At 44.5% G+C, this 72,089-nt stretch overlaps 2 protein-coding genes across 2 annotated transcripts in view; both read left to right on the top strand.

Annotated features, from left to right (window-relative positions):
- The window catches only part of LOC137353311 (myelin and lymphocyte protein-like), a 16,404-nt gene extending 11,097 nt beyond the window's left edge, over positions 1-5,307 (top strand). The window contains exon 4 of the mRNA XM_068019445.1: positions 4,885-5,307. Coding sequence (XP_067875546.1) covers positions 4,885-4,962 — 78 coding nt within the window. The 3' untranslated portion in view covers positions 4,963-5,307. The remainder of the gene's footprint in view (positions 1-4,884) is intronic.
- Positions 5,308-18,207: 12,900 nt separating this feature from the next.
- LOC137353302 (myelin and lymphocyte protein-like) lies at positions 18,208-68,402 on the top strand. Its single transcript, XM_068019434.1, has 4 exons — positions 18,208-18,297; positions 40,227-40,394; positions 57,621-57,746; positions 67,397-68,402. Exons 1-4 carry the CDS (start codon positions 18,208-18,210, stop codon positions 67,472-67,474), a joined length of 462 nt encoding a protein of 153 aa, XP_067875535.1. The 3' UTR covers positions 67,475-68,402.
- Positions 68,403-72,089: the final 3,687 nt, after the last annotated feature.

Here is a 72,089-nt window from a genome sequence, read left to right as displayed (position 1 = left end):
AGCAGCCTGCTTGATTGGCACCCCATCCACCACCTTCAACATTCACTCCCTCCACTACCAGTGCACTGTGGCAGCAGTGTGTACCATCTACAAGATGCAAAGCAGCAACTCGCCAAGGCTCCTTCATCAGCACTTTCCAAACCTGTGACTTCTATCACCATCAAGGACAGCAGATGTATGGGAACACCACCACTTACGAGCTCCCCTCCAAGTCACACACAATTCTGACTTGGAACTATATAGCCTTCACTGTCCAATCCTGGAAGTCCCTCCCTTACAGCACTGTGGATGTACCCACACCACATGGACTGCAACAGCTCAAGAAGGCGACTCACCACCACCTTCTCAAGGGCAATTCGGGATGGACAATAAATGCTGGCCTTGTCAGTGAAGCACACATCCCATGACAGAATTTAAAAAAATTTTAAGTGACAAAGCCAGTTGATATTCATAGATGCAAATTGATCCTGTTCATATCCATTTCTTCTTCTTTGGCTTCCTTGTCTCGAGAGACAATGGGTAAGCACCTGAAGGTGGTCAGTGGTTTGTGAAGCAGTGCCTGGAGTGGCTATAAAGGCCAATTCTAGAGTGACAGACTCTTCCACAGGTGCTGCAGATAAAATTGGTTGTCGGGGCTGTTACACAGTTGGCTCTCTCCTTGCGCTTCTGTCTTTTTCCCTACCAACTGCTAAGTCTCTTCGACTCGCCACTCTTTAGCCCCACCTTTATGGCTGCCCGCCAGCTCTGGCGATCACTGGCAACTGACTCCCACGACTTGTGATCAATGTCACAGGACATCATGTTGCGTTTGCAGACGCCTTTAAAGCGGAGACATGGACAGCCGGTGGGTCTGATACCAGTGACAAGCTCGCTGTACAATGTGTCCTTGGAGATCCTGCCATCTTCCATGTGGGTCACATGGCCAAGCCATCTCGAGCACCGCTGGCTCAGTAGGGTGTATATGCTGGGGGTGTTGGCCGCCTCGAGGACTTCTGCGTTGGAGATATGGTCCTGTCACCTGATGCCAAAGGTTCTCTGGAGGCAGAGAAGATGGAATGAGTTGAGACGTTGCTCTTGGCTGACATACATTGTCCAGGCCTCGCTGCCGTAGAGCAAGGTACTGAGGACACAGGCTTGATACACTCGGACTTTTGTGTTCCGTGTCAGTGTGCCATTTTCCCACACCCTCTTTGCCAGTCTGGACATAGCAGAGGAAGCCTTTCCCATGCGCTTGTTGATTTCTGCATCGAGAGACAGGTTACTGGTGATTGTTGAGCCTAGGTAGGTGAATTCTTGAACCATTTCTAGAGCGTAGTTGCCGATATTGATGGATGGAGCATTTCTGACGTCCTGTCCCATAATGCTGGTTTTCTTGAGGCTGACGGTTAGGCCAAATTCGTTGCAGGCAGCCGCAAACCTGTCGATGAGTCTCTGCAGACACTCTTCTGTGTGGGATGTTAATGCAGCATCGTCAGCAAAGAGGAGTTCCCTGTTGAGGATTTTCCGTACTTTGGTCTTCGCTCTTAGACGGGCAAGGTTGAACAACCTGCCATCTGATCTTGTGTGGAGGAAAATTCCTTCTTCTGAAGACTTGAACGCATGTGAGAGCAGCAGGGAGAAGAAGATCCCAAACAGTGTAGGTACGAGAACATAGCCCTGTTTCACACCACTCAGGATAGGAAAGGGGTCTGATGAGGCACCGCTATGCTGAATTGTGCCTTTCATATTGTCATGGAATGAGGTGATGATAGTAGCTTTGGTGGATATCTGATCTTTGCTAGTAGTCTGAAGAGACCATGTCTACTGACGAGGTCAAAGGCTTTGGTGAGATCTATGAAAGCAACATAGAGGGGCATCTGTTGTTCGCGACATTTCTCCTGTAGCTGGCAAAGGGAGAACAGCGTGTCAATGGTGGATCTCTCTGCTCAAAAGCCACACTGTGCCTCAGGGTAGACACGCTCGGCCAGCTTCTGGAGTCTGTTTAAAATGACTCGAGCAAAGACTTTCCCCACTATGCTGAGCAGGGAGATTCCACGGTAGTTGTTGCAGTCACCGCGGTCACCCTTTTTCTTATAGAGGGTGATGATATTGGCATCGAGCATGTCCTGTGGTACTGCTCCCTCATCCCAGCACAGGCAAAGCAGTTCATGGAGTGCTGAAAGCATAGCAGGCTTGGCACTCTTGATTATTTCAGGGGTAATGCCGTCCTTTCCAGGGGCTTTTCCACTGGCTAGAGAATCAATGGCATCACTAAATTCTGATTTTGTTGGCTGTTCGTCCAGCTCATCCATGACAGGCAGAGACTGGGCTGCATTGAGGGTGGTCTCAGTGACAACATTTTCCCTGGAGTACAGTTCTAGGTAGTACTCCACCCAGCGGTCCATTTGCTTGCATTGGTCAGTAATCGTGTCCCCTGATTTAGACTTGAGGAGGGGGTGATCTTCTTGATGGTTGACCCAAAAGCTCTCTTAAGCCATCATACATTCCTCTGCTGTTTCCAGTGTCAGAGCCAGCTGAATGTGACTGCATAGGTGTTGCCAGTAGTCATTTGCACAGCGCCTGACTGTTCTTTGTGCAGCGCTACTGGCTACTTTAAGTGCTACGGATGTTAACTTGCTGGGGGCTTTCTTGTAGTTCAACAGTGCAGTGCGTTTAGTGGCTATGACAGGTTCCAGCTCTTCAAAGTGAGATTGAAACCAGTTTGTATTCTGCTTCTCAAGTTTGCCAAAGGTGGTCATTGCTGAGTCATAGATGGCGTCTCTGATGTGGGCCCACTTGGTCTCTGCATCCCCTGCAGGAGTGTTTTGAAGGGCTTTTTCAAGTGAATTTAGAAACTTATGTAACAGCTGTGGATAATACTCCATTTTTAATATTGGCATGAAACTGTTTATTTAATAAGGTTAACAGCTCCATTAAATAACAGAAGAATGTTACTTGAACAGTTTACATGTTGTCTGCTCATATTTGTTCCTCAGCTAAAGATCTCAAAAATGCTAGAATTAGGAAGATAAAGAAATGATAATGGTTAGGTGACTAATTTTCTTTTGGTAGCATATTGTAGAGAGTATATTGTTTTTGATAATTTGCTCCCCACCTCTTCTAAAAGCACTGATTCTCTCTGGAGTCTGGTTCCACAGATGCCTAGTACTATTCTCCATGTCAGCCAGAGTGGTTAGCCTCCATACATCCAGTTGGAGTCTTTGGATTATGATTGGGTCCAGGAAACTGACTGATTTTGTTTCTCTCCACATTTCCCTAGACCACCAGTGCTGAGGCCAAGTGTAGCATCTCAATTGCTGCCACAGCTGAATCAGCAAACTTAGCACAGACCAGGGAACAAACCTGCTAACAGTCTCATCTGGTGCTCCAGTGCTATGCTGAGTGACACTTTCGTCTGAAGACTGAACTATTTTCAGTGCTTTTGTTGGGTTGCCAATTTTTTTTTCATCAATGCAGACTCACTCTGAAATGTCTGGGATGATCAAATGGAATTTCTGTTACTATTTACTCATCTGGGTTGGGTCTCAGGCAATCCTTGAGGGAGAGCAGAGAGAACTGTACCCTGCATTCGACTGTCCCAGAAATTGCCTGGGAGTGCATGATTCTGACACGGCGGGTGGGATCTTACAGAGTTTGAAAATACCCTTTCATCAGGAACAAATGCGGGTCCTGGCCCCGATCGCCTGTGTGTCCTGCCCGCCTGCGTGATCTTCCTGGAGCTGGCCAATTAAGAAGCTGCCTCCCAGAGCCCTATCCGGTTAAGAACTGGGGTGTGGGCGTTCCAGAGGCTACTGGCCCAATCAGAGGAGCAGCAGCTTTGGAAGGCCAGCAGCCCCACTGGCAGAGGTAGGCGCTACTCAGGCAGCAGGGAGACCACACATCAAAATGGAAGTGCCCTCGGGGATGTACATCAAATTTAAAAATGATGAGGGATAAATCCAGTCGGCCTCTCGGAGGGGAGGGGAAACCCCTCCGGTGGATTCATTTAGGCCACGAGTACAGCCTGTCCTGCCCGCGGCCCTGTCATTGAGGCGTAGAGTCTCTGGCTCCGGTGACCATCTGGCCTGCAGCAGGGCGGCCACCTCCACTGAACTGCCCGGCTTGGGACTCAGCAAGAGGCCGCTCTGGCACCAGGAAGATCCTCTCCATCCCCTCATTCGCCTCCTTATTGCTAATTATTGTCTATCTGCCACTGCAGCGCTCGTTGCCCCTTTCGTTTGTCACCTGCCTCCGGCAAGATCAACAGGAAGTGGGAATGCATTGGCCTGCTGACCCGACGCTCTCATTGTCAGTGTACTCTCAGTCCCGCCTTTAAACCCACATCCGTGGCACTGGGAAGATTCTGGCATGCATTTCCGAAACAGAAAATCTCCCTCACCAGTATGAATGGTGCTCATCTTGACAAGTATAGAAATGCATACACATTTCTTCCTTTATATTTGAAGGTGATATCTTCTTCCCTTGCCTGTTCACTGTTTATTAACAGCACCAGCTAAGAAAGTGGTAATGTTGACAGTGTTGAGGGCATCAGAACTGAGCCCAATTCTCTCTTGTTACTCATACAGCAGGGCGGGGGGGGGGGGGGGGGTAGGGGGGGTGGGGGGTGGGGTGGTCACTGGGATAGTGATGATCAGGAGCTTTCCCCTTGGTTTTCCACTCTAAATGTGATGAGCTGAGAACAGGGTCAAAGCTGGTACCAGCCTGATCTCAGATGCTTAGTCGTCACTGGGTAAACCTCTGAACCGCTGTGTGCATTCTTGAATTGTAAGCTATTTCAGTAACTTCTGGGTGTAGAATGGAATTCACTTCTAAAATGGCACAAATCTGTTCTGTTTAAAGTTTAGCGAAGATAATATCAAACATTCTTGTTTCTTGCTGTTTCAGGTGTTTGCATTCGTGGCCACCTTACTTTACACGATACATGGGATATTGTCAATACTGAGATGGAAGTCTTCCTCATGAGCATCAAGACAAGCAGCAAATGTCATCGTCTGACGAGAAGATTTTTCCTCCTTCCCAAACTTGCTGATTGCTCTCTCCTTAATGTTTTTTTACATTATTCACATTGCAACTGTAATTGCAGCGTTTACATATAATCAGGAAGTTACACAACAGAACTAATGGGCTATGAAAGTATTTTAGTACTCCCAACCTTTTAATACTAAAGTTCCACAGGGAAGTGAAAATCTGGAGCTCTTTCCCACCCTCAACCCTCCTCCCCAAAAAAAGTAAATTTCAAAATTTCAAAACTCTGCTTGTTAGCTATTTTTTTTGATTAGGCAAGGGTATTAAGGGAACCAAGTCAGGTTGATGGAGTTAAGATACAGATACAAATCATCCACCATCTAAGTGACTGGTGGAGGGGATGAATTACCTACTCCTGTTCCTAGGTGCCATATCCCATGGATAGCTTGTATCTTGTTTATACCACTCTTCTGAAGCAGTTGAATGGTCAACAGACTCTGCAATCAGTTGTTAAGCTGTTTGCAATCCAGTGTAAAGGCTTTTGTGTGGATGAGTTTCTCTCAGGTCGAGAATTCCAGATGAATGGTTAATATTTTAGCTTCAGAGACTAGAAGGTGGGCTAATCAAGAGACCTCAGGGTGGATTTTCCTCTCACAGTGTTTAGGCCTGGGTGGAGGAAAATAGAGTAGATAAAATCACAAGTCCAGAAAGGAGCTTGTCTGATCTTCTGCTTATTAATTTAAATGGATAGAAAATCAATGATGCTGCATGAAGACTGTGCAATCCTCCCCATCTGAATTTCTCCGATACGGTTCATCCAGGAGAGTCTTTACACCCAAGCATTGAAAGAGAAAAATCTGCTTGAATATTTTGAACCCTTATCCTTGCATTTATGATAACTTTATTGTATTAGTTCTGATTCTTTATAACCTGATCATTTTTTATTTTGTTTAATTGATTCTCAACATCATTTTATCCACATATTATTACAGATTTGTGCTTTTGCATTTTGGCTGCAAGTTTATTTGACTATCAAATATTCTTACTTTAAAGCCTCTGGTATATGTATAAAGCAATTTTATTTTTGGCTTCTATTGCCTGTTCAATAGGAAAATAATAAAACTTATAAAAATGTGTTGCCAAACAGATTTCTGTTAACTGGGCTTCCTATCTCACGTATTCTTAAATTTTTCAAAATATAAATCCTTAATGAAAATTACAAACTAATAAAAAATCAGTGCAGGAAAGAACTTGCAGTTATAAAGAGCTTTCAAGGCGTCAAGATGTCCCAAATTGTTTTCAACCAATTTAGTACTTTTGAAGTATAATTACTGTTTTAATGCAGGAAACATTACCGCCAATTTGCATGCAAGATCTTGCAATCAGTAATATAAATTCAAATAGGCATGGGGATCAAGATGCTTGATTAATTGTTGATTGTAATGCAGTTCAATTCAGAACTGCCTGCTCAGTTCAATGACTTGAGCATCCTGTCAGCACTATCCATGCTGTTGATTGGCTCGAGGCATCTCCAGGGAACCAATACTGTGAGTAGCCAACACCATTTAAAGCTAGCCTGCAACTCTTAAAGGAAAGGTACAATATGGCTGGATGAGGTACTGGAGGTCATGCAGGAAGTAACTCTGACCTGGTTAACATTGAAGATGGGTACAACATGGGAGAGAATGGGCTCCAATAGACACTGCACTAGACACCCTGGTAAAGGAGGTGAAAAGGAGGAGAGATATCCTGTATCAGTAGGAAGCCAGGAGGCCCTCCAGATGGGCTTAGAAGGCAGTGAGAACAGATAGCCATGGACGTCAAGCCCTGAGGATCTGGATGCAGTGTTGCAAGAATCTCAGTGATGTCACACGAGTCATCAAGGTCAGTGAATGCATCTTCAAGAGTCCCCTACCAACTGCCTCACAGCCACATCACAAAGGTTGCAAACACTGACAGCTATTCATCCATGACAGCCACATCAGATTGCATGACATTCACTGACACAGTTTCCTCTTTCTTACGGGGCAAGGTGGTGCAAAACCAGAAGCAGCAGGAGATAACTGAGACAGACAGGCAAGCCTGCATAACTAACCCTCAAGGAGGAGTTGCTGTTGGTCATTATTGGGGTGATGCCATGCCCATCAATAGTGATGGTATCCTCATATCTAATCCTCTTTTTCACATCCCACTTCCCCCTCATCCCACACTCCGTACTGATTTTCAAGCTGCAGATGGAATAAGCATGCACCTCTTACTTCCCCCTACCCACCCTCTACACTATTACCCCTCACCATAACATTATCCATGTGCCTTTCCACTTTCAGATACCCAAGAAGTGCAACCTGGACAGGCAGTGGAAGAATGATAAGAAGGTAGTGATGATTTCACACTCGCAGCCACCAGTTCAGATACATTGCGCGTAATTGAAAGGAGAGCATAAAGAGCATGTCGTGAGTGGCTTGCAGCCAGGGCAGGGGCAAGGATAGCGCAGGTGCCAGAACACTGACAGGCAAGGTCGTGCACAAGTTCTGTGCAGAAGACTCAGATGAGCACTGACGGGGCAGCCAACAGAACAACTTTGATTGGTATGCATAAGGAAAAGCTTGGTGCTTTGGGCAGTCTGCTAGAAAGTCTGTGGTCAATATCAAGGAACATGGAGGATTCCAGCAACAACTTGGCACTGGGCTTTGCACAGAGCTTGAAGCCTATCCTCACCAATTCCGTTTGCTTACTTGTGAACCCAACCTGATGCAGCGTCTGATAACTGATGTTGTAGCTTCCAGTGCAGTACAAACGGCAGGCACACAATATCTGAGTGCTGCAGTGCGAGCTCAGCTTGCTGCCATGAAACTCAGGCTGCTAGCTCCATTGCTGTGGAATACAGTGTGCAAAAGGTTTTGCAGGGTCTGACAGCAATCCAGCAAACTGTCCTCCAACAGATTACTAGGATTGCTGAGGTGCTGCCCTGGAGGAGTGGCAGTGGCTCCATGGAACACGCACCTGCTGTTCTCTGTCAAGATAGCCTAGATTTTGCCCTCCCCTGTCTTTGGGTTATGCTGGCATTTATGCACCAGATGAGCCTCCTCTCAACCCTCTTCATCTAATCCTATCAGCATATCCTTCTATTCCTTTGCGCTTTATGCACTTATCTGGCTTCTCCTTAAATGCACATGTGCTACTTGCCTCAAGTCCTCCTTGAGGCAGTGTATCCCACATTCTTACCTCTCTCCAGGTAAAGACATTTCTCCTGAATTCCTTTTGTCAATGACTATGTTATGTTTATTGCTTCTAGTTTTTGACTTCCCCCACAAGTGGAAACATTTTCTCGACACTACCCTATTAAAGCCTTTAGTAATGTTAAAGACCTCTATCAGGTCACCCCTCAGCTTTCTCTCTTCTGCAGAAAAGAGCTCTAGCCTGTTCAATCTTTCCTGATTGGTGTATCCTCTCAGTTCTGGTATCATTGACATGAATCTTTTATGCACCTTCTCCACTGCCTCTATATTCTTTCTACAACACGAAGGCCAGAATTGTGCACAGAATTCCAAGTGTGGTCTAACCAAGATTCTATAATCGCTTTGCTTTTCAATTCTACCCCTCTACAAGTGAAGACTGGTACTTGGTTTCCACGCCCTCAGAACATCCCAAGGCACTGCACAACCATTGAGTTACTTTTGATGTGCAGTCACTTTTGTCATTTGGGAAAATGCAACATCAAATTTTCACACAGCAAGGTCACACAAATAACAAATGAGACCACTGGCCAGTTAATTTGTTTTGATGATTTTGAGAGTGGAGTAACGTGAGACCTAAGAGGCCTCACTCATCTCTAAACCTCACATAATTCCGTCCATCCACATCTCTGATTCTCTCATACCTCCTGCCACATCTTGGACTCTCCCATAACAACATAGGAAAAGGAATAGGCCATTTATCCCCTTGAGCCTGTACTGGTATTCAATGAGTTCATACCTGATTTGTATCCTAACTCTGTTTGTCTGTCTTGGCTCCATATCCTTTAATGCCTTTGGCGAGCAAAAATCTATTAATTTCAATTTAAGATTATTAATTCAGCTTGCATCCGATGCTTTTTGTGGCAGAGAGTTCCACACTTCTGCCACGTTTTGTGTGAAGAAGTGTTTTCTAACTTCTCTCCTGAATAGCCTGTCTCTGATTTTAAGGTTATGGGCCTTTGCTCTGGACTCTCCTACCAGTGAAAATATTTCTCTCTATCTACCCTATCAATTCCCTTCAAAATCTGAAAAACTTCAATCAAATCATCTCTTGAACATCTGTATTCCATGAATGCAAGCCGAGTTTATGAAATCTCTTCTCATAATTTAACCCTTGGAGCCCTGGTAACATTCTGGTGAATCTGTGCTGCAATCCTTCTAAGGCCAATATATTCTTTCAAAGGTGCAGTGCCCAAAATTGTACAGAGTACTCCAGATGTGGACTAACCAGGGCTTTGCACAGCCATAGCAAAACCTCCTCCTCTTTATATCCCAGCCCTCTAGATACAAAGCTTAGCATTGTTTTTAGGCTTGTTGATTTTTTTCCTACATGATCACTGAATTTTAGTGATATGTGTAGATGGATCCCTAAATCTCTTTGGACCTGCAATGTTCCCCAATTTTCACCATTTAAAAAATCTATCCCTTTTTGGTCCAAAATGGGTGCCCTCTGTTGTTACAGAGTGCTTGTGAAAAGAGTACAGCGTAAATAGAGCGCAAAGGTCAGGAATTTGGTGAGAGCGGGCATTTGGTGTTCGGGGGAAGGAGGTGCTGCTTTTTTTGCATCCAATACTTGTATTGGCTCATGTATGCTTGAGGCAAAACGTTATTAAGTATTACATTCTTTGTATGGCTTTTAGTGCTTAGTGAAGCGAGTGTAGAAGAAGTAAAAAACTTACAACAAGCTAAAAAGTAGATATAAATAATCTAATCTAAGAAATGGCAGAGCAGGTTGTGTGTCTGTACTGTGGTTTGCTGGAGTTTGTGCACAGTGAGACTGTGCTCAATGAACACATGTTCCCATCAGATGTCTCCATCTTGAATCTCTCTGGCTCAGAGTCTTTGAGCTGGAGTGTGAGCTGGAGACACTCCAACACATAAGGAGGGGCAGCAGTATCCGAACAGTTTTCTCTAGACCTTGGTCACATCTTGTAGAGGGTTACAGGTTTAGAATCGGGTTGGTGCGACTGATGTGTACAGAGTAAGAGGAACACAGGTGGGATAATAAATGAGGAACTGCAGAAACTGATCCTACCCAACAATTGCGATATACTTGCTGTGAGGACAAGGATAAAGACTGTTGAAAGGACAGCCAAAATGTGAAACATGGCAGCTTGGAGCAGGTCACTGTCCAAAGTGGGGAGGAGGAGGAGGGAAGCATAATGTGGTAGTTGTGGGGGATTCAATAATTAGGGGTCAGAATTTTTTTTTTTCTTTCATGGGATGTGAGTGTCGCTGGCCAGGCCAGCATTTATTGCCCATCCCTAATTGCCCTTGAGAAGGTGGTGGTGAGCTGCCTTCTTGAGTGCTGCAGTCCATCTGGTGTAGTTACATCCACAGTGTTGGTCGGAAGGGAGTTTCAGCATTTTGACCCAGCGACAGTGAAGGAATGGCGATATATTTCCAAGTCAGGATAGTGTGTGACTTTCCGGGGAACTTGCAGGTGGTGGTGTTCCTATGCATCTTTTAAAAAATTTGTTTGTGAGATGTGGGCATTGCTGGCTAGGCCTACATTTATTGCCCATCCCTAATTGCCCTTGAGAAGATGGTGGTGAGCTGCCTTCTTGAATCGCTGCAGTCACCATTCACGACTCCTCAGATACTGAAGCAGTCCGTTTAGCAAGAGCTGGACAATATCCAGGCTTGGGCTGATAAGTAGCAAGTAACATTCGCGCCACACAAGTGCCAGGCAATGACCATCTCCAATAGGAGAGAATCTAACCATCTCCCCTTGACATTCAATGGCATTACAATCGCTGAATCCCCCACTACCAACATCCTGGGGTTACCTTTGACCAGAAACTGAACAGTCATATAAATACTGCGGCTACAAGAGCAGGTCAGAGGCTGGGAATTCTGTGGCAAGTACCTTACCTCCTGACTCCCCAAAGCCTGTCCACCATCTGCAAGGCACAAGTCAGGAGTGTGATGGAATACTCTCCACTTGCCTGGATGGGTGCAGCTCCAACAACACTCAAGAAGCTTGACACCATCCAGGACAAAGGAGTCGCTTGATTTTCACCCCATTCACAAACATTCACTCCCTCCACCACGGACAGTGGCAGCAGTGTGTACCATCTACAAGATGCACTGCAGCAACGCACCAAGGCTCCTTAGACAGCACCTTCCAAACTCGCGAGCTCTACCACCTAGAAGGAGTAGGGCAGTAGATGCACGGTAACACCACCATCTGCAAGTTCCCCTCCAAGCCACACACCATCCTGACTTGAAACTATATTGCTGTTCCTTCACCATCACTGGCTCAAAATCCTGGAACTCCCTTCCTAACAGCACTGTGGGTGTACCTACCCCACATGGACTGTCGCGGTTTAGGAAGACAGCTCACTACCACCTTCTCAAGGGCAATTAGGGATGGGCAATAAATGCTGGCCTAGCCAGCAATACCCACATCCCAGGAATGCATTAAAAAAAGTCCTTTGGGGTGGAGGTACACCAACAGTGCTGTTAGTGCTGCCCTTGTCCTTCTAGGTGGTAGCGGCCATGGGTTTGGAAAATGTTGTCAAAGGTGCCTTGGTGAGTTGCTGCAGTGCATTCTGTAGATGATAGGTACTGCTACCACTGTGTGCTGGTGGTGCAGGGAGTGAATGTTTAAGTTGGTCGATGGGGTGCATTTATCCTGAACAATGTCAAACCTTTGAGTGTTGTTGGAGCTGCATTCATCAAGGTAAATGGAGAGCTTTCAATCACACTCCTGTCGTCCCTTGTTGATGGTGGAAAGGCTATGGGAATCAGGAGCTGAGTTACTCACTGCAGCCATTTATATGCACTTTGCCATGGATGAGGCCAGTCAAACTCAGAGCGCTGGCGGCTTTGCTGCAGGATGTGGAGGGTGGAATAAAGGAAAAAAAACCCGACTCGAACCCGACAGAACCACATCAGATCCGAGCCCGACCCGACCCAAGCCCGCCCCGACCACCGGAATGTTCACTTTACCTACCTTCTGATTCCGAATCCATCTTTCACTTTTTCAGTTTGTGCAGATAAGCAACAAAAACTGTAATTGGACTTGAAAGGTTGTTTAAAAAGATGAAGATTGGAGCCACGAAGTCAGTGATTGTTTGGTCACAAGTTAAACAGAAACCCATGGAGGTCCCAGAGGACTGGAGAATAGCCAATGTTGTTCCTTTGTTTAAGAAGGGTAGCAAGAATAATCCAGGAAATTACGGGCCGGTGAGCCTTACGTCAGTGGTAGGGAAACTATTAGAGAGGATTCTTTGGGACAGGATTTACTCCCATTTGGAAACAAATGAACTTATTAGCGAGAGGTAGCGTGGTTTTGTGAAGGGGAGGTTGTGTCTCTCTAACTTGATCGAGTTTTTTGAGGAAGTGACGAAGATGATTGATGAGGGAAGGGCGGTGGATGTTGTCTATATGGACTTCAGTAAAGCCTTTGACAAGGTCCCACATGGCAGACTGGCACAAAAGGTGAATTCACACGTGATCAGAGGTGAGCTGACAAGATGGATACAGAACTGTCTCTGTCATAGAAGACAGAGGGTAGCAGTGGATGGGTGTTTTTCTGAATGAAGGGATGTGACTAGTAGTGTTCCACAGGGATCAGTGCTGAGACCTTTGCTGTTTGTAGTATATATAAATGATTTGGAGGAAAATGTAGCTGGTCTGATTAGTAAGTTTGTGGACGACACAAAGGTTGGTGGAGTTGCGGATAATGATGAGGATTGTCAGAGGATACAGCAGGATATAGATTGGTTGGAGATTTGGGCGGAGAAATGGCAGATGGAGTTTAATCCGGACAAATGTGAGGTAAAGCATTTTGGAAGGTCTAATACAGGTGGGAAGTATACAGTAAATGGCAGAACCCTTAGGAGTATTGACAGGCAGAGAGATCTGGGTGTACAGGTCCACAGATCACTGAAAGTGGCAACGCAGGTGGATAAGGTAGTCAAGAAGGCATACAGCATGATTGCCTTCATCGGTCGGGGCATAGAGTATAAAAACTGGCAAGTAATGCTGCAGCTGTACAGAACCTTAGTTAGGCCACCCTTAGAATATTGCGTACAATTCTGGTCGCCACACTACCAGAAGGATGTGGAGGCTTTGGAGAGGGTACAGAAGAGGTTTACCAGGATGTTGCCTGGTCTGGAGGGTATTAGCTATGAGGAGAGGTTGGATAAACTCGGATTGTTTTCACTGGAACGACGGAGGTGGAGGGACGACATGATAGAGGTTTACAAAGTTGTGAGTGGCATGGACAGAGTGGATAGTCAGAAGCTTTTTCCCAGGGTGGAAGAGTCAGTTACTAGGGGACATAGGTTTAAGGTGAGAGGGGCAAAGTTTAGGAGGGATGTGCGAGTCAGGTTTTTTACACAGAGGGTGGTGAGTGCCTGAAACTTGCTGCCGGGGGAGGCGGTGGAAGCAGGTACAATAGCGACGTTTAAGAGGCATCTTGACAAATACATGAATAGGATGGGAATAGAGGGATACGGACCCCGGAAGTGCAGAAGGTTTTAGTTTAGACAGGCATCAAGATCGGCGCAGGTTTGGAGGGCCGAATGGCCTGTTCCTGTGCTGTACTGTTCTTTGTTCTTTGTTCTTTGTGCCCAGACAGGTTGTACCAGTACCTGTATTGATTAAAATAAACACAGCAATTGCCCAAAGGCTCAGAAAATATCATTATATATTACCTAGTCTCCTGCTTTACAGTTTGAAATATTTGCTGCAAGTTTATTCAGTGAGCAGCTGAGATGCAGAGACCAGGAAGGTCCTGAATGATTAATTATTATAAAATACACAGTATTTATATAAAAAATATAAAATGATCACTGTCAGGACTCTAGTCTACACACATACAGTGCAGTACTCCAATGGTGTCGTGGCTCCAATCTTCACCTTTTTAAACAACCTTTCAAGTCCAATTAATACTGTGGGTGTCCGACCCGGACCCGGCCCGACCCGGACCTGACCTGACCTGACCAGAGTCCGAAAGCCGGACCCGGAAGAGCGACCCGACCTGACCCGAACCCGATACATGTCGTCGGGTAGCAGGCCTTTAGGGTGGACTCCCTCCACTAGTGCAGGGAGTCATTGATTACACATATGGCAATCAAATCACCCTCAGATCAGCCTGGAGTTTTCACCAATCGGAAGAGATTCCACTCTTTCAATTTTCAGCTAGGTTGTGATGACCGAAGGTTATCCTACATGTCTACGCAAGATATTCCAGAAGCTGCAAAGATTCATTCATTCTGTGGTGGTCACATCTGCTCCAGGTTTTTGCTTCTCAAAGCTTGGCTCCTTGACGACAAGGGCTACCCTCTGAGGACCTATAAGGAACCCAACCAGTGAACCAGAGAGGAGATACAGCAAGAGCCATATAACCACAAGGGCTATAATAGAGCAAGCTCATGTTCTTCATGTGCCGTGACAGATCTGGAGGGACGCTTCAGTATTCTTCTTCAAGTGTCCCCAGAATGGCTGTGCTGTGCTGTACCTTTCACTACATTGTGCTGCAGAGAGGAGTGCAGCTTCAGGAGGGGGAAGGTGCAGACCAATTGTCATCCTCCTCCTCCTTCTCGGACGAGGAGGTACCAGATGTGGCCATAGTGCCTGCAGCCACTCACCTGGCTGCCAGAGAAACCTGTGATGGCCTCACTGAGGCATGCTTTACTTAATCTGAGTATGTGAGGGCATCTGACAGTGCTATCAGAAACTCTGTATCCCCCACACACCAAACACAATTCATCCCAACAGTCAGCAATCCACCCGATACATTCATACACATTCCTCCTCATAAAACCTGATCATACCATTTACCTGAAGGCTGCCTGCCCAGGGTGAATGGGGAATGCACCAAAGTAAAGGCCATGAGAATGAGGAGTTCAAATAAAGAGTTTCATTCATTGAAATAAATATTAACATAACACCATAAACATTGCAATGCACACCTAACTGAATTCCCTTGTGCAACTATTAAGTCCCTCATCTGCTTCTTATTACTCCTACATGGTGTAATCTCTGTACCTTCAACAGAACTGGAGGCAGGCTGCTTGTTCCCCTGCTCTGAGACATGAGATGCCAGTGATGTTGGCTCACTGGGTTTTCGAGGCCATGAGGGACCCGTCAAACACTGCCCCACCTGTAGGGACATACTTGGTGGTCAGGACAGCAAGCAGCATGTCCAGCTGTGTCTGAGCAGGGTTAGTGGGGGGTGGAAATGAATGAGTGCCTTGAGAAGAGTCTCCACTGTTATGTGCCCTTTTTCCTCTGCTGCATTTCAGAGAGGCTTTGAGCCACCAAGGTGAGGCTTTCCCCCAGCCTGTGGAAAGTGCCAGATGAGTGTGCAGGCTATTGACAAGGGCCGCGTCTGCTACTCCACGGAGTTGGCCACTCTTTCTAGGGAGATGGATGTCAGTGAAAATACCTGAGACATCATGGCACTCATGCTAGGGATGGACTCTTCCTTTCTCTCTCCAAGGTTGCCCACTGCCTCTGGAGATGCTGACAGAAGCTGCTCCATAAGTTCCCTTTTCGTGGATGACCCCTGAGGCTCAACATCTACATGCAGCTGAGCAGAGCTTGGAGTGTCCTGCGCCCTCTGACAAGGACTCTCCACTGCTGTCCTTATCTCCAGCACTTGCCCCTGCTCACATGTGATGTGCTCCTCACTATGTGACAACTCAGCTATCTCTACTGCAATTCCCATGGAGGTGTGTGTATCTGCGCTGGTAGTGGGTGCACATGAGTCATGTGACAGTACATCCTCAGAATGATCGCCTTCCTCTAAAGACTACTCGGCCTCCTCTTCTGCAGCTCTGCCATCACCCTTGAAGGATCTGTGGAAGATCAAAGGCATGAGTTGGTGCTAACATGGGGAAAGGGTTCAAACTCGATATAGTTGCAGATCATGTCATTTTAGTCAGTGGTGACATCAACTCAACATGGGTGACAGTTGTGTGCCAAGTGGCAGTGTGCTATCTAATGCTGTCACCAGGTCAGTGGGCCACTCCCACCTGTTCATCACCAACGCCTAATGACTGCGCCACACTGCCGATCTCCAGAGTGTCCTCCTTCGCTGTAGTCAGGCTGCCTATGTCTGCAGGTCCACGCCCAGTTCTCTGCCTCTACCTGGAGTTGTGTATTTTCCTCCTGCAATGAGAGAAAGCAGAGAGTTATGAATGTGAGCAATGGAATTTGTGTTGAGGATGGAATGAGAACATTTGAGGAGGGTAATTGTGAGGGCTGGATGCCAGATGGCAATAGGATGAATGCGGGTGTTAGCTGTTCAGATGGAGATTTGAGGAGGTGCCGGGAGAGAAATGAATATGTGGGATCGCAAATTGTGCTGGCCAAAGGAATGCTGTGTAGGAAAATTTTATGACAGTCAGAGAGTGAAAGTGGGATGCCTCTCACATTTCCTGACTTAATGAGGTCATTAAACCTTTTCTGACACTGCTGTCCTGCTGCTATAAAACTCTGCAATTTACAACCATGGCTGTTTAGTTTGGATGGCTGACCTCTTCCTCCTGTCCTGAGGGAACAACAAACATATCCTTTCTGACTCTCGGCAACCCTGGTATGATCTCCAGGGAAAAGTCAGACAACTGGAGGACAGACTTCCCACATTTTCTTGCATTTCCTTGCCTCCACAATCGTTCACAATCAATTTTTCTTGCAGCCATTCTGACCTCTGCTCGGGTTCCTTTAAATGCGGGTTGCCATCAAGTTCACACTCTGTGATTAGTTGGGCATCCTGGAAGCTGGATGCTGGATGCTAATGCTGTGGCTGAGTCAAAGAGCCACGGTAAAGCCTGTTGCTACGTGTGCGTCTGTTAGGATAAAATTCTGCCCAATACATCCTAACCAGGGAGCATGTCATATTAGTTCAACATTCTGTCTGAAACGGTGAATCATGAAAGTTTCTAGATTTAGGTAAGGCTGACTCCAATGGAAAGAGACAGACACTGTCCACAGTAAACTGGGCAAATTTGTTAATGGATAAAATGATAGAAGATCAATGGGAGGTGTTCGAAAAAGTATTTACGGAATCAATTTATAACCCTAACGAGCAAAAAAGAACAAGCCATGGACGACTAAAGAGATAAGGGACAACAAAAAACTGGAATAAAAAGCACACAGAAATGCAGAAACTGGCATATGAGAAAGATACAAAGAACAGCAAAGGGGGACAAAACAGGTCTATGAAAAGGGAGTATGAAAAGAAATGCAACTAAAACATAACAAAATTAAATTCAAAAGATGCTGTAGGTGTTGTGGTATAAATACTGGGAGCTGTTCTGTTTCTATGCCACCAGTGTCTATATTCCATTCAGAAATGCTGCTGTGCAGGAGTGGAGTTAGCATTAATGTGAGGCTCTGGTACCATTAATACCATCCCATTGTTTCTACTGACTCATGGGCTTTAATTGCTTGAAAACCAATCCATGCTCATATGTCCGATTAAAACGAGGGCTTGGATGACATTCTTTCTGTGAAATATGCTTCATCTGAAACGGGGACACAATCACCATGTTTACTTAACAGGAATAGAAAGCAATTATTGATTTAAGGGAGTTGTCCTCATGCAGCGATATTTGCTGTTCAAAAGTGACTTGTAAAACAAAATGCTCTGTTCACACATTTCAGACTGATAAAAAATGATTCAATTCAACAGTTTTTATCTTTCACAGTTAACTAGCAGAATGGAGAAATCATGTATTGAGCCATCGGGGAGTCAAATGAAAAACAGCTGAGTAAATACTTACCTGAGAAACATTTAGCACAATCACTCCCCACCCCCCCCCACACCCCCACCCCTTGGCTGCAGTCTCACTTGAGAGGGGGTGACGGTGCAATGATGAAAAGTCAGTGAGGAATGATTAAGTTTGAGTGACACACCTTCAAGCTGCCTAGTTTATCAATCCTGATACACACTAGAGTACAACTTCAGAGTGTTTCTTAACTGTGACTGCGCTTGTAGTAGCCAAGAAGTCCCTTTTCAAACATCACTTGTGCTACAGATAACACCATGTCAGCTCCAGCTGCTTCAACTAGCCCCATACCATCTGGGGGGAAAGTGTGTACATCATTTCCGGAGCTCCTGATGTTGGGTGAATTTGTGAGTAACATTACATTATTTTATTACGCTGCTGTTAAAAATGTATCTTTGCATTTATACTGTAAATTGCAGTGTGCCTTATCCAGGATGGTTGATATTCCAATATGTTGATAGAGAGCCTGTGATGGGTAACAAGGTTACATGAAGCAGAGCACAGGCAAAGAGTGAGCAAAAGGAAAGGATATCAAGAGAAAAGAAAGGAGAGGTAAAAGATACAGAAAGAGAGCAACACACAAGAACAGAGCAGACAGACAGAAAGGGATAAAAGAGACTGTGGTGGCTGGAGAGGGTGGTGCTTTTCCCCAGATACTTTAGGCACTAAAGAATCTCCAAGGTGGCCAAGCTGGGGTCTTGAGCTGCAAGGCCAATTTAGCCTGTGTTTAGCACAAAACAACATCTTGGTAAAGGAGCTGAACTGCTTGGAGGATTGTTAAAGGGCTGATTTCCAATTTATTTGCCTGCTACCACTCATTAAAGATGTATAGAGCATTTTGGTGGCTTCAACTAATGCCCTCTACAAACAGCAACCAGCTGAACAGGAGTAAACAAGTTGTTGCTGAGGATTTTCAGCACTGCTTCAAGGCAGCTTGAACAGCTTTCACCTGCTGCTGGAGCTTTGATGAAGAGTTTTGAGATATCGGAAGACTTTCTGGGACAGTTAAGACTTCACCAACACTCCATCAACATTTATTCTGAAAATTCCCTGAGAACTTTACCTAAAGAGGGTGCATCTATGCTACTCTATATTATTGGCCACTTTTTAGGAGTCACCAGGCGAAAGGGATGGGCAGCTTGCGACGAGTTCCCTTTGGTCTGGAAGAGAAATAGGAGGTGGATATGAGGCTGCTGCAGGAGAGAGGATCAAGAGGCACTGGAGGGCAAGGTTAGATCCTTCCCCCTCCCCTTCTGAATATGATCCTCTTCTAGACCTCCTCCACCAGGCCCTCCGATGCTGCATCCAAAAACCTGTGCGCCCTCTCCCTCAGTCCCCACACCATCCTGAAATGTGCCACTGTGTCAGCCAGTGCACTCCATGCCTTCAGTGGAAGTGGGGGCATGGAGGCTACATATACCGTTCCACGAATATTGTTTCTAATCAACACTTGAGTTCTAAACCTGCAGTGTCTGATATAGCATCTCCAGGCAAGTTCAAATTATGTAATCAGCATTAAAGTCCAAAACTGTGTGCTAAAACCAGACTTTCAAACAGGCATGGCTTGTTCGCACAGCACTTACTTAGCACCTGTTTTCACTCTTTCACCAAAATAGCAGGGAGAATAAAAAACACAGTGTAGGTAGGTGGTAGGAGAATTGAGGGAAGGTGGGGATGTGGTAGGGGACATGGGATTAATGTAGGATTAGTATAAATGGTCGGCACAGACTCGGTGGGCCGAAGGGCCTGTTTCAGTGCTGTATCTCTCTATGACTCTAAGACAAAGAGGATAGAAAGGGAGGAAAGGAGAAAGCCAAGGAAAAATAGAGAAGGGAGAGAGAGGAACACAGAGGAAAAAGGTGATGGGGAGGGAGAAAAGCATAGAGAGGGAGAAAAATAAGCGAAATGGAGAGATGGAGTGAGAGAGACAAGGGAAGCAGTCTGCAACAATATTAATACAAAGAAACACATACAAAGGGAAATCGAGAAAGAATAGGGGAAAATAAGAGAAAAGAATGACCACATAGAGAATGAAAAATGTTCTGAAGAGAGGATTGTTTAAAATGGAAAAACAACTTTATTGCGAACTAAGTAAATAAAGCTAAACTTAAATGGTTGAAGATAAATGTTTACAAATAATTCTTGAACTCACTCAACTGATTTGTGAATGTTGAGCCTATGTTATGAAAGAAAGAAAAGCTTTTTTTTCTGGTGTTAGTGTTTGCAGCAACAGGTTACAGTTCTATCCCAGTTTGTTTAAATTGCAAACGGTTATTTGAAAACACTGATCGATCTAGATAAGCCGTCACTATATTCTTATTCTGTTGGGGGAAAGCATTCAGGTACTTTCTATTTTACTTACTAAAAATACATAATGGAATGCAAAAAGTACATGATCCAGGCTGAAGGTTGTTTAACTCTTTAGCTCCTACAGCTGAAAACAATTTCATGTCACCTGGGGAATTGTTTGGCAAAAAAGAAATTCCAGTTGCAAAGCAGCAGGTTTGACAAGATGCTGAGAGCAAGCCTGTAGGACAAATGAAACACAACACCGAAGAACTAAAAGAACATGCGGGAAGGATTACTATGGCTGTAACTTATCAATGTTTACGTGCGAAGCTGGTTTCTATTAGCAGATTTTCTCCTATCTGCGGGAAGAGTTGTCCTTTGTTTGAGCCTTTCTCTTTTTTATACATTCAGCCCAGGCTGTGGTCTCTGATCTCTTACTGCAGTAATAGAATGAGCTGGGGCAAGTTTGACTTTGGGCAATCGAGTAAAGTGGGTGACATCGGACCAACCCCTATTTATGTATCTCTCCATGGAATGTAAATGTAAACTGGGAGAGATATATAAAGGGAGGCCGATTGGATATCACCCGTTTTACACTATCGCCCACAGTCAAACACTCTCAATCCCCCGAATGTAAATGATACTGTCTCCCAGTCAGCAACTTTAATAGTAAATGACATCCACAAGGTACTTAAAACTCAATCGGAGGTCCCCAGCCAAGAGTTCAGTTGGTAAAGGATGCAAAAATCTGAATTATTTGGTCTGGAATGTTTATGGTTTGACCCCTGATCTGTGCTGGACTCACTGACCTCACCCAATTTGATGATAACAAGGTGACATTTATCCTCTGTACCCTTAGGCCAGGGAGGAGGAAATAAACCAGAATTCCTGCTACCGATCTCTAGCTACTCAGCTTTGCTGGAAACGTGTGTGTGGATATTAGATTAGGACAGAGTGACAACTCCACCGGCCCTTCCCCAAACTTAAATAACCTGCCAGCTCTGATTGTTTAGAGTCCCATTTGAAGAAGGGATCAGTTGGACAGTCCTGGAGGGTGATTGTGGAACTCTGGGCAATAGGAATTCATGGCACCAGGAAGAGAAGAGGGTTAATGTTGGCAAAGAAACTTCGACACCTTCTCTTAGAAAAATATGTCACAATACATCTCTCTGAAGGCGTTGATGCATGAAATGTGTGAACTAGTTATCTTTTTGACTTCCATTTGAATAAAGTTGGACCATTTACAGAACCCTTCGTCATGCTAGCTGGCCTCTTGCCAACCTCCTTACAAATATGCAAACAAGATGCAATACATAGGAATAGATAGAAGTATGAAAAAGTTACACCAGGAAACGGGGCATTTGTCCAATTTGTCCATATTGGTGTTTATGTTTCATATGAGCATACAGTTCTAATCACATTTACACATTGTATTCATATGCCTTCAAAACCTTTACCTTCATCCACCTATCAAATCGATTCTTGAGTGTTGACTTGGTTTCTATCTCAAGTACTAACAGTAGAAATGAATTTCACAGCCTCGCATGCTCTGAGCAGCACGGTTTTTCTCTCCCTTTGTTCCATTTTTCTAACATTTAGGGGGAGAGTTTAACCCTCCCTGCCCGGCAGAAGCTCGATGGGTGGGCAGTTAAAATGCTTGGGATTATTTACTTGTGGCAAGCTGAACGTGATACATACATACATATATACGAACACACATGTAAATTAGGAGCAGGAGTCGGCCACTCTGCCCTTTGAGCCTGCTCTGCCATTCAATAAGTTCATGGCTGAACTGATTTCTCCACATTCCCACCTGTCCCCAATAACCTTTCATCCCCCTTGCTGATCAAGAATCTATCTATCTCTGCCTTAAAAATATTCAAAGACTCTGTATGAATGATGTGGAAGTTGAGACTCAGTTTCAGATTGGAATTGAAGTGAGGGTGGGGCAGAGGGTGAAACGGAGTTTTAGTTGAGGCTGATGTTCATGATAAAGAACTGTTTGAAGTTAAAGTTGAGACAGCTTTAAATTTGAAACTGAAATTAAAGCTGAAGTTTTTGTGAATATAAGATTAGGGCTGTGACTAAGTTTGGAAGTGGGTTGCAGTAAAGGCCTGCTCATGTCACGAAAAAAAACCCGACCCGAACCCAACACAACAACATCGGACCCGAGCCCGACCCAGCCAGAGTCCCTCCACTTTTTTCTGCGCCCGACCTGACCCGAGCCCGATCCGACCACCGGAATGTTCACTTTACCTACCTGGCAACTCCTAATCTGCAGGAAGCTGCGTGATGCCGTCATAGAGACACTCACTGCGCAGACTCAGTGTTTCCCTCTTTGACGTCCCGGACTCCCAGCTCAGTTAGGTTTTTAACTTTTAACACTTCTCGCTGTGTGTGTCCGACCCAGCCCGATCCAGACCCGGACCCGGCTCGACATGAGCCCGAAAGCCAGACCCGGAAGAGCGACCCGACCCGACCCGACCCGAACCTGACACGCCGTCGGGTCCCGTCGGGTTCGGGTCGGGGAGCAGGCCTTTAGGTTGCAATTGAATTGAAAGCTTGGGTGAGTAAGTATTTAAAGTTTTTGTCCAGTTTTTAAGGCCTAGTGCAGGTTAGTGTGTAGAAAAAGAAAAAAAAAACTTACAACAAACTAAAAGTAGATATAAATAATCTAGACTAAGATATGGCAGAGCAGGTTGTGTGTCTGGATTGCAGCATTTGGGAGTATGTGTCCCGAGTGAACACATCTGCAATGGATGTCTCCATCTGAAATCTCTCTGGCTAAATGCCATTATTGAAATAGGGCGGGGGGAGTGCAGGTGGGGGGAGTGCAGAAACGAGTCAGAAACTCATTCTGGAAGCTTTGCCACGGCATTAGCCTCCCGCTTCTGGGTTTCCCGACCAATCAGAGTGCAGGCATGATGATAGGCTCTTTATTTAAAGGGACCCTGCTAGGGATCAGTACGGCTGCATCCAACATTTCCTATCAAAGGTGCTGCAAGTACAGAAATGGGAAGAAGATGTGGGAAGGCTGCCCTCCCACATTTCTTGGAGTCTTCCCTGGTGGTGATGTTGGAGACACAAGGACCCAAAGGGATATTCTGTTTCCTAAGGAGGGGAGGAAGAGGACAGCCCCACTGACCGAACAGGCTAAATTCAGGTGACTTTGATGGCCACTGGCAATGCCTGCCTACCTGCTCCACGTGGAAGGAGATCTTGTTCCAGGAAACTGCAGATGTCAGCAATGACCTGCCGTGATAGCCTGAGCCTCCTGAGGAATTGTTGCTCCGTCATGTCATGGAAGCTGATCCTCTGTCTGTATATCCTGTACTGGGGGTATTGCCATCTTCCAGCTGGAGATCTGTGTCCATCCCCTCTATTCTGTGGAGTGTTAAGTGACTGAGAAGAAGACAGTTGCTATTACTGTGGTTTCAGCTCATGCTGCTACTGTTTTTGCTGCTCCTGGTGCTGTTTGTGTTGGTGTTGCTGTTCCTCTTGTTCCTCATCAGAGGTCCAAGGTAGAGCTACATAAGCTGCTCCTATGCCACAGTGAAGGCTGACAACAGGTAAGATCAGATCAAAGTGAGTAAAGTTCAAAGTAGGTGAAATGACTTCCAAAAAGTTGAAAATCACCTGTGAGGCAGTGAAATCTGACAAGTGCTGTGGGCACAAGCCTTTCAGATAGGCAGCCCAGCAGCTATTCAACTTCACTGCTTAAAGACTTTCCAGCCTGTCAGTTTCATCGATCAATGATTCCCTGCTGTGCTCTCACCTTAGCTCAGGAAACCCATGGGCTAGCTGGTAAAGTCAGAATCTCAGATTAAAGACACAATTAATTGACTATTTAAATATTGAAATGACTGCCCCAGTGTGCAGTGTACAGGGAACCAAGATGGGATAGAGAATGAGGATCTACAGAAACTGATCCTATCCAACAGGTACAATGTACCTGCCACCTGTGAGGATAAGGATAAAGACTGTCAGAAGGAGAGTCAAGATGTGGACCATGGCACTTGGAGGAGGAGCCTGTCCATACTGGGGGAGCAGGAGGAGGACTGCAGCAGGTAAAATGACAGAATATCAGTGGGAGGTGTTCAAAAAAGAATTTGAGATACAGAACAAGTTTATACCCATAAGGGGCAAGAACTCTGCTTGCCAAAAAAGATGGCCATGAATGACTAATGAGATAAAAGGCAACATTAAATGAAAAACATACAAAAATAGAAAAAGTACAGATCTTGGCAAATATGATAGATACAAAGAACAGCAAAGGATGGCAAAATAGATGTTAAGAGATACCAAAAGGGAGTATTGAAAAGAAACTTGCAAGGCATATCAAAATCAACAGAAAAACTTTTAACAAGTATATTAAGAAAAAGAAGGTGGTCTGGAGTAATGTGGGCTCCTTGACAACTGATAATGGTGATATTGTCAATGAAAATAAGGAAATGGTGGACATGTTGAATAATTTGCGTCAGTATTTACAGTTGAGGAAGAGATCAGCATTCTGGACATCTCAAGGAAACTCATATTGAATTCGGGATCGGAACTCACCAGAATTAGCACAAGCAAAATAACAGTAATTAAGAAAATAATGGCACTAAAGAGTGACAAGTCACCAGGACCAGATAGTTTCCATCCCAGGACTTTAAAAGAAGTGTGTAAGAACACTGCAGAAGTTTGAGAGAGGAAATCCAGGGAATAATAGACCAGTTATCCTAACATCTGCTGTTGGGAAATTACTAAAGTCTATAATTAAGGATAGAATGACTGAACACCTTGAAAATTTTCTGTTGACCAGAGGTAGCCAGCATGGATTTGCATGCCTGATCAACCTGATAGTATTTTTTGAAGATGTGACTAAAGCAGTGGACAGGGATGTTATTTATATGGACTTTTAGAAGGGATTTGATAAAGTTCCTCATAAGCGGTAAAGTTGAAACCCATGGAACTGAAGTAAATTATTGACTTAGTTTGGAAATTAGCTGAGCAAGGGGAGACAGAGAGTAGAGATAATGGGCAGTACGCCAATTGGCAAGATGTGACCAGTGGTGTTTCACAAGGATCTTTGTTAGGGCCTCAACTATTCACGATATTGATTAATGATTTTTTTAAAAATTCATTCATGGGATGTGGGCATCGCTGGCCAGGCCAGCATTTATTGCCCATCCCTAACTGCCCTTGAGAATGTGGTGGTGAGCTGCCTTCTTAAACGCTGCAGTCCATGTGAGGTAGGTACACCCACAGTACTGTTAGGAAGGGATTTCCAGGATTTTGACCCAGCGACAGTGAAGGAACAGCGATATAGTTCCAAGTCAGGATGGTGTGTGACTTGGAGGGGAACTTGCAGGTGGTGGTGTTCCCATGTATTTGCTGCCCTTGTCCTTCTAGTTGGTAGAGGTCACGGGTTTGGAAGGTGCTGTCTAAGGAGCCTTGGTGCATTGAGATGATGGGACAGATAATCACATAACCAAATTTGGCAATGACACAAAGAAAGGTATTGCAAGCAGTTTAGATGGAAGTTTAAAATTACAAGGAGATATTGATAGATTGAGTGAAAGGGCAAAACTATGGCAAATGAATTTCAAAGGAAGTAAATGTGAGGTCATCCACTTTAGACCTAAAAAAGATAGAACAGGCTACTTTCCAAATGGTGTAAGAATCCTGAAAAATCCCGAGATTGCGTTGTCTTACTAATTAATGGAAATTGACGTAAATGTTATATTATCTTATACTGAACTATATTTTTAATCTGGCTTGTAATACACCCTGGGTAAACAAGGCTGAGAGGCGACTTGAGGGGGAATTTTGGTTTGGACTTTGATTGACCAAGTGTTTTGGACCTCGACAGTTTTGAAAGGGAACATTGTAAAAAGATAAATGTCAGCAGAAATCTAGCAGAGTGGTGCAAAGAGGCAGCCTGCTGCATGAGCACTAGAAGTTAAATACCTTAGTAGAATCTCAGAGGAGCAGATGTGCAGAGAGTCGAGATAAAATAGCCGAGTACCAAGACAACAATGCTTTTCTTGCTTTAGTCATGGTTGGCTTTGGAATGTTTGAGTTGAGAAAAGTCTGAGTGTGGGAAGCCAGTGTTCTTGAGAGTTTGACCTGGCTTGGGCAAGCAGAAGGTTAAATGACATCTTTTGTAATTGTGCCATTCAAATAATAACAAGGTAATGATTGGGTTAAATTGGTCTCCATAGGCTTTGCTGTGAAAAGAAAGTATAAGAAGGGATCCCCCTGAGTGCAGAGATTGTAGAGATATTCGGTTTTGCATTGATAGACGCGACAGTACCTGGGGCACGACTAGGGAGTAGCTACATGACGATCACGCTTCTACCCAGAGTGAATTGGTAATACTATTGTGCTTTGATACCACTTATACTGAATGAAGTATAACCACTGTCACCAATAAAGATTATCACTTGGAATCATTTCAGAACTTGAAGGGTTAAAGGGTTAATTGACTCTGATACCCCAAATTCTAACAATGGTGAAAAGCTAGAACTGTGGACGTCCAACAAGATATGTGGTCCAGGTATATAGATCATTAAAATGTCATCAACAGGTACAAAAATAATCAAAAAGGCGAATAGAATGAGTCTGGATGGTGGTTCATTGGGAGAGTGCAGCCAGAGCAAAGTCCGCAGCATCACGGGTGACTCAGCTGCATAGGAGGGGAGGAAGAGTGGAACAGCAATAGTGATAATGGATTCGATAATCAGGGGACCAGACAGGCATTTCTGCAGCAGCAAACATGACTCCAGGATGGTATGTTGCCTCCCCTGTGCCAGGGTCAAGGATGTCACAGAGTGGCTGCAAGACATCCTTCTGGGGGAGGGTGAACAGCCAGAGGTCGTGGTCCACATTGAACAAAGAACAAAGAAAATTACAGCACAGGAACAGGCCCTTTGGCCCTCCAAGCCTGCGCTGATCCAGATCCTCTATCTAAACATGTCGCCTATTTTCTCAGGGTCAGTATGTCTTTACTTTCTGCCCATTCATGTATCTATCTAGATACATCTTAAAAGATGCTATCGTGCCCGCGTCTACCACCTCCGCTGGCAACGCGTTCCAGGCACCCACCACCTTCTGCGTAAAGAACTTTCCACGCATATCCCCCCTAAACTTTTCCCCTTTCACTTTGAACTCGTGACCCCTAGTAATTGAATCCCCCACTCTGGAAAAAAGTTTCTTGCTATCCAACCTGTCTATACCTCTCATGATTTTGTACACCTCAATCAGGTCCCCCCTCAACCTCCGTCTTTCTAATGAAAATAATCCTAATCTACTCAACCTCTCTTCATAGCTAGCGCCCTCCATACCAGGCAACATCCTGGTGAACCTCCTCTGCACCCTCTCCAAAGCATCCACATCCTTTTGGTAATGTGGCGACTAGAACTGCACGCAGTATTGCAAATGTGGCCGAACCAAAGTCCTATACAACTGTAACATGACCTGCCAACTCTTGTACTCAATACCCCGTACGATGAAGGAAAGCATGCCGTATGCCTTCTTGACCACTCTATTGACCTGCGTTGCCACCTTCAGGGAACAATGGACCTGAACACCCAAATCTCTCTGTACATCAATTTTCCCCAGGACTTTTCCATTTACTGTATAGTTCACTCTTGAATTGGATCTTCCAAAATGCATCACCTCGCATTTGCCCTGATTGAACTCCATCTGCCATTTCTCTGCCCAACTCTCCAGTCTATCTATATTCTGCTGTATTCTCTGACAGTCCCCTTCACTATCTGCTACTCCACTAATCTTAGTGTCGTCTGCAAACTTGCTAATCAGACCACCTATACTTTCCTCCAAATCATTTATGTATATCACAAACAACAGTGGTCCCAGCACGGATCCCTGTGGAACACCACTGGTCACACGTCTCCATTTTGAGAAACTCCCTTCCACTGCTACTCTCTGTCTCCTGTTGCCCAGCCAGTTCTTTATCCATCTAGCTAGTACACTTTGGACCCCATGCGCCTTCACTTTCTCCATCAGCCTACCATGGGGAACCTTATCAAACGCCTTACTGAAGTCCATGTATATGACATCTACAGCCCTTCCCTCATCAATCAACTTTGTCACTTCCTCAAAGAATTCTATTAAGTTGGTAAGACATGACCTTCCCTGCACAAAACCATATTGCCTATCACTGATAAGCCCATTTTCTTCCAGATGGGAATAGATCCTATCCCTCAGTAACTTCTCCAGCAGCTTCCCTACCACTGACGTCAGGCTCACCGGTCTATAATTACCTGGATTATCCCTGCTACCCTTCTTAAACAAGGGGACAACATTAGCAATTCTCCAGTCCTCCGGGACCTCACCCGTGTTTAAGGATGCTGCAAAGATATCTGTTAAGGCCCCAGCTATTTCCTCTCTCGCTTCCCTCCGTAACCTGGGATAGATCCCATCCGGACCTGGGGACTTGTCCACCTTAATGCCTTTTAGAATACCCAACACTTCCTCCCTCCTTATGCCGACTTGACCTAGAGTAATCAAACATCTGTTCCTAACCTCAACATCCTTCATGTCCCTCTCCTCGGTGAATACCGATGTAAAGTACTCGTTTAGAATCTCACCCATTTTCTCTGACTCCACGCATAACTTTCCTCCTTTGCCCTTGAGTGGGCCAATCCTTTCTCTAGTTACCCTCTTGCTCCTTATATATGAATAAAAGGCTTTGGGATTTTCCTTAACCCTGTTTGCTAAAGATATTTCATGACCCCTTTTAGCCCTCTTAATTCCTCGTTTCAGATTGGTCCTACATTCCCGATATTCTTTCAAAGCTTCGTCTTTCTTCAGCCACCTAGACCTTATGTATGCTTCCTTTTTCCTCTCAGCTAGTCTCACAATTTCACCTGTCATCCATGGTTCCCTAATCTTGCCATTTCTATCCCTCATTTTCACAGGAACATGTCTCTCCTGCACGCTAATCAACCTCTCTTTAAAAGCCTCCCACATATCACATGTGGATTTACCTTCAAACAGCTACTCCCAATCTACATTCCCCAGCTCCTGCCGAATTTTGGTATAGTTGGCCTTCCCCCAATTTAGCACTCTTCCTTTCGGATCACTCTCGTCTTTGTCCATGAGTATTTTAAAGCTTACGGAATTGTGATCACTATTCCCAAAGAAGTCCGCTACTGAAACTTCAACCACCTGGCCGGGCTCATTCCCCAAAACAAGGTCCAGTATGGCCCCTTCCCGAGTTGGACTATTTACATACTTCTCTAGAAAACCCTCCTGGATGCTCCTGACAAATTCTGCTCCATCTGGACCTCTAACACTAAGTGAATCCCAGTCAATGTTGGGAAAATTAAAATCTCCCATCACCACCACCCTGTTGCTCCTACATCTTTCCATAATCTGTTTACTTATTTGTACCTCTATCTCACGGTACATTGGTACCAATGACATAAATAGGAAGAGGGATGAGGTCCTGAAAGCAGATTTTAGGGAGTTAGGAAGGAAATTAAAAAGCAGGACCTCCAAAGCAGTAATCTCAGGATTACTCCCAGTGCCACGTGCTAGTGAGCATAGGAATAGGAGGATTGATCGATTGAACATGTGGCTGGAGAAATGGTGCAGGAGGGAGGGTATCAGATTTCTGAGGCATTGGGACCTGTTCTGGGGCAGGTGGGACCTGTACAAGATGGATGGGCTACACCTTAACAGGACCAGAACTAACATCCTCTCAGGGAGATTTGCTAGTGCTGTTGGGGAGGGTTTAAAGTAGCTAGTCAGGGGGATGCGAACCTGAGGGTTAGCTCAAATGGGAAGGAAGTAAAGCTGGTAACAGGAGGTAGAAAAGTAGCAAGTGACATTAGAAGGCAGGCGAAACAAAGGCAAGCATCAACAAGGCTTAGAATGCAGAATGTCAAGAAGACAAGGTTAAGGCCACTCTACCTGAATGCATGCAGCATTCGCAACAAGGCAGATGACCTAAAGACACAAATAGAGGTAAATGGGTATGATTGAATTGCCATAACAGAAATGTGGCTGCAGGGTGACCAAGACTGGGAACTGAATGTTCAAGCATATTCAACATTTAGGAAGGACAAGCAAAAAGGAAAAGGAGGTGGTGTTGCATTGATAATAAGGGATGGGATCAATACATTAGTAAGGGAGGATCTCAGACTGGAAGAACAAAATATGGAATCTGTTTGGTGGAGCTAAGAAACAGCAAGGGGCAGCAAATATTGGTAGTTATTGTTTATAGGCCACTAAACAGTAGTGGTAGTGTGGGGTATGGCATTAATCAGGAGATTAGAGAAGCATGTGGCATGGGTAATACAGTAATCATTGGTGACTTCAATCTGTATATAGACTGGGTAAACATAATGAGCACTAATGCTGTGGAGGACAAGTTTCTGGAGTGTGTTAGGGATGGTTTTCTAGAGCAGTGTGTTGAGGAACCAACTAGAGAACCGATGATTTTAGATCTAATGTTATGTAATGAGAAAGGGCTAATTAATAATCTTGTTGTAAAAGAACCTTTAGGGTTGAGTGACCATAATATGACAGAATTTTACATTATGTTTGAAAGTGAGGTAGTTCAATCTGAAGCCAGGATGTTAAATTTGAACAAAGGAAATTATGAAGGTATGAGGGGCAAATTGGCTGAGGTGGATTGGGAAAATACATTAGAAGATATGACAGTACACAGACAATGGATAGTCTTTAATGAAATATTACATAGTTTACAGCAACTATACATTCCTTCAAGGCACAAAACCCCCAAATGTAAAGGCAGTCAACCGTGGAATACAAAGGAAGTTGAGGATTGTATAAGATTAAAAGAAAAGACCTATAAAGGTGCCAGAAATAGTGGTAAAGCTGAGGATTGTGAGGATTTTAGAATATAGCAAAGAAGGACCAAGAAACTGATAAAGAAAGGGAGGATAGGATATGAATGTAAGCTAGTAAAAGATATAAAAATGGATTGTAAAAGCTTCTATTGGTAAGTAAAAAGGAAATGTTTAGCTAAGACAAATGACAGTCCTTTACAGGCGAATTTATAATGGGGAACAGAGAAATGGCAGAGAAGCTAAATAATTACTTTGTGTCTACTTCACTGAGGAAGATACAAGAAATCTCCCAGAATTAGAGATCAAAGGGATTAGGGGGAATGAGGAATTGAAGGAAATTATTATTAAGATGGTTGTATTGGAGAAATTAATGGGGTTGAAGGTTGATAAGTCCCCAGGACCTGATATGCTACATCCCAGAGTGTTGAAAGAGGTAGCTATGGAGATAGTGGATGCATTGGTGATTACCTTCCAAAATTCTATAGATTCTGGAGTGGTTCCTGCAGATTGGAAGGTCGCTAATGTCACCCCACTATTTAAGAAGGGAGGGAGAGAGAAAACAGGGATTGACAGACCTGTTAGCCTTACATCAGTCATTGGGAAAATGCTTGAATCTATTCTAAAGGATGTGATCAATGGACACTTGGATCTGATTGGGCATAGTCAACATGGATTTATGAATGGGAAATCATGTTTGATGAACCTGTTAGAATGTTTTGAGGATGTTACTCACAGAATTGATAAAGGGGAGTTGGTGGATGTGGTATACTCAGATTTTCAAAAAGCTTTGATAAAGTCCCCCACAGGAGGTTGGTTAGCAAATTTAAAGCACATGGGATAGGAGGTAATATACAGACATGGATTGAGGATTGGTTAACAGGCAGAAAGCAGAGAGTAGGAATAAATGGGTTATTCTCACATTGGCAGGCTGTGACTAGTGGGGTACCACAGGGATCAGTACTTGGATCCCAGCTGTTCACAATATATATCAATGATTTGGATGTGGGGACCAAATGTAATATTTCCAAGTTCACGGATGACACAAAACTGGGTGGGAATGTGTGTTGTGAGGAAGATGCAAAGTGGCTTCAAGGAGATTTGGGAAGACTTAATGAGTGGGCAAGAACGTAGCAGATGGAATATAATGTAGAAAAATATGAGGTTATCTACTGTGGTAAGAGGAACAGATGTGCAGAGTATTTCTTAAATGGTAAGAGAGTAGAAAATGTAGACGTACAAAGGGACCTGGGTGTCCTTGTCAATAAGTCACTGAAAGCTAACATGCAGATGCAGCAAGCAATTAAGAAGGCTTATGATAGGTTAGCCTTTATCACAAAAGGATTTGAGTACAGGAGTAGTGAAGTCTTGCTTCAATTGTATAGAACCTTGGTTAGACTGCACCTGGAGTACTGTGTGCAGTTTTGGTCCCCTTACCTTAGGAAGGATATTATTGCCATAGAGGGATTGCAACCAAGATTTACCAGACTTGTTCCCAGGATGGCGGGACTGTCCTATGAAGACAGATTGGAGAAAGGGGAAACTGGACCTGTATTCTCTTGCGTTTCGGAGAATGAGAGGTGATCTCATTGAAACCTACAAGATACTTAAAGGGATAGACAGGGTAGATGCAGGTAAGATGTTTCTCCTGGTTGGGGCGTCTAGAACCAGGGGACACAATTTCAAAATAAGGGGGAACCACTTAGATCCGAGATGAGGGGAAATTTCATTACTCAGAGGGTTGTGATTCTTTGGAATTCTCTATCCCAGGGGGCTGTGGAAGCTCAGTCATTGAGTATGTTTAAAGCAGAGATTGACAGATTTCTAAATACAAATGACATAAGGGGATATGGGGATAGTGTGGGAAAAAGGCATTGAAGTGGATGATCAGCCATGATCTTTTATTGAATAGCGGAGTAGGCTCAATGGGCTGAATGGCCTACTCCTGTTCCTATGTTCCTATGTCTGCTGGTCGGGGGGAGGACCCCTGGCCAAAGAAGTGAGCCCGGAGGTGAAGGCGATGGAAGAAAAGCTCAATGTCGTGCCGAGCACGAAATTCATTGAATGGACGTAAAGGATAAAACGGAGTCCTTTGTTAAGTACAGATTGTTCAGCATCAGAGATGGGAAGGACAGACCCATTCACCCGCCTCCAGTATTCTCTCTCCAGCTGAACTCCTCCTTCTGGCCTGTTACCCACTTCTGATCTTTTCATTGAGAACTGTCGGCGAGACATCGGCTGTCTCAATTTCTCTGCTCCTCTCACTCACTCTAACCTGTCTCCCTCTGAACTTATTTATTTTTTTTTTTATTTTTTTATTTAGAGATACAGCACTGAAACAGGCCCTTCGGCCCACCGAGTCTGTGCCGACCAACAACCACCCATTCATACTAACCCTATCGTATCCCATATTCCCCATCACCTCCCTACACTAGGGGCAATTTACAACGGCCAATTTACCTATCACCTGCAAGTCTTTGGATGTGGGAGAAAACCGGAGCACCCGGCGAAAACCCACGCAGACACAGGGAGAACTTGCAAACTCCGCACAGGCAGTACCCAGAATCGAACCCGGGTCCCCTGGAGCTAATTTTAAGGTTACGTCCCCTTGCTTTGGACACCCCCTACCAAAGAAAACAGTTATTCTCCATCTACTCTATTAGCTTCGTTAAACATTATAAAACCTCATTTAGATCACCCCTTAATCTTCTAAACTCATTGAGCCCTTTTCACAACGGCATCATGCCGGTAAGCCTGCTTGCCCCCTCCCACTTACAGACAAGGTGGTCCCAGGTTCGATTCATACTCTGCATGGAGTCAGCTGATCTCAGCTCAAACCGTCACAGTGCAACAATTAGCCTCAGTGCCCTGGGCGAGGAATGGGGTGGGGAGGTGATGAGGGCACGGAGATTAACTAGGGCTTCTGTGTGCATGCGCACAAAGATACCGAGTGAGGTCGGACTGGGCTTAGCTGCAAAGAGTATCCACAAATTGCCAGCCAACTCTCACTGTTTAGGGTCGTACAGGCAAAAGGAACTAGGAGCATCCACGGTCCATACTCCAGCAGGGGCCAGCACCTCCAGAAAGAGAGAGGGGGAGAAATCACTGGAAAGAAATAGCACATTTACTTAATCAAATCTCAGTAGGTTCAGAAACGAAATTCTTAAAATACACAGAACTACATCCGTTCAGCCACCCGCCCCACTTGAAGGGCCAATCCTTCTGCACTCTGTTCTGTTGAGTCTAACCCCAACATTGTGATTAAATCTGCTGACAAGGCTGGTGCTTCTACCTTCTTTCCGAAATCCACAAATTGCACCATTTAGATCCATTGTTTTAGCTTGTTCCTGCCTCACTGAACCTATTTCTTCCTATCTTGACTCTATTTTTTCTCCCCTGGCCCAGGCTGTTCCCAACTACATCCATGACTCTTCTGATGCCCTATGTCATTTCAACAATTACCAGTTTCCTGGCCCTAACCTCCTTCTCTTCACTCTGGACAGTGACTCTCTATACCTCCATCTCCCACCAGGATGGTCTGAGGGCTTTCTACTTCTTCCTTGAACAGAGTCCTATCCAGTCCTCATCCACCACCATCCTCCTCCACCTGGCTGAACTTGTTCTCACATTGAACAACTTCTCTTTCAACTCCACTCACTTCCTCCAAATAAAAGGTGTTGCTATGGGTACCTGCTTGAGTTCTAGTTATGTCTCTCTTTTTGTGGGGTATATCGAACATTCTTTGTTCCAGTCCTACTCAGGCCCCCTCGCCCAACTCTTTTTCCAGTAAATTGATGACTGTATTGGTGACATTTCCTGCTGTTGCCCTGAACTGTAAAACGTCATCAACTTTGCTTCCAATTTCCACCCTTCTCTCATCTTCACATGGTCTATCTCCGACACTTCTCTTCCCTTTCTCAACTTTTCTGTCTCCATCGCTGGGGATAGATTGTCTACTAATATTCATTATGAGCCCACCAACTCCCATGGCTACCTCGACTACCTTCTTCACACCCTGCCTCCTGTATGGATTCCATTCCATTCTCCCATTTTCACCGTCTCCAATGTCTCTGCTCTGATGAGGCAACCTTCCACAACAGCGCCACTGATATGTCTTTCTTTTTCCTCAACCGAGGATACCCCCCCACTGTGGTTAACCGGGCCCTCAACTGTGTCCAACCCGTTTCCCGCACTTCTGCCTTCACCCCTTTCCCTCCCTCCTTGAACTGCGACAGGGTTCCTCTTGTCCTCACTTGCCACCCTGCCAGCCTCCACATCCAAAGGATCATCCTCCGTCATTTCCACCACCTCCAGCGTGATGCCACCAGCAAATGCATCTTCTGCTCCCCTCCCCTGTCAGCATTCCAAAGGGACTGCTCCCTCCGCGACACCCTGGTCCACTCCTCCATCACCCCTGACACCTTGTCCCCGTCCCACGGCACCTTCCCATGCAATCGCAGGAGGTGTAATACCTGCCTTTATACCTTCTTGCTCCTCACCATCCTAGGCCCCAGACACTCCTTTCAGGTAAAGCAGCGATTTACTTGTACTTCTTTCAGTGTAGTATACTGTATTCGCTGCTCACAATGCAGCCGCCTCTACATTGGGAGATCAAACGCAGATTGGGTGATTGCTTTGCAAAACATCTCAACAAGCATGACCCTGAGCTTCCAGTTGTAAGCCATTTTAATTAACCACCCAGCTCCCATATGGCAACGTTTCTGTTCTTGGCCTGCTGCAGTGTTCTAGTGAAACTCAACACAAGCTCGAGGAACAGCACCTCATCTTTCTATTAGGCACTCTACAGCCTTCTGGACTCAACATTGAGTTTAACAATTTCAGAGCATGACTGCCTTTAAAAAATTTTTTTTAACGATATGCCTGTCTTAAACATGTTTTTTCACGGTTTTGCTTTTGGATAGAGTTGTTGAGTATTCTGCCATTAACACTCTATCTGGACTAATGCTTTGGCTTTTACTATAACTATTAGCACTCCCTTTGCCATTGTTCCATGACATCTCTGTGATTTAACCTCTCCTGCCCTCTGCTCTATCACACACCATCCCTTTTGTTCTTCCCCACCCCCGCTTCCATTTCACCTGCCCAATGCCTATTAAGTTTCTCAGCTTGAAGTGATTTATGACTTTAACCCTTTGTAGAGACTAAACCAAATCAGGAGCACATCCCCACAAATCTCCTTTAATTAAGTTCAAAACAAACAAATTCTCAGATACTTATTTGGGTTCAAAGAATTGCACTAGCTTTCCTTCAAAGAAAGAAAATCAACAGAGAATTTTACCATCTTTTGGATAGCCAACTTCTAATATTTTTATGGCTAAGTCATAAATATCCCAGATATTATAAGGGTCTGGGAAACTCTCTTCAATACATATCTCTCCACTTAAAGAGACACAGAGAGGGGGTTCTTGTAGTTGTATACAGAATACTACATGAGATGATTTATTAACTTTTATATATTTATTCAAGAATTTAACAAGCAATAAACTTCTTAAGTGGATAAGTATATCACAATATCAAATATTACTGAGAGATGTAACACATATTCTTATTTCTGACATAGAATCCAAAAGTTTAACCTTGCTAATGTTACAGCAAAATTACCTTAGAATATCCATCAAAATTGCAAGTAAGTTTATACCTTAATTCCCCGAATAAGGCATGGGATGAGAAGTGTTGTCGAGGATCCAACGCTCTTAAGTGTTTGTTTCTGAACGTTGTATTTTTATACTATTTCTAAGGTGTCATATCATTTTTGTATTAGATGTGACCTTCCTGTGTTCTCTTTTAAAATCTATGTCTTTAATTTAATGCTTTACTGGAATTTAAAGTTTGTGAGCTTTTATCTGGTCAAAATGTTCATAATTGTGTTTATCTGACCTCTCTTGTTCCTGAGTACATTCCATTTATTGTTAATTACCCTTTCCACGGTACCCACAGCAACCTCTGGAGCCGACCTGTCTGAACAACAACGCCATAAACCAATTAAGTTTTATTGTTAGCTCTTACTGAGGTCACACAGGATATTTCAAAGTGTGTGTTTATCTCCCAAGCCCCTGGTAACAGCAATTCTATTCTAACAAAGACCTTGAAATGTTTAACTCTACCATCTTAAAGGGGAATTTCAGTGAGCTCTGAAAACTAACCATTCATTCAATCTTTAACTCTAAAGGCATAATACACTATTTCCAAATTCTACTTAATCAAGCCTATTATAACTATATTCCTTCACAAGCTTTGCCAGTTCTGATGAAAGGTCCCAGATGCAAAACGTTAACTCTGTTTCTCTCTCCACAGATGCTGACAGACCTGCTGAGTATTTGCAGCACTTCCTGTTTTATTTCAGATTTCTAGCATCCGCAGTATTTTGCTTTTATTACACAAACTAGGATTGTATTCTCTGAAACTTAGAAGGTTAAGGGGTGATTTGATCAAACTTTGCAAGATATTAAGGGGAACAGATAGGGTGAGCAGTGAAGAAATATTTCTACTGATTGGGAAGTCTAAGGCTAGTGGGCATAGTGTAAAAATTAGAGCCAGACCTTCCAGGAGTGAAATGAGGAAACATTTCTATACATAAAAGGTGGTGTTTTGGAATTATTTTGGAATTCTTCTCTACAAATGGCAAATGGTGCACAATCAATTGTTAATTTTAAACCTGAGAGTCTTAGATTTTTATTAGCAAAGGTATTAAGGGAATTGAGGCAAAAAAAAGTATATGGAATAAGGCTGCAGATCAGCAATGATCTCATTGAATGGTGGAATATGCTTGAGGAGCTAAATGTTTCTATGACCCAATGATGGCATTTAAGTTTGAAGTTGAATTATCATCAAGGCTGAAGGTGAAGTAATGTTTGCAGTTAGGACTGAGCGTGATTTAAGTTCATATTTAAACTGCGAGCCAACCTCCGTTTTAAAGCTTTTACCTCCATTTTTCTCTGCTCCCCTATTCAAGATGGCAGTCACCTTCCCCATTAATGGAGGAGGGATTGGCTGGGCAGTGGTGAGTGAACAATCACTTCCAAGGAGGTAGGTTGGTTCTTAAAATATTACAATGAGGCAGTGTGCCTCCTTTATATTCACCATTTGTAATTTAATGCCGGTCTGCTGGGTTTCCTGGGCTATTGGAAACCCACCAGCTAAACCGAGGCAAGGGACTGCTGGATCAAGAGGTAAGAGCTTTCGAATCTATGTACTGGATCCAGCATGCCTGCTGGACAAGCCCCATAATCGGACACCACCACCACCTGCCTCAGCCGACCCTTATGATCTCATCCCCTCATATCCCCCCCTCGTAGCTCTCACTCAGATTTCCTAGCCCCCTCCAGAGGATTCCATCCTCCCCTTCCTGGCCTCTGATTCAGCCCCAGAAGCTCCAACCTCTCCCCACTAAGGCTTCTGATTTCCCCCCAAACTCTCTCCACTAACACCTTTAATCGCTCCCCCAACCAAGGCCTCCAATTCCCCTCCCCTGATCTCATATCATCAAGCTCTCCGACAACCCAACACAGCTCTCTGTCTGGCCTTCAAAGTTCCTTCCAGGCTTGTACCCTGGGATTGGAACCCTCCAGGACCAGGACCAGATCCCACCGCTCCCAGGAATCCGGGATTAGATGCTCCACCCCACCCTATCCCACCTTGGTCAGGGAGCAGAACTACCTGGTCCTGCGGCCTCCTCCAGACTGCTGCACGCTTGACTGGAAGCTAAGCTTGCCAATCAGACTGGCTTCCGGGTGAGGACCTGTCAGTGAGGTCACCCACACTATGCAGTTAAAACTCCTCAGTGTGCTGGGGAACTCTAACTTCTAGGTTCCCCAGCACTCTACCAGTCTCCCTGCAGCAGGTCAGGTAAAGTAAAATTCCTCATGTACTATATCCCAAAATGCTGCTTTGTGAAAGAAATCTAATTTTGCATTTAACTGCATGAATACTAAGTGCTTCCACTGTGCCCCTAGGGAGTCTATTCCTGAGCTTTACCACTTGTTCACTAAAATATTGTTTCTGTTGATTTGTTTTGAACTTAGCCCTTTCAAGTGACCCCTTGTTTTACTGTTCTGGACAGGGTGAACATTAAACCTCTGCAATGCTTGTAGTGAAGGATGGTGCTCCATGATGGTATTAGTATTACTGGACTTCTTAGCAGTTTCTGAAGGCGACTTGCCAGGCAACGCCAAAGGGAATTCTGTGTAATTATCACAGAATCAGGAATTGGAATAACGAGCTGGATTTTAAGAGCTCGTCACCGATCTCGGCGGCGGGCTCAAAAAATGGCAGACCGCCCGCACGGGTCACGCGCCAACAAGCTATCACAATCTCCCGCGCAGCGGATCATTTAAATTGCTGGGGTGGCCTGCCCCCAATCACGTGGAGGGTGCGGGCTGCTGTTGCTGGCAATGGCAATATAAAATAAAGGATACAATTCTAGAGTGGGTGCAGAAGCAGAGGAACCTGGGGGTATATGTGCACAAATTGTTGAAGGGCAGCCAGCCTGGCCGGCACATTTAAATTTTTAAAGACGTAATCCCCTATAATTAAACAAATTAATCTATAACGCCCCTTTCCCACCCTGCAATTCCAATTACAGTAACTATCTGCCCATCACCCCCGCAAACACTTACCTTTTACATCTGACCTTCCCCCCACAAATTGCACAAAGTTTAAAGGTCAACCCTTCCCACCATCCCCTACACCCATTACATTTATTTTACCATGTCCCCTCTGCCACACAGAAAATCCTACCTCCTCCCTGCTCCCTACCAGTGCGGTGCCGTGTTTCCCTGGACGGGAATTCGAAGGCACGGGAGTGCTGGCCGCTGCGCTGAAGATTGTGGTGGGCCCTCAAGATGGCAGGTAAGTCTATTTAAATGTATTCATGTTATTGATTTGAATGTTTTAATTGAGGTCCCAGCGCCCAGTGGCGTTGGGGGGAGGGGGCGCCACGGAGCCTCGCTGCCATCATGAGGATTGGGGAGGGGTCTCACAGTGTCGAGGTCTGTGCCGGCCTCATCCGGAGCCATCTTCAGGCACCCCACCCTGCCACGGAACCCGACACCTGGAGGAGAACAAAATCCAGCCCAACGTGTGGGCCAGACCGGGTAGGCATTATATATCTAACTACAACTTTTTTTTTGTGTTTGTCTTTCTAGGTTTTTGGTGGCCTGGTTTGGATCCTTGTGGCTTCTTCTCGAGTTTCATTTGCAGCGGATCAAGGCTGGGTGATGTTTGTTTCGGTCTTCTGCTTTGTTACAACTACATTACTGCTCATACTGTACCTGGCTGGAGCTCAGAACAGTTCATCTGCATGGACTGCAGTGGTATGTCTATGACCTTCTATGAGCTCCCTATTAGGCAACAGAACAGTCCCCATTGCAAATCTGTAGCGATATTCTAACTTCAGCAACATAAGCATCATTTTCTGTTCTATAATCTTTTAATGGTTTCCCTAATGATGATGTGTTCAGCTTAAAGCTCAAGTTAACAAACTGGAATGCTTTACTTTATTTGATATTTCAGACCAGCACGGTAGAATACTCAAAAATGATTCATATCATAGACTCTACCACATGTCCTTAGAACGCACTTAGTGATAACAGGGGAAAAAAAGTGGTGACTAAACTGGTTTCCATCAAGAACAAGTTGGTAAAACTGAAGGCTCAATTGCAAAGGCCTCTCCCAGCCCTGTTCATGCAGGGTGGGATGAATTGAAATTGCTCTCCAACCAATCATCAACAAAATCACAAATGTTGGCAATGCTGCCCATGCTGGGCTACATCTCCATGGTCATTGACAGCCCAGGTAGTGGCTGTATGTGACAGAGATTGATTTTTCTCCTATAATTCAACAACCGTAGGCCAGATTGTATCATGACAACTCATCAAAAATTCTTTACAAATATATCTAAATTAATTGCTTTTCTTGATCTATATTAATGACGTAGACTTGGGTGTTCAGGGCACCATTTCAAAATTTGCTGATGACACAAAACTTGGAAATATTATGAACTGTGAGGAGGATGGTGATAGACTTCAAGAGGATATAGCCAGGCTGGTGGAATGGGCGGACACATGGCAACTGAAATTAATGCAGAGAAGTGTAGGAAGACTGAGGAGAGGCAATATAAAATAAAGGATACAATTCTAAAGTGCATGCAGATGCAGAAGAACCTGGGGGTATACATGCACAAATTGTTGAAGGTGGCAGGACAGGTTGAGAAAGCAGTTAATAAGACATACAGGATCCTGGGCTTTATAAACAGAGGCATAGAGTACAAAAGCAAGGAGGTTATGGTGAACCTTTCTAAAACACTGGTTTGACCTCAGCTGGAAGTATATATCAAATTCTGGGCACTGCACTTTAGGAAGGATGTGAAGGCATTGGAGAGGGTGCAGAAAAGATTTACAAGAATGGTACCGGGGATGAGGAACTTCAGTTCCGTGGATAGATTGGCGAAGCTGGGCCTGTTCTCCTTAGAGAAGATTAAGAGGAGATTTGATAGAGGTGTTCAAAATCATGAGGGATCTGGACAGAATAGATAGAGAGAAATTGTTCCCGTTGACAGAATAGTCAAGAACCAGAGGACACTGATTTAAGGTTTTTGGCAAAAGAACCAACAGTGAGATGAGGAAAGCCTTTTTAACGCAGCGAGTGATTAGGGTCTGGAATACACTGCCTGAGAGTTTGGTGGTGGCAGATTCAATCATGGCTTTCAAAAGGGAATCAAATAATTATCTGAAGAGAAAAAAATTGTAGGTCTATGGGGAAAAGGCAGTGGAGTGGGACTAGCTGAGTTGCTCTTACAGAGAGTCAGCACAGAAAAGACAAGCTGAATGGCCTCCTTCTGCACTGTAAACATTCTGATTTTCTACAAAGTTGTTGCTAAATGTACAGGTGATAAATAGATTTCTATGGCTTTTTTGGGGCATAATTATGTGAGTAAAGTGGTGTATAATTTGCAAGCTTTCTATGTTTATTATCTTTTAAATGGAAGTGGTCAACACTTATGTCCCAGTGAGCAGCACTTCAAGAGAATGTGAGAATATAAAACAAATTTTCTTGCATTACAAGATAGAAACTGCTAAGAAACACATTGGTGGCATGACATATCATTATTATTACTGTTATTATAAGTTTCTTTTATAAAATAAATCTGGAGCAACTATTTCCATTAGTTAATGACTTGATAACTAGGAGGTATAACATTTAAGATTGAAGGGAGAGGTTAGGAGATTATTTTATGATACACATGTAGACGGTTGTTAGGACATGTTAACAGATGGAGTGCCTGACCAGAAACAATAGTGTAAGCTCTGTTGTTGGGAAATTGCTAGCATCTATAATTAAAAGATAGAGTGACATTAGAGAGAACCAGCATGGGTTTGTAGAGGGTTTGTTAGGCTGATGAGCCTGATTGAATTTTTGGAAGAGGTGACTAAAGTAGTGGACAGGGAAATGTCTATGAATGTTATTTATATGGACTTCCAGAAGGCATTTGATAAAGTCCTTTCCAAGAGACTGTTATCTACATTTGAAGCTTATGAAATTGAAGGCATATTATTGATCTGGTTAGGAAATTGGCTGAGCAGAAGGAGATAGAGAGTGGGAACAATGGACTAGTACTTCAGTTGGCAGGATGTGACTAATGATGTGTTGGGGCCTCAACTACTTACTGCATTCATTAAAGACTTAGATGATGGGATAAAAGTCACATATTCTAATTTGCTAATGACACAAAGATAGGTGCTACTGTACACAGTGCAGATGGAAGTGTACAATTACAAATAGATATTGATAGATTAAGTGAATGGGCAAAACTTTGGCAATTGAATTTCAAGGTAGGCAAATGTGAGGTCATCCACTTTGGACCTAAAAAGGATAGAACAGGGTACTTCCTATATGGTGAAAAGCTAGAAACAGTGGAGGTCCATATCGACTTGGGGGTCCAGGTACATAGATCATTAAAATCTCATGAACAGGTACAGAAAACAATCAAAAAGGCTAATGGAATGCTGGTCTTTATATCGAGAAGATTAGGGTTTTGTCCATCATCTCACATAGATGGAAGGATGCTGGAGATTGAGAATACAAAGGGGTAGAAGTCATGCTTCAGCTATACGAAGCCCTGGTTAGACAATGCCTGGAATATTGTGAGTAGTTCTGGGCACCAGACATTAGGAAGGATATATTGACCTTGGAGGGAGTGCAGTGTGGATGTATGTTACCTGGACTTTAGGGCTGAGCTACATGGAAAGATTAAACAAACAAGGGATGTAATCTCTGAAATTTAGAAGGATTGATTTGATTGAAGTTTTCAAGATATTAAGGGGAACAGAGAGGGTATATTGGAAGAAACCATTTCCACTATCTGGGGAGTCTAGGACTAGGGGGCATAGTTAAAAAATTAGAGCCAAACCTTTTTGGCATGAAATTAGGAAACCTTTTTTATGCAAAGGGCAGTAGAAGTTTGGAACTCTCGCCTGTAAATGAAAATAGTTGCTAAAGTAATTGTTAATTTAAAAAATGGAAGGTCACAGAGCTGAAACGTTGGGTGGGATTTTACCATGGGCTTTGGGACCATGACGTCGGGATTAAATGGGGGTCCCGAGCCCGCACTTACCAGCAGTGTTACAGGCTTTGGTGATATTCCCGGAGGAGGCCTCCTATTTGGTCACCTCCGCACTCACCATCCTGTTAAGTATGGCGGGTGGGCGGGCTCCTAATGCTGCTAGCCCAATCAGAGGGCCGGCAGCTCTAGAGCCTCGGCAACCACACCAAGAAAGGGGAGGCGCCCTTGGAGGGGTAAAGTTAAATCAATAAGTCAGAGGGGGAAGGCAGCAAGCCTCTTGGATTGGAAGGGAAACCCCTCCAAATGCATTGTTGGTCATGGGGACTACCTTTCATGCCCATAGCCCGCTCTTTGACACATGGAGCCTCCAGCTCCAGCCTGCCACAGGGAGAGACTGCTTCCATTGAGCTGGTGACCTCTGCATGGGGTGGGTGGGTAGGGGGGGGGGGAGGGGATGGGAGGGGGCTGCTGCTGCGCTATTGGCGAAGACTTCTAACTGGCCCCTGTTATGACCAGGTGAGAAAGGGGTCCAGGGTTCCCTTTCAGCCTTCACCTGGTCTTACTGTAACAGGGTTTAATTTTAAACACACTGTGCTTTGAGCTCCCCCTTGGTGAATCCATGTTCACCGCTTTCCAATTATAAGGCATAGAAACCAGCACAAACAGGTTTTCTTAGGTTTAAAGGTTGAAATTTATTAAACTTAAACTCTAATTCGGTTAACACCTACGGATACACGACGTGCCCACACTAGCATGCATACACATATGCAGATAGAGACAGAACAGATCAGAAGAAATAAAGTGGAAAAGTTTGAGGCAATCTTTGAAGAGTGTTTTTATTACGGATCTTCAAGCTCACTGTCGAGTCCTTGATTGTAGGTAGATCTTGCTTTCTGTTGGGATCCAGTATTCTGCTTAACCCTTTTAGCAGACCTTTCTCTCTTGGGGTTCATGTGTCTTCAGTGGATTTGGAGTTCTGTGAGAAAGAGATGGGAACAGACAGACAGGAGGCTGTGGCGAGCCAGCCAGGAAAGGTCTTTCCAATCCAGGAGCAAACAGACACTCTCAGTTCAAACTGCTGTACAATTCAGAAAAAACAGGTTGCCAAGCAGGCTAGTCAAGTGACCAGCTGGTCTGACTACGTCTGTTTGTGGATTCGGCCATCCCAGTAGTCATGCTGAAATTTGAGCTCCCTCACCTTCAATGTCTGGTGCTCAAAGTCCATTGTGGGTTAAGTTGGATAAGGGAAGTAACCCCTTTTGTCTCCACAAGCACTGTCTGTTAATATCCAAATGTCTTTCCAGCCAAGGACCTGGTGATTTTTTTTTTAACAAATCCTTTCTTCACTTCAACAACAGTTTTCAAATCAATGTTAGAATTAGAATTAGAATATTACAGCGCAGTACAGGCCCTTCGGCCCTCGATGTTGCGCCGATCATCTGACCTACACTATTCCATTTACATCCATATGTCTATCCAATGACCACTTAAATGCCCTTAAAGTTGGCGAGTCTACTACTGTTGCAGGCAGGGCGTTCCACGCCCCTACTACTCTCTGCGTAAAGAAACTACCTCTGACATCTGTCCTATATCTTTCACCCCTCAACTTAAAGCTATGTCCCCTCGTGTTTGCCATCCTCATCCGAGGAAAAAGACTCTCACTATCCACCCTATCTAACCCTCTGATTATCTTGTATGTCTCTATTAAGTCACCTCTCCTCCTCCTTCTCTCTAACGAAAACAACCCCAAGTCCCTCAGCCTTTCCTCGTAAGACCTTCCTTCCATACCAGGCAACATCCTAGTAAATCTCCTCTGCACCCTTTCCAAAGCTTCGACATCCTTCCTATAATGCGGTGACCAGAACTGCACGCAATACTCCAGGTGCGGCCTCACCAGAGTTTTGTACAGCTGCATCATGACCCCGTGGCTCTGAAACTCGATCCCCCTACTAATAAAGGCTAACACACCATATGCCTTCTTAACAGCCCTATTAACCTGGGTAGCAACTTTCAGGGATTTATGTACCTGGATACCAAGATCTCTCTGCTCATCTACACTACCAAGAATCTTCCCATTAGCCCAGTACTCTGCATTGCTGTTACTCCTTCCAAAGTGAATCACCTCACACTTCTCCGCATTAAACTCCATTTGCCATCTCTCAGCCCAGCTCTGCAGCCTATCTATGTCCCTCTGTACCCTACAACACCCTTCGACACTATCCACAACTCCACCGACCTTCGTGTCATCCGCAAATTTACTAACCCACCCTTCTACAGCCTCATCCAGGTCGTTTATAAAAATGACAAACAGCAGTGGCCCCAAAACAGAACCTTGCGGTACACCACTAGTAACTAAACTCCAGGATGAACATTTGCCATCAACCACCACCCTCTGTCTTCTTTCAGCTAGCCAATTTCTGATCCAAAGCTCTAAATCACCTTCAACCCCATACTTGCGTATTTTCTGCAATAGCCTACCGTGGGGAACCTTATCAAACGCCTTACTGAAATCCATATACACCACATCCACGGCTTTACCCTCATCCACCTGTTTGGTCACCTTCTCGAAAAACTCAATAAGGTTTGTGAGGCACGACCTACCTTTCACAAAACCGTGCTGACTATCGCAAATGAACTTATTCTTTTCAAGATGATTATAAATCCTGTCTCTTATAACCTTTTCCAACATTTTACCCACAACCGAAGTAAGGCTCACAGGTCTATAATTACCAGGGCTGTCTCTACTCCCCTTCTTGAACAAGGGGACAACATTTGCTATCCTCCAGTCCTCCGGCACTACTCCTGTCGACAATGACGACTTAAAGATCAACAACAACGGCTCTGCAATCTCCTCCCTGGCTTCCCAGAGAATCCTAGGATAAATCCCATCTGGCCCAGGGGACTTATCTATTTTCACTCTTTCCAAAATTGCTAACACCTCCTCCTTGTGAATCTCAATCCCATCTAGCCTAGTAGGCTGTATCTCAGTAATCTCCTCGGCAACATTTTCTTTCTCTACTGTAAATACTGACGAAAAATATTCATTTAACGCTTCCCCTATCTCCTCTGATTCCGCACACAACTTCCCACTACTATCCTTGATTGGCCCTGTTCTAACTCTTATCATTCGTTTATTCCTGATATACCTATAGAAAGCCTTAGGGTTTTCTTTGATCCTATCCGCCAATGACTTCTCGTGTCCTCTCCTTGCTCTTCTTAGCCCTCCCTTTAGATCCTTCCTGGCTAGCTTGTAACTCTCAAGCGCCCTAACTGAGCCTTCACGTCTCATCCTAACATAAGCCGCCCTCTTCCTCTTGACAAGCGCTTCAACTTCTTGAGTAAACCACGGCTCCCTTGCTCGACAACTTCCTCCCTGCCTGACAGGTACACACTTATCAAGGACACGCATTAGCTGCTCCTTGAATAAGCTCCACATTTCGTTTGTGCCCATCCCCTGCAGTTTCCTTCCCCAAAAAACTGCATATGTTCATATGACAAGACTAATATGCCTCATTCTTGGCAGGTAGGGGTCTAGCATGGCACCTCCACACCCAGTGGAATGAAATGCAATTTAAGAAAAGCACATTTCATTAAAAGGGTCAAGAGAAAATATAAGATACAGAACAAAAATCATGCATTTCTCTCATTCATTCCATTCAGTCATAAATCATGGAACATAGAGTTATAGAGTCATAGAGTTACACAGCACAGAAACAGGCCCTTCGGCCCATCGTGTTTGTGCCAGCCATCCAACACCCAACTATTCTAATCCCATATTCCTGCACTTGGCCTGTAGTCTTGTATGCTATGGTGTTTCAAGTGCTCATTTAAATACTTCTTAAATGTTGTGGGGGTTCCTGCCTCCCCCACCTCTTCAGGCAGTGTGATCCAGATTCCAACCACCCTCTGGGTGAAATTTTATTTCCTCAAATCCCCCCTAAACCTAAATCTATGCCCCCTGGTCATTGACCCCTCCGCTAAGGGAAAAAGTTTCTTCCTATCTAACTTATCAATGCCCCTCATAATCTTGTACACCTCAATTATGTCCCCCCTCAATCTTCTATGATCCAAGGAAAACAACCCTAGGCTTTTAGTCTGTCTTCATAGCTGAAATGCTCCAGCCCAGGCAACATCCTGGTGAATTTCCTCTGCACCCTCTCCGGAGCATATGGTTTTTTGGGGAAGTTTTTCTTCAGTTCGCTCATTTCCATGGCTGCCTCGGGTCTTTGAGATGGTTAGGTTTAATTAGGCCTGAGTTGAAATTTCTTTTCCTCAGGAGAGTCAGTAGTGGGCAGGTGTAGCGTGAACTCTCTTTCAGTGCTTTGCTGAATCATGCAAAGGCTTTTGATTTTGGGGGATGTGTGGTTCTCTTTTTGCTGACTGTGTCCTCTGGGACACTCCTGCCTGCAGGTATTTGTGCAGACTCTACTGCATTCCCCTGTGGCACTTCAACTAGGTGAGGCATCACCCTCATGGTTTCTCTGCCCCCTAGAGGTCTTTCTTTGTCTCTGCAGGTTCCTGTAAATTCTGTTAGCACCCCTGGCGGGGTGCTTCTAGAGTCTACATTTACATTGGAGAATGTGGGGTCTAACCTTTCACATTTTTTGGATTTGGTTGAGCGGACAGTAGGGGTTTTCATCCGGGATTCCTCCTGGACTTCCTTTAACCTGCCCTCTTGGTCACTTTTTCCCCTTCCCTGTCTAACCTTTTGCCAGCCTTGTGCCTGCCTGTCCCCTTTTGTTCTCGATGGGGATCCCTTACTGTTCACCAGCCCTCTGCTGGAGAGTCCTCCTAACACTGGTAAAGGACTTAGGGCTGCAGGTTTCACTGTAGCTTGGGGTTTCCCCTCAACCTGGCATATGTGGCAACTCCTGCAGTACTCCACCACATCTTTGTGGAGTTTTGGCCAGTCAAACTGCTGTCTTATGCGGGCTTTGGTCTTTCGGATACCGACATGTACAGCCACTGTAGTCTCGTGGGCCCTTCTTAATATTTCTCTCTGGTACCTCTACGGCGCCACTAACTGGTGAACTACTGTTCACTCCTTGCTCTCAGGTCTGTGAGGAGAACTCCACTTCCTCATCGGTACCTCATTCTTTAAATAGTAGCAATCAGGGACTCCCTCTGCTTCATTTTCAGACTGGGCAGTCGGTGCTAACTCTTGCAATACCGGGTCGGCTCGCTGAGCCTCAGCTAGGGAAAATCCATTTAATTCATTCCCTGGGTCTCCTAACTTTCCAAAGAAAGTCTCAGACAGACAGACCTGGTCATCTGCCTGCAGTGCCAATGCAGTCTCCTCTGGGAGAGCTGGTTTGAACATGGCCTGATCCACTACACATTCAGGGAAACTGCAGGGGTCTGTCTCCTGCCACTGCTCTGTCTCTCTGACCTCCTGCAGTCCTTCTTTCACTACGGGGGGAAGCTACCACCTTCACCCCTGCCAGATCATTACCTAGGAGTAGGTCAACTCCTGAGTTTTGAAAAAAAAAGAAAAAAAAGCTAACAGTGACATCACAGGAGAGCTGCAAGGTGATTGGTTGGTGAGTCACTGCTGTTAGGGACTAGCTCTAAATAGCTGGGTAAGTATCTCAGGTACGAAAAGTTTAAAGTTTATTTCAAATAAAGTAAGTAGTGTTTTTTTCAGGGAGTTCTGTAGTAACGAGGACCAGGGAAGAAGGGCACTAGAGTAACTGATATATATTATTGGACATTAAGATCTTCCAGAAGGTTTAATTTAATTTAAAGGGTTAAGTCATGGCAGGAGAGCTCAAAGCTGTGGTGTGCTCCTCGTGCTCCATGTTGGAAGCTGGGAACAGTTCCGGTGCTCGGGATTAGCATGTGTGCAGGAAGTGTGTCCAGCTGTAGCTCCTGGAAACCCGGGTTTCGGAGCTGGAGCCGCAGCTGGGGACACTGTGAAGCATCCATGAGGTGGAGAGTATCGTGGATAGCACGTATAGAGAGGTGGTCACACCGCAGGCTCAGACCCCACAGGCAGGAGGGGAATTGGTGACCACCAGGCGGAGCAAGAGGACTAAGCAGGCAGTGCAGGAATCTCCTGTGGCTATTCCCCTGCAAAACAGATATATTGCTTTGGATACTGTTGGGGGGAATGGCCTCAGGGGAAAGCAGCAACAGCCCAATTTGTTGTACCATGGTTCGCTCTGCTGCACAGGGCAGGAGTAAAAAATGTGGGAATGCAATAGTTATAGGGGATTCAATTGTAAAGGGAATAGATAGGCATTTCTGTGGCCACAAAAGAGACTCCAGGATGGCGCGTTGCCTCCCTGGTGCTAGGGTCAAGGATGTCTCAGAGCGGTTACAGAACGTTCTGAAGGGGGAGGATGAACAGCCAGGGGTCGTGGTACACATTGGTACAAACAACGTAGGTAAATAAAAAGGATGAGGTCCTAAAATCAGAATATAGGGAGCTAGGAAGTAAGTTGAAAAGTCAGACCTCAAAGGTAGTGATTTCAGGATTACTACCAGTGCCACGTGCTAGTCAGAGTAGAAATAGCAGGCTGAAGAGATGGTGTGAGGGGGAGAGTTTTAGATTCCTGGGACATTGGGACCAGTTCTGGGGGAGGTGGGACCAGTACAAACTGGACGGGTTACACATGGGCAGCACCAGGACTGATGTCCTAGAGGGAGCATTTGTTAGAGTGGTTGGGGAGGGTTTAAAATAAAATGGCAGGGGGATGGGAACCTTTGCAAGGAGTCAGAGGAGGGGGGATCAAAGACAAGAACAAAAGACAGTAAGGGGAATAAGAAAAGTGATAGGCAGTGAGTCAATGGCCAGAATTAAACAGGGACACAGTGAAAAATATTGGAAGGAGGACAAGTAATGTTAAAAAGACAAGCCTGAAGACTTTGTGCCTTAACACATGGAGCATTTGCAATAAAGTGGATGAATTAATTGCGTAAACTGGTATGATATAGTCAGGATTACGGAGACATGGCTGCAAGGTGACCAGGGATGAGCAATGAACATCCAGGGATATTCAGTATTTAGGAAGGACAGACAAAAAGCAAAAGACGGTGGAGTTGCATTGCTGGTTAAAGAGGAGACTAACGTAATAGTGAGGAAAGATATTAGCTCTGACGATGTGGAATCTGTATGGGTAGAGCTGAGAAATACTAAGGGGCAAAAAACGTTAGTGGGGGTTGTATATAGACCCCCAAACTGTAGTGGTGATGTTGGGAATGGCATTAAACAGGAAATTAGTGATGCATGTGAAAAGGAACAGCTGTAATTATGGGTGATTTTAATCTGCATATAGATTGGGCAAATCAAATTAGTCACAATACCGTAGAGGAAGAATTCTTGGAGTGTATACAGGATGGTTTTCTAGACCAATATGTTGAGGAACCAACTAGAGAACAGGCCATCCAAGAAGAGGAATCATTGACAATCTAGTGGTGCGAGACCCCTAGGGGATGAACGCCACTGCGGCACAGTGGCGCAGTGGTTAGCACCGCAGCCTCACAGCTCCAGGGACCCGGGTTCGATTCCGGGTACTGCCTGTGTGGAGTTTGCAAGTTCTCCCTGTGTCTGCGTGGGTTTTCTCCGGGTGCTCCGGTTTCCTGCCAAAAGACTTGCATAAATTGTCACTAGTATAGGTAGGTGGTAGGGAAATATAGGGACAGGTGAGGATGTTTGTTGGGAATATGGGATTAGTGTAGGATTAGTATAAAATGGGTGGTTGATGTTCGGCACAGACTCGGTGGGCCGAAGGGCCTGTTTCAGTGCTGTATCTCTAATCTAATCTAATCTAATAATTCTTCATCAAGATGGAGAGTGACGTAGTTGATTCTGAGACAAGGGTCCTGAATCTTAGTAAAGGAAACTACGAAGGTATGAGGTGCAAGTTGGCCATGACGGATTGGGAAATGTTACTTAAAGGGGTGACAGTGGATAGGCAATGGCAAACGTTTAAAGAGCGCATGGATGAACTGCAACAATTGTTTATCCCTGTCTGGCGCAAAAGTAAAACGGGAAAGGTAGCCAAACCATGGCTTACAAGGAAAATTAGAGATAGCATTAGATCCAAGGAAGAGGCATATAAATTTGCCAGAAAAAGACAACAGACCTGAGGATTGGGAGCAGTTTAGAATTCAGCAAAGGAGGACCAAGGGATTGATTAAGAAGGGGAAAATAGAGTACGAGAGCAAGCTTGCGGGGAACATAAAAACTGACTGTAAAAGTTTCTAAAGGTATGTGAAGAGAAAAAGATTGGTGAAGACAAATGTAGGTCCCTTACAGTCAGAAATAGGGGAATTTATTATGGGGAATAAAGAAATGACTGACCAACTAAATGCATACTTTGGTTCTGTCTTCATAAAGGAGGACACAAATATCATACCAGAAATGTTGGAGATCACAGCTTAGTGAGAGAGAGGAACTGAAAGAAATCAGTATTAGTAGAGAAATGGTGTTGGGGAAATTGATGGGACTGATGGCCGATAAATCCCCAGGGCCTGATAACCTACATCCCAGAGTACTTAAGGAAGTGGCCCTAGAAATAGTGGATGCATTGGTCGTCATCTTCCAAGATTCTATAGACTCTGGAATAGTTCCTACAGATTGGAGGGTGGCTAATGTAACCCCACTATTTAAAAAGGGAGGTAGAGAGAGAGCAGGGAATTATAGATCAGTCAGCCTGACGTCGATAGTGGAGAAAATTCTAGAGTCTGTTATCAAAGATTTTATAGCTGAGCATTTGGAGAACAGTGGCAGGATCGGACAGAGTCAGCATGGATTTACGAAAGGGAAATCATGCTTGATAAATCTGCTAGAATTCTTCGAGGATGTAACTAGGAGAGTTGATGAGGGGGACCCAGTGGATGTGGTTTATTTGGACTTTCAGAAGACTTTCGACAAAGTCCCACATAAGAGATTAGTAATTAAAATTAAAGCGCATGGGATTGGGGGTAGTGTATTGCGATGGACAGAAAATTGGTTGGCGGACAGGAAACAAAGAGTAGGGATAAATGGGTCTTTTTCCGAATGGCAGACAGTGACTAGTGAGGTACCGCAGGGATCGGTGCTAGGGCCCCAGCTATTCACAACATACATTAATGATTTAGATGAGGGAACTAAATGTAATATCTCCAAATTTGCAGATGACACAAAACTGGGTGGGAGGGTGAGTTGTGAGGAGGATGCAGAGAGGCTTCAGGGTGATTTGGACAAGTTGAGTGAGTGGGCAAATGCGTGGCAGATGCCGTATAATGTGGATAAATGTGAGGTTATCCACTTTGGTAGCACTTTTGGCGGGACTGACTTATGAGGAGAGATAGAGTCGGTTAGGATTATATTTACTGGAGTTCAGAAGAATGAGAGGGGATCTCATATAAAATTCTAACAGGACTTGACAGGGTAGATGCAGGAAGGATGTTCCTGATGGTGGGGGAGTCCAGAACCAGGAGTCATAGTCTAAGGATATGGGGTAAACCATTCAGGACTGACGTGAGGAGAAATTTCTTCATCCAGAGAGTGGTGAGCCTGTGGAATTCGCTAACACAGAAAGCAGCTGAGGCCAAAACATTGTATGTTTTCAAAAAGGAGTTAGATATAGCTCTTGGGTCCAAAGGGTTCAAAGGGTATGGGGCAAAAGCTGGAACAGACTACTGACTTGGATGATCGGCCATGAGCATAATGAATGGCCTACTGCTACTGCTATTTTCTATGTTTCCATGTAACTCTGTCCACAGGCAAACTAGGGACAATCCCTACGGGTCACCAGTCCAGAAACAGGTCGCACTCCAGGTGCACCCGCTGTACAGGTAGAGGCATACACTGTCGTCCAATACCATTCACCACCATTTTGGTGTTCATTGCATGCTCTGGGGGAAAGGTCAGGCCTTTTCCCAGTAAATGGGATCTTGTGGCTGCTGTGTCCCTGGGAATTACTATGGGCTTGCTTTCCCCACTCGAGGGGTATGGGGTTACTTACCCTTCAAATACAAAACTCTGATAACCTTCAGGAATCCTATTGAATTATCCTGCACTTGCAGCCGTAAACTTCCTTGGTCTCACTCTGACTGCAGTCAAAGCCACAGCTTGTTCTGCTGTGCTTTCCATCAGGTTCCCGTTTTCACTGAGCGAGTGTGCCCTGATCAACCTTACAGGTATTCCTTTTAGTCTTCAGCAGTCAGCTTTTAAATGCCCTGCCTTATTACAATGAAAACACACAGGTCTCCAGGTCTCACTCTTACTGCACACAGCAGTTAGCCTTAGATTACAGATGGGCTGAGCAGTGGCAAATGGAATTTAATCCTGAGAAGTGTGAGGTGATGCATTTTGGGAGGACCAACAAGGCAAGAGAATAGGAAGTACAGAAGGTCAGAGGGATCTTGGTGTACTTGTCCATAGACCATTGAAGGCAGCAGCACAGGTAGATAAGGCCGTTAGGAAGGCGTATAGGATACGCCTTTATCAGCCGGAGCATCGAGTATAAGAGCAGGGAGGTTATGATGGAGCTGTATAAAATGCTAGTTAGTCCACAGCTGGAGTACTGTGTACAGTTCTGGTCACCACACTATAGGAAGGATGTGATCGCACTGGAGAGCATGCAGAGGAGATTCACCAGGATGTTGCCTGGGCTGGAGCATTTCAGCTATGAAGAGAGACTGAAAAGGCTAGGGTTGTTTTCCTTAGAACAGAGAAGGCTGAGGGGGGACATGATTGAGGTATGCAAAATTATGAGGGGCATTGATAGGTTAGATAGGAAGAAACTTTTTTCCTTAGTGGAGGGGTCAATAACCAGGGGGCATAGATTTAAGGTAAGGGGTAGGAGGTTTAGAGGGGATTTGAGGAAAAACGTTTTCACCCAGAAGATGGTTGCACTCTGGAACGCACTGCCTGAAGAGGTGGGAGAGGCAGGAACCCTCACAACATTTAAGAAGCATTTAGATGAGCACTTGCAACGCCAGAGCATACAAGGCTACGGGCCAAGTGCTGGAAAATGAGATTAGAATAGTAAGGTGCTTGATGGCCGGCACAGACATGATGGGCCGAAGGGCTTGTTTCTGTGCTGTATAACTCTATGACTCTATAACAGCACCATCCCTTTTGGCTAGAGGAGAGCCCCTTGTGACTCCTGCTTTTCTTTCTCTCCCAGGACTGCTTGGGCTCTTATCACCTTCCCACTCTTTGTCCTTTGCAGATTTGTGATGGTGATTAGGAAAGGTTCTCCCCTGGGAAACCGACTTATAAATTGAAACAAACTCATCAGTCAGAATGGCCGCTTGCTGGGCTTTCTGAACCCGCTGCTCCTTTACATGTGTCTTGATGGAGAGTGGGAGAAAGCGTTTAAATTCCTCTAACAGAATTACTTCTCTGAGATTCTCATAGCTAAGCTGTACTTTAAGAGTCCTCAGCCACTGGTCAAAAGCCAGCTGCTTACATCTTTTGAACTCCAGAGAAGTTTGATTAGCTTGCTTCTCAAAGATTGGTGGAGTAGCAGATAGTGAAGGGGACTGTCAGAGAATACAGCAGAATATAGATAGATTGGAGAGTTGGGCAGAGAAATGGCAGATGGAGTTCAATCAGGGTAAATGCGAGGTGATGCATTTTGGAAGATCCAATTCAAGAGTGAACTATACAGTAAATGGAAAAGTCCTGGGGAAAATTGATGTACAGAGAGATTTGGGTGTTCAGGTCCATTGTTCCCTGAAGGTGGCAACGCAGGTCAATAGAGTGGTCAAGAAGGCATACGGCATGCTTTCCTTCATCGGACGGGGTATTGAGTACAAGAGTTGGCAGGTCATGTTACAGTTGTATAGGACTTTGGTTCGGCCACATTTGGAATACTGCGTGCAGTTCTGGTCGCCACATTACCAAAAGGATGTAGATGCTTTGGAGAGGGTGCAGAGGAGGTTCACCAGGATGTTGCCTGGTATGGAGGGCGCTAGCTATGAAGAGAGGTTGAGTAGATTCGGATTATTTTCATTAAAAAGACGGAGGTTGAGGGGGGACCTGATTGAGGTGTACAAAATCATGAGAGGTATAGACAGGGTGGATAACAAGAAGCTTTTTCCCAGAGTGGGGGATTCAATTACTAGGGGACACGAGTTCAAAGTGAAAGGGGAAAAGTTTAGGGGGGATATGCGTGGAAAGTTCTTTACGCAGAGGGTGGTGGGTGCCTGGAACGTGTTGCCAGCGGAGGTGGTAGACGCGGGCACGATAGCGTCTTTTAAGATGTATCTAGACAGATACATGAATGAACAGGAAGCAGAGATACAGACCCTTAGAAAATAGGCGACAGGTTTAGATAGAGGATCTGGATCGGCGTAGGCTTGGAGGGCCGAAGGGCCTGTTCCTGTGCTGTAATTTTCTTTGTTCTTTGTTCTTTGGTTCTAAACTTTTGGCATTAGACTTCGGGTACTAATTCATATGCCCCGAGGATAGCAGTTTTTGTCAGCTCATAACTTGATGAACTCTCATCTGGCTCAAAGTCCATTGTGGGTTAAATTGAGTAAGAGAAGTAACCCCTTTTGTCTCCACAAGCACTGTCTGTTAATATCCAAATGTCTTTCCAGCCAAGGACCTGGTGATTTTTTTAACAAGTCCTTTCTTCACTTCAGCAACAGTTTTCAAATCAATGTTCATATGACAAAATTAATATGCCTCATTCTGGGCAGTTGGGGGTCTAGCATGACACCCCTAACTGGGACCTTAAACATGTATATTGGCTGCCTGCCTCCGTGGTGCGGATAGCCGATTTGGGTCCATGCCTGCCCAGGCAATATGTCAGGCAGCCATCCCGATGTGGCTCTCAGGTATTTTCCTGTCTCCCTGGGGGACGGGATAATTCAACCCATTAACTTTTTTTCTCTCTCTGCTGGACCTGCTTAATATTTCCTGCATTTTTCTGTCTTTACTTCAGAGTTCCAGCATTTGCAGTAGTTTGCTTTTGTAATGATAGATTCTTGTTTAGCAAAGGTATTAAGGAATATGGGGCAAAGATGGGAGTTGGTTTGCAGATCAGCCATGATCTCATTGAATGCTGGAACAGGCTCAAGGGACTGAATGGCCTCCTTCTGTTCCTATATTTCTATGCTCCTAAACGGGAACCAAAATAGCTTTTAAGGGAAGTGGATAAATATCCAGAAAAGATAATTAATTATAAGAGGAAGGATTGGGAAAATGGGACTGACTGGATATTTATTGAACCATCAGAGAGACTTACAAACACAATGGTCCAAATGGCCTCTTTTGTGCTGTAAAATTCTATGATTGATCGTGACAAGAAGGGCTTACATAGAATGTCACAGCCTCCATTCAGCTTTACCCTAGAGAACTGCTCAGATTTTGCATAGTTATTTTTATATACACATGCGCAAACTCCTTAAAGTGAAAGTAGGAGGAAAAGAGAAGTATTGAAAAAAAATGAATGCACAAAATTAAAATTATGAAATCTTAATAGTGTGCCTGGGGTCAACTGTAGAATGTAAACAATGCTCCAACAGACTACTTGTCCCCATTGTTAAATCTGTAAATGGCTTCATGCTGGTAATATTATTTTGGACCCTTTACTTTTCTCCCCTCCTCTCCTGGAGGTGCTGACTCTTGGTGGGGTACAGTTCAGTGTACCTGCTGCCTTTACCTCAGCCAAGTTGCCAGTATTCCTGTATGGAACTGGGGTTCAATTAGGGTCAAATATGCATTTTGTAGTTGCGGAGCTACCGGATTTGAACCATAACTAACATTCATGTGTCTAGCTCAAGTCAACTATCGCAGTGTCCCTATTGGAACCTCTTTGGGTTTTTTCTCAATGGGCAGTGCATTTACCAACTGAACCTTTCTGATGAAAGGTCACTGACCTGAAACGTTAACTCTGTTTCTCTCTCCACAGATGCTGCCAGACCTGCTGAGTTTTTCCAGCACTTTCTGTTTTGATTTTGAACCTTTGAGTGAGTTGATTGTAAAATGATGGTGCGAATTGTTTTCTCATTTGTGCTTCCTTTCCTCTTCCAGGATATCTTCTACCACTTCATTGCAGCCGTGTTTTATTTAAGTGTTGCAGTTCTGGAGGCTAGTGACACAAGGTTAATTTTCGTAAAATTGGATCAAAAAAATTACAAAATCAACATTGCTGCTACAGTAAGTCACCATGAATTTGTTGAAATACTCTCTCCCACTTGTCAGGAATTTATCCTGTCTAATTGATCGGTGCAACGCTTAACAAGCAGAGAAAATAAGCCCAATCGTTTTGAGGAAAGGATCCGTGATATTAAAGAGCAGAACAATAATCAACAACTTGCATTTTCTTACAAGTTAAATTGAAGTGACTAAGCCTGTTTGTGATATTAAAAGATGCACATTGAACCTATTCATATCCCATTCCTCTCTCCACCATTTTTAATATTTATATTTGATAGTTTATTTCAATTAGGGTTACACTTTCAGTAAATAAAGGATACAGGAATGTTATTTGAATGTTTGTCTCCTCATCATAGTTTCTAGGCTAAAGATCTGAAAGGCACCAGAATTACAAATGATAAATGATGACGGTTAAGTGACTGAACTAATTTTTTTTATTTTCACACAGAGTGTATATTGTTTTTTCTAATTTTCTCCCCATCTCTCCTGAAAGCACTGACCCTCCCTGGGGTACAGTTCCAATGGTGGGTGCTGCTGTTCTTCATGTGTGAACCTGGGCGAACAGCCTCCACTTACCCTGTTGTAGTCTCTGGGTTAGGATTACGTCCAGGAAACTGGCTAATATGTTTTTCTCCCAGTTTTTCCTAGACCACTGGCGTTGAGGCCAAGTGTAGCATCTCAATTGCTGCCACAGCTGAATCAGCAAACTTAGTACAGACCAGGGAACAAGCCCATTATTCTGTAATATGTGCACCTCGGTGCTACATTGGGCAGCAATGGACTGAACTATTTTCAGTGTTTTTGTTGTCACAGTCCTGTGTTTTTTCTCCTCTCTCCTCGGGAAATATGATGGTGCGCCTTTAAGACTGTAAAAGATCAGTACATCTTTCAGGCAGCAAGCTTCGAAGACTGTGAGCCAAAGTGCATTCTGGTTGCCAGGCAACAACCATACAGAGAGAGAACAGAGATTCAATGTATCAGTTTTGACTTTTGAAAACTGGCTGGCAAAAAACTGGTTTGCTCGGTTGAGAGACTGTTCCAGCATGTGAAAGAAGAAGGAGTGCTCTCTAAGTTTAAACTCTGTGTAGTTTCTCTCTCAAAATTCAAAAAGTTTCAAAGAACAAAGAACAGTACAGCACAGGAACAGGCCCTTCGGCCCTCCAAGCCTGCCTAAACTAAAACCTTCTGCACTTCCAGGGTCCATATCCCTCTATTCCCTTCCTATTCATGTATTTGTCAAGATGTCTCTTAAACGTCGCTATCGTATATGCTTCCACCACCTCCCCCGGCAGCAAGTTCCAGGCACCCACCACCCTCTGTGTAAAGAACTTGCCTCGCACATCCCCTCTAAACTTTGCCCCTCGCACCTTAAACCTATGTCCCCTAGTAACTGACTCTTCCACCCTGGGAAAAAGCTTCTGACTATCCACTCTGTCCATGCCGCTCATAACTTTGTAAACTTCTATCATGTCGCCCCTCCACCTCCGTCGTTCCAGTGAAAACAATCTGAGTTTTTCCAACCTCTCCTCATAGCTAATGCCCTCCAGACCAGGCAACATCCTGGTAAACCTCTTCTGAACCCTCTCCAAAGCCTCCACATCCTTCTGGTAGTGTGGCGACCAGAATTGCACGCAATATTCTAAGTGTGGCCTAACTAAGGTTCTGTACAGCTGCAACATGACTTGCCAATTTTTATACTCTATGCCCCGACCGATGAAGGCAAGCATGCCATATCCCTTCTTGACTACCTTATCCACCTGCGTTGCCACTTTCAGTGATCTGTGGACCTGTACGTCCAGATCTCTCTGTCTGTCAATACTCCTAAAGGTTCTGCCATTTACTGTATGCTTCCCACCAGCATTAGACCTTCCAAAATGCATTACCTCACATTTGTCCGGATTAAACTCCATCTGCCATGTCTCCGCCCAAGTCTCCAACTGATCTATATCCTGCTGTATCCTCTGACAATCCTCATCATTATCCGCAACTCCACCAACCTTTGTGTCGTCCGCAAACTTACTAATCAGACCAGCTACATTTTCCTCCAAATCATTTATATATACTACAAACAGCAAAGGTCCCAGCACTGATCCCTACGGAACACCACTAGTCACATCCCTCCATTCAGAAAAACACCCTTCCATTGCTACCCTCTGTCTTCTATGACCGAGCCAGTTCTGTATCCATCTTGCCAGCTCACCTCTGATCCCGTGAGACTTCACCTTTTGGATCAGTCTGCCATGAGGGACCTTGTCAAAGGCTTTACTGAAGTCAATATAGATAATATCCACTGCCCTTCCTTCATCAATCATCTTCATCACTTCCTCAAAAAACTCAATCAAATTATTAAGATACGACCTCCCCTTCACAAAACCATGCTGTCTCTTGCTAATAAGTTCGTTTGTTTCCAAATGGGAGTAAATCCTGTCCCGAAGAATCCTCTCTAATAGTTTCCCTACCACTGACGTAAGGCTCACCGGCCTATAATTTCCTGGATTATCCTTGCTACCCTTCTTAAACAAAGTAACAACATTGGCCCTGGGGACCTATCTACCTTAATGCTTTGCAAGACACCCAACACCTCCTCCTTTTTGATAATGAGATGACTGAGACTATCTGCACTCCCTTCCCATCCACCAAGTCCTTCTCTTTGGTGAATACTGATGCAAAGTACTCATTTAGCACCTCGCCCATTTCCTCTGGCTCCACACATAGATTCCCATCTCTGTCCTTGAGTAGGCCAACTCTTTCCCTGGTTACCCTCTTGCTTTTTATATACGTATAAAAAGCCTTGAGATTTTCCTTAATCCTGTTTGCCAATGACTTTTCATGACCCCTTTTAGCCCTCCTGACTCCTTGCTTAAGTTCCTTCCTACTGTCTTTATATTCCTCAAGGGCTTTGTCTGTTCCTAACCTTCCAGCCCGTACAAATGTTTCCTTTTTCTTTTTGACTAGGCTCACAATATCCCGCGTTATCCAAGTTTCCCGAAACTTGCCAAACTTATCCTTCTTCCTCACAGCAGCATGCTGGTCCTGGATTCTAATCAACTGACATTTGAAAGACTCCCACATGTCAGATGTTGATTTACCCTCAAACAGCCGCCCCCAATCTAAATTCTTCAGTTCCTGCCTAATATTGTTATAATTAGCCTTCCCCCAATTTAGCACCTTCACCCGAGGACTACTCTTATCCTTATCCACAAGTACCTTAAAACTTATGGAATTATGGTCACTGTTCCCAAAATGCTCCCCCACTGAAACTTCGACCACCTGGCCGGGCTCATTCCCCAATACCAGGTCCAGAATGGCCCCATCCCTAGTTGGACTATCTACATACTGTTTCAAGAAATCTCCTGGATATTCCTTACAAATTCTGCCCCATCTAAGCCCCTAACACTAAGTGAGTCCCAGTCAATATAGAGGAAGTTAAAATCACCCACCACCACAACCCTGTTACCTTTACATCTTTCCAAAATCTGTCTACATATCTGCTCCTCTACCTCCCGCTGGCTGTTGGGAGGCCTGTAGTAAACCCCCCCAACATCGTGACTGCACCCTTCCTATTCCTGAGCTCCACCCATATTGCCTCGCTGCATGACCCTTCTGAGGTGTCCTCCCGCAGGACAGCTGTGATATTCTCCTTAACCAGTAATGCAACCCCCCCACCCCTTTTACATCCCCCTCTATCCCACCTGAAGCTTCTAAATCCTGGAACATTTAGCTGCCAATCCTGTGCTTCCCTCAACCAAGTCTCTGTAATAGCGACAACATCATATTTCCAAGTACTAATCCAAGCTCTATGTTCATCTGCCTTACCTGTTATACTTCTCGCATTGAAACAAATGCACTTCAGACCACCAGGCCCGCTGTGCTCAGCAACGTCTCCCTGCCTGCTCTTCCTCTTAGTCCTACTGGCCTTATTTACTAGTTCCCCCTCATTTATTTCACTTGCTGTCCTACTGCTCTGGTTCCCACCCCCCTGCCACACTAGTTTAAACCCTCCCGAGTGATGCTAGCAAATCTTGCAGCCAGGATATTTGTGCCCCTCCAGTTTAGATGCAACCCGTCCTTCTTGTACAGGTCCCATCTGTCCCTGAAGACTTTTTTTTAATACCTTGTGGCTCTATCTGGGCCCTTTTAAATTCTTCTGGCTCTATCAGCTCCTGTGGGATTTTTGGGACTTCCCCAGCCCTCTGCAGCTGTACAGAGCTCTGTTTGCTCCCCTCAGTTTCTCCAGTCTCCTTGTACTGTTCTGGACCCTACAGTAACAATATTGAACTTCCTGCCAAGTCAGTAACAAGGAATAAGTCTATCCCCTGCATGAATAAGCTTGCAATGATTCCAACTGTCATTACCCTGGTGACCAACTTAGTCTGTAGGTAAATTTTAACTAAGGGAACCTTCAAGCATTTGCTAGTAAACCCTTTTACCAATACCAGGGTATTTGTTCTGCTTCCCGGTAGGGTTTGAAAACAACCAGTATCACTGATGATGATTATCTCTGTGTCTAGTGCCTAGGGCACAAAAGGAGTCATTCTTCCTTTCTGCAAAAATTCTGATACGTGCTCTGCTCAAGTCATAATAGAACACAGGCTTACCACTTTCAAAGCCACAGACACAGGATTTACTGCAGCGCCTCCTGCTTTTTTTTCGGCATACCAACAGTTGGCCTGGACATGCCCAGATTTTTAAAAATTAGTTTGTGGGATGTGGGCGTCGCTGGCTCGGCCAACATCTATTGCCCATACCCAATTGCCCCTGAGAGGTGGCGGTCTGCCGCCTTCCCGAACCGCCGCAGTCCTTAGGGTGTAGGTACAACCACAATGCTATTAGAAAAGGATTTCCAAGATTTGACCCAGCGACAGTGAAGCAACGGCGACATAGTTCCAAGTCAGGATGGTGCGTGACTTGGAGGGGAACTTGCAGGTGGTGGCGTTCCCACGCAACCACCGCCCCCGTCCCTCTAGGTGGCCGAGGCCGCGGGCCCGGGTGGCGATGTCGAAGAAGCCCTGGTGATTTGCTGCAGTGTATCTTGTATATGGTACACACTGCTGCCAAATTAATTCCATAAAGAAATAAGAAAAAAGGCTTTTTTCTTTCACAACAAACTATTGATTTGCTGTGTCCATTGATGGGGAAAAAAGAAGAATTTAATACTACAACTGCCGAAGTGAACTGTTGAACCCCTATCTCTGGAAGGACCCTTTTCTCAGCGGACCTTGGAAGACTGCAAGTGAACTTTGACTGTGTTGTATTAGAAGACCATTCTTTGGGAGCGTAATCTGCAAAGACTTTATTTTTTCGGTTAACTAATTTTAAACCGAGTATATGTATGCGAATGCGGGAGTTAGTTTTTTTTAAATAAGAAGTTATAAGGTCTTTAGATATTGGCTTATCATAGTAGTGCTTAAGATTTTAGTTTTTAAAAATAGTTAACTTGTTGATATCGGGTTGCACCTGAACCGGAACGGGACCAACATCCTTGCTGGGAGGTTTGCTAGAGCTGTTGGGGAGGTGTTTAAATTAATTTGGCAGGGGGATGGGATAGAGTGCAGGTACAGTAGGGGGTGATGTACAGTCAAATATAGAAGAGAAACTGAGTCAGCCTGGTAGGCAGAGCAAGTATAGACCTGTTAAGGCACAAGTGACCAATGCAAGGCTGGATTACATCTATTTTAATACAAGGAGTCTTACTAGTAAGCCAGGTTAATTGATTAACACATGGATACATGATGTTATTGCTATCACAGAGACATGGTTGAGGGAAGGGCAGGACTGGCAGCTCAATATTACAGGGTATAGAATCTTCAGGCGTGACGGGGGAGGGTGTAACAGAGGAGGTGGCATTGCACTGTTGATCAAGGAGTCAATTACTGCACTAAGGAGGGATGATATCTTAGAAGGTTCCTCAAATGAGGCCATATGGGTAGAATTTTAAAACAAAAAGGGGCCAATCACTTGGCTGGGAGTGTACTACAGGCCTCCAGACAGTCAGCAAGAGATAGAGGAGCAGATATGTGGGCAAATCTCAGAGAGATGTAAAAATAATAGGGTAATAGTAGTAGGGGATGTCAACCTCCCCAATATCAATTGGGGTAGACTTAGTGCAAAGGCTTAAAGGGGGCGGAATTCTTAAAGTGCATACAAGAGAGCTTTTTGAGTCAGCACGTTGAAAGTCCTACAAGAGAAGGGGCGGTACTGGACCTTATCCTAGGGAATGAAGCCAGACAAGTGGTAGAAGTGTCAGTCGGGGCGCATTTCGGGGATAGTGACCATAACTCTGTAAGATTCAAGGTAGTTATGGAAAAGGACAAAGAGGGACCAGAAATAAAGGTATTGAATTGGGGGAAGGCTGATTTCATTATGATAAAACAGAATCTCGCCAAAGTGGACTGGGAGCAGCTACTTGTAGGAAAGTCTACATCAGACCAGTGGGAGTCATTCAAAAAGGAAATAGTGAGAGTTCAGGGCCAACATGTTCTCGTAAAGGTGAAGGGTTGGACCAACAAGTCCTGGGAACCCTTGATGTCAAAGGATATAGAGGATTGGATAAGGAGAAAAAAGGAGGTTTATGGCAGATTCGGAGCGCTGAAAACAGTGGAGGCACTAGAGGAGTATAGAAAGTGTAGGGGGGTACTTAAAAAAAAAAGTAATTAGGAGAGAGAAGGGGGGACATGTAAAAACACTGGCGGGCAAGATAAAGGAAATTCCCAAGGCATTTTATAAGTATATTAAGGGCAAGAGGATAACCAGGGAAGGAGTCGGGCCCATTAGGGACCAAAGTGGCAATCTGTGTGTGGAGCCGGAGGACGTAGCTGAGGTTTTAAATGATTACTTTCCATCTGTGTTCACTATGGAAAAGGACAATGTAGGTGTAGAGATCAGGGAGGGGGGTTGTGATATACTTGAACAAGTTAGCATTGAAAGGGAGGACGTATTAGCTGCTTTAGTGGGCTTAAAAGTGGATAAATCCCCAGGCCCAGATGAGATGTATCCCAGGCTGCTATATGAGGCAAGGGAGGAGATAGCAGGGGCTCTGACACAAATTTTCAAATCCTCTCTGGCCACAGGAGAGGTACCAGAGGACTGGAGGACAGTGAATGTGGTACCATTATTTAAGAAGGGTAGTAGGGATAAACCAGGTAATTACAGGCCGGTGAGTCTAACATCAGTGGTAGGGAAACTATTGGAAAAAATTCTAAGGGACAGGAATAATCTCCACTTGGAGAGGCAGGGATTAATCAAGAATAGTCAGCATGGCTTTGTCAGGGGGAGATCATTTCTAACAAACTTGATTGAATTTTTCGAGGAGGTGACTAGATGTGTAGATGACTGTTAGCCAGTTGATGTAGTCTACATGAACATCAGTAAGGCTTTTGATAAGGTCCCACATGGGAGATTGGTTAAGAAGATAAGAACCCAGGGGATCCAGGGCAATTTGGCAAATATATCCAAAATTGGCTTAGTGGCAGGAGGCACAGGGTGATGGTCGAGGGTTGGTTTTTCCACTGGAAGCCTGTGACCAGTGGTATACCACCGGGATCGGTGCTGGGACCCTTGTTGTTTGTAGTGTACATTAATGAATTATACGTGAATATAGGAGGTATGATCAGTAAGTTTGCAGATGACATGAAGATTGGTGGTGTTGTAAATAGTGAGGAGGAAAGCCTTAGATTACAGAATGATATAGATGGGCTGGTAAGATGGGCAGAGCAGTGGCAAATGGAATTTAATCCCGAGAAGTGTGAGATGATGCATTTTGGGAGGACTAACAAGGCAAGGGAATATACAATGGATGGCAGGACCCTAGGAAGTACGGAGGTTTTTTTTAATTCATTCATGGGATGTGGGCATCGCTGGCCAGGCCAGCATTTTTTGCCCATCCCTAATTGCCCTTGAGAAGGTGCTGGTGAGCTGCCTACTTGAATCGCTGCAGTCCATGTGAGGTAGGTACACCCACAGTGCTGTTAGGAAGGGAGTTCCAGGATTTTGACTCCGCAACAGTGAAGGAACGGCGATATAGTTCCAAGTCAGGATGGGGTGTGACCTGGAGGGGAACTTGCAGGTGGTGGTGCTCCCATGCATTTGCTGCCCTTGTCCTTCTTGTTGGGAGAGGTTGTGGGTTTGGAAGGTGCTGTCGAAGGAGCCTCGGTGCATTGCTGCAGTACATCTTGTAGATGGTACACACTGCTGTCACTGTGCGTTGGTGGTGGAGGGAATGAATGTTTGTGGAGGGGGTGCCAATCAAGCAGGCTGCTTTGTCCTGGATGAGCTTCTTGAGTGTTGTTGGAGCTGCACCCATCCAGGCAAGTAGAGAATATTCCATCACACTCCTGACTTGTGCCTTGTAGATGGTGGACAGGCTTTGGGGAGTCAGGAAATGCGTTACCCACCACAAGATTCCTAGCTTCTGACCTGTTCTCGTAGCCACAGTATTTATGTGATTGGTCCAGTTCAGTTTATATTGATGGTGGGGATTTGGCGATGGTAATGCCGTTGAATATGAACAGAAGGTGGTTGGATTATCTCTTGTTGGAGATGGAGATTGGCACTTGTGTGGTGCAAATGTTACTTGCCACTTTTCAGCCCAAACCTGAATGTTGTCCAGGTCTTGCTGCAGGCAGGCAATGCTTCATTATCTGAGGATTTGCTAATGGAACTGAACACTGTGTGATCATCAGTGAACATCCCCACTTCTGACCTTATGATGGAAGGAAGGCCATTGATGAAGCAGCTGATGATGGCTTCTGCCTGGAATGCTACCTTGCAGAACTCCTGGGACTGAGCATTAAGCTCTTTTGTCCATGTTTGGACCAAGGCTATAACAAGATCTGGAGCTGAATGATCCTGGCAGAGCCCATTCTGAGCAGCGGTGAGTAAGTGCTGCTTGATAGCCCTGTCAACGGCACCTTCCATCACTTCACTGATTGAGAGTAGCCTGATGTGTGGTAATTGACTGGATTGGATTTGTTCTGCTTTTTCTGGACAGGACATAGCAGGAAAATGTTCCCTTCTTTTGGGTAGATACCAGTGTTGTAGCAGTACTGGAATAGCTTGGCTAGAGGTGCAGCTAGTTCTGCAGCACAAGTCGTCAGCATTACAGCTCTCACAATTTTGGCTTATGTCCCCAGATGTTAGTGATGAGGACTTTGCAGGATTGACCAGACCTTTGCCGTTTCTGGTGTCTAGGTCGGTGCTGCGTGATCCATTCTGTTTTATTCTTTTTTGACTTTTCTGTAGTGGTTTGATATAACTGAGTAGCTTGCTAGGCCGCTTCAGAGGGCAGTTAAGAGTCAACCACCTTGCTGTGGATCTGGATTTACGTATTGGCCAGCTCAGGTAAAGACAGGAAATTTCCATCCCTAAAGGACATCAATGAGTCAAATGGGTTTTTAATGACTATCAGGTAGTTAATGGTCACCATTATCAATATTAGCTTTTTTAAAAATTGCAGATTAATTTAATAAACAAAATTTAAACTCCCCAGATAGCATAGTGGAATTTGAACTCATACCCCACTGATCATTAGTCCAGGCCCTTGAATTACCAGCCCAGCAACATGACCACTATGCTAACATGTCCTGCTCTGAGCACAGGCTTCTTATTAAGGTAATATCTTCCTCAAACATTCTTGTTTCTTGCTGTTTCAGGTGTTTGCATTCTTGGCCACCTTACTTTACACGATACACGGGATATTGTCGATACTGAGATGGAAAACCTCCTCATGAGCTTCAAGACAAACAACAAATGACATCGTCTGACCAGAAGATTTTTGACCCTTTCCCAAACTTGCTGATTGCTCTCTCCTTAATATTGTTTTACATCATTCTTGTTTGCAACTCTAATTACAGCATTTACATATAACCAGGAATTTATACATGGAACTAATGGGATACAAAATATATTTAATATTTAAAGGTTGGAAATACTAGAAGTTCCGTAGAGTATTGGAAATCTGGAATGCGAGCAAAGTTAATTTCAAAATTTCAAAACTCTGCTTGTTAGATTTTTTTTGCTGGGCAAGGGTATTAAGGGTTACGCAACCAAGTCAGGTTGATGGAGTTAAGACACAGATACAAATCATCCATAATCTAACTGAGTGGTGGAGGGGCTGAATAACCTACTCCTGTTCCTATGTATCATATCCCTTGGATAGCTTGTATCTTGTTTATACCACTCTTCTTACCGAAGCGGTTGAAAAGTCAAGAGACTCTGCAATCAGTTGTTAAGCTGTTTGCAATCCAGTGTAAAGGCTTTTGTGTGGATGAGTTTCTCTCAGGTTGAGGATTCCGGATGAATAGTTAATATTTTAGCTTCAGAGACTAGAGGGTGGGCTAATCAAGAGACCTCAGGGTGGATTTTCCTCTCACAGTGTTTAGGCCTGGGTGGAGGAAAATAGAGTAGATAAAATCACAAGTCCAGAAAGGAACTTGTCTGATCTTCTGCTTATTAATTTAAATGGATAGAAAATCAATGATGCTGCATGAAGACTGTGCAATCCTCCCCATCTGAATTTCTCCGATACGGTTCATCCAGGAGAGTCTATTTTGAACCCTTATCCTTGCATTTATAATAACTCTATTATACTAGTTTTGATTTTTTACAATCTGATAATGGATAAATTTTCATTTTGTTTAATTGATTCACAACCTATCTTTTTGTCCACATATATTGTTACAGATTTGTGCTTTTGCAACTTGTTTGCAAGTTAATTGACTTGTATCGAATATTCTTACTTTAAAGACTTGCTGATATATGCATAAAGCAATTTTATTAATGGCTTCTATTGCTTGTTTAATAGGAAAATAATAAAATGTATAAAAATGTGCTGCCAAACACATTGCTGTTAACTGTGCTTCCCACCATGAGTTTTCTTGCATTCGTAAAAATATAACTCATGAATGAAAATTACAAAATAGTGAAAAACCAGTGCAGGAAAGTAAAAACCTGCAGTTGTAAAGCAGCTTTCACGGCTTCAGGATATCCCAAAGTGTTTACAACCTAGCCAAGCTGTTCCAGTACAGTTACAACACTGGCATCTACCCAGAAATGTGGAAAATTGCCCAGGGATGTCCAGTGCACAAAAAGCAGACATGTGCAACCCGGCCAATTACCGACCCATCAGTCTACTCTTGATCATCAGTAAACTGATGGAAGGTGTCGTCGATAGTGCTATCAAGCGGTACTTGCTTAGCAATAACCTGCTCAGTGATACTCATTCTTGGTTCTGCCAGGGCCATTCAGCTCCTTACCTCATTACAGCCTTGGTTCAAACATGGACAAAAGTGCTGAACTCAAGAGATGAGGTGAGAATGACTGCCCTTGACATCAAGGCAGCATTTGACCGAGTATGGCATCAAGGAGCCCTGGCAAAACTAAGGTCAATGGGGATCAGGGAAAAAACGCTCCACTGGTTGGAGTCCTACCTACCACAAAGAAAGATGTTTTTGGTTGTTGGAGGTCAATCATCTGAGCTTCAGGACATCACTGCAGAAATTCCTCAGGGACGTTTCCTAGGCCCAACCATCTTCAGCAACGACCATCTCCAACAGGAGAGAAACTAACCATTTCCCCTTGACATTCAACGGCATTACCATCGCTGAATCCCCCCACTATCAACATTCTGGGGGTTACCATTGACCAGAAACTGAACTGAAGTAGCCATATAAATACCGTGGCTACAAGAGCAGGTCAGAAGCTAGGAATCCTGCGGCAAGTAACTCACCTTCTTACTCCCCAAAGCCTGTCCACCATCTACAAGGCACAAGTCAGGAGTGTGATGGAATACTCTCCACTTGCCTGGTGCAGCTCCAACAACATTCAAGAAGCTCAATACCATCCAGGACAAAGCAGCCCACTTGATTGGCACCCCATTCACAAACATTCACTCCCTCCATCACCAATGCACAGTGGCAGCAATGTGTACCATCTACAAGATGCATTGCAGCAATTCACTAAGGCTCCTTAGACAGCACTTTCCAAACCCACGACCGTTATCACCTAGAAGGACAAGGGCAGCAGATGCATGGGAACACCACCACCTGCAAGTTCCCCTCCAAACCACACACCAACCTGACTTGGAACTATATCACCGTTCCTTCACTGTCGCTGGGTCAAAATCCTGAACTTCCTTCCTAACAGCACTGTGTGTGACCGTAGCCCACATGGACTGCAGCGATTCAAGAAGACAGCTCACCATCACCTTCTCAAGGGCAATTAGGGATGGGCAATAAACGCTGTACTAGCCACCAATGCCCACATTCCATGTATGAATAAAAAAAAGAATTTGTAAACTACTTTAATTGGCTTCAATGGGGAGAAGAGTGGGATCTCTGTCTCGCCCTTCCCCCGTTCTGTTTAACATTGCTGGTGCTAGGGGTGGCATCCTGAAATTGACACGGCAACCGACGCTGGTATTTTCAGGCACCCCCACCCCCCCTCCCTTTCCTGCCTGAAAATTCAGTCCCAAAAATCTGTCTATCTCAGCCTTAAATATACTCAATGATGTATTGGCAGCCCTCTGGGCTAGAGAATTCGAAAGATTCACAATGGACTGCATGATTTTTCCCTCATCTCAGTCCTAAATAATCGACATCTAATTCTGAGACTGTGCTCCTGTGTTCTAGATTCCCCAGCAGGGGAAACAATCTCTCAGTGTCTACCCTGTCAAGTCCCTTTAAAATCTTGCCTGTTTCAATGGAGGAACCAATCTTCATTCTACCGGCTCCAATGCAAGTATATCCTTCCTTAAATATGGAGACCAAAACTGTGCACAGTACCCCAGGTATGGGCTCACCAAAGTCCTGTACAATTGGAGCAAGACTTCCTTATTCAAGTACTTCAATCCTCTAGCAATAAAGGCCAACAAGCCATTTTCCTTCCTAATTGCTTGCTGTACTTGCATGCTAACCTTTTCTGTTCCTTGCACAAGTACACCCAAGTCACTTTGAACATCAATATTTCGAAGTTTCACATCTTTAAAAAATATTCTGCTTTTCTGTTCTTGCTAACAAAGTGAATAGCTTCACACTTCCCCATATTATACTCCATCTTCTTGCCCATTCACTTAATCTGTCTATATCTCTTTTCAGCCTCTTTGTCCTCCTCTTGCCTAAAGAATCACAGAATCAGAAGAATCACAGAATTGTTACAGCACAGAAGGAGACATTTCGGCACATCGTGTCTGCACTGCCCCTCCCAAGGAGCAATTCACCTTGTGCCATTCCCCTGCCTTCTCCCCGTAGCCCTGAACATTCTTCATTTCAGATAACAATCCAATTCTCTCTTGAATGCCTCGATTGAATCTGTTTCCACCAAACTCTCAGGCAATGCATTCCAGATCCTGATCACTTGCTGCGTAAGTAAGTTTTTTCTTATGTCGCCATTGCTTCTTTTGCCAATTATTTTAATTCTGTGCCCTCTTGTTCTCAATCCTTCCACCAATAGGAACAGTTTTTCCCTATATACTCTGTCCAGACCCCTCATGATTTTGAACATCTCTATCAAATCAACCTTCTCATCTCCAAGGAAAACAGTCCCAACTTCGCCAAACTATCTATGTAACAACGTTATATTCCCACCTAGCTCTGTATTGTCAGCAAACTTAGATACATTACTCTCAGTCTCTTTGTCCAAGTTATTAATATAGATTGTAAATAGCTGTGGCCTCAGCACTGAACCTTCTGGCACTTGGGGAGACAATGGCATAGTGGTAATGTCACTGGGCTAATAATGTAGAAGCTCAGGTTAACGCCCTGGGCATGTGGGTTTAAATCTTTCGACAGCAACTGGTGGAATTTAAGTTCAATTAATTAAAATCTGGAATTGAAAGCTAGTCTCAGTAGTGGTGCCATGAAACTATCATCAATTGTCATAAAAATCCATCTGGTTCACTCATGCCCTTTAGGGAATGAAATCTGCCGTCCTTACCCAGACTGGCCTAAATGTGACTCCAGACCTACTGCAATGTGGTTGACTCTTAATTGCCCTCTGAAATGGCCTAGCAAGCCACTCAGTTGTCAAGAACAATTAGGGATAGGCAACAAATTGATGATGCCCACATCCCATGCAACAATAAATTAAAACTCTCCTAGTTACAGCCTACTGGCTTGAAAATGCCCTGTTTATCCCTACTCTCAACTTCCTGTCCATTAACCAATCCTTCATCCATACTAATATATTACCCCCAACTTCATGCACCCTTATTGCTGTGGAACAAAAGCACAGTGAACAGAAGGCTCTTGCAATTTTTCATTTACAGCAGATTAATTTATATCGCAGTTTCAGGAGGCAGTGCCCCCTTTACCTGATCACATTGCTGTCTTTTCCCTACAATCACATTTG

This window comes from Heterodontus francisci, chromosome 3, assembly GCF_036365525.1.
Source record: "Heterodontus francisci isolate sHetFra1 chromosome 3, sHetFra1.hap1, whole genome shotgun sequence".
NCBI lineage: Eukaryota > Metazoa > Chordata > Chondrichthyes > Heterodontiformes > Heterodontidae > Heterodontus > Heterodontus francisci.
This window is presented reverse-complemented; position numbering and strand designations above follow the sequence as displayed.

Excerpts from the sequence above, each read along its gene's own strand:
- LOC137353302 (XM_068019434.1), top strand. The coding sequence starts at position 18,208 with ATGTCAGCTCCAGCTGCTTCAACTAGCCCCATACCATCTGGGGGGAAA. Across the intron at positions 40,395-57,620 it reads CATCTGCATGGACTGCAGTG|GATATCTTCTACCACTTCAT; the intron begins GTATGTCTATGA and ends TTCCTCTTCCAG. Across the intron at positions 57,747-67,396 it reads AAATCAACATTGCTGCTACA|GTGTTTGCATTCTTGGCCAC; the intron begins GTAAGTCACCAT and ends TTGCTGTTTCAG.